Below are 71,805 nucleotides of genomic sequence, written 5' to 3'. Positions count from 1 at the left end.
AATTAAATTAGGTTAGGTATTGGTCATATCATATGATAAAAAAGTATTGATTGTGGGTGTGGTGGTTTTGAGCATTTATGCTACAAAAGGGTGGATGAGTTTGGGCGACAGTTTGGGCTGTGTAGGGATGTTTTGGGTGTTTGGCACTGGTGGTAGGCCTGCAATTGGGTCTGGGTGTGGTCATTGGGGGAATTTGAGCTGTTGGTCAGCAGCATGTGGCTGTGCAATGGTTGGTGGCCACATGTGGGGTTGTCTGAGGGTCCTAAGGCCATTGATTTTTGTCATTTTCATTAATTTGGATGGCAAATATGATGGTTGCAATTTAGTCCAAACAAGTAGGAGGCTTGATATCGGATTTCAGAAGTCAAGGAAGTAATGTGAAATTGCTTCAAACCATGTGGAGGTAATTTGTAGTTTCCCCAATTTATAGCGAGTCGAATTTGATTTAGAGACTCTTAAATTTTGTCTGTTTACGATGCAGTTGGTAAACCTTTATAAAATAGGATAGAAAGTAAGATCTTGGGTTCAAGATCCATTGGTTGATAACTTCTCTTTAAAGATAAAAATAAAAAATAAAAAGGTTACCAGTTTTGTGCTTTGCACAACAGATGCACAGGATGGGGGTTGAGTGTTGTGTGGCATATGATGATTGGCTGCGGCCATGATAGTTTGTCAGCCACGATTGGCTTTGTTAAAGTGCTAATTATGTTATGTATTATATGTTTTGGTACGTAACTCATGCCCTAAATTCAATTCTAATTGCAGAATGGCTAGCCAACCGGCTATGAGTGCGAGGCCTCCAACGGTAGAGATCCGAGGACAGCCTGTTGCTCAGAAGAGCGGCTGCTGTTCTTCTTGAGCAAAAGAAATTACCAGTAAGCTTTAGCAATGCTCTTCTTCGATGGCATGTAAAGTCTTCTGTGCCAACCTAATTAAAATTAAGGGGTCTGGAAACTGCTACCTGGAGGATCCCATTCTTCTCAACACTCTTATTTATGAGAAGGCCTGTAAAAATAGAGTTGCTCATTAATAACTGTCATGTATTTTTATAGCTGCTTGTTTCGTTTCTGCAAATAATACTGTGCCTCTCTTTTATATAAGTTTATCTTTTGCATTGCTATGAATGTCCAAGGAGTTGACTGCCTCAGCTGATGCAGATAGTCTTTGTCATTGCATTTAATTTTTTAAAAAAAAATTAAATAAAATCTAAGGGCGCTGTCATATAAATCCAGTTGGATGGGGTGTAGAATATAATATTTCTCTTTACGTATACAATCCATGTATCTGAGTATCTCCATTCAATGTTACACCACTTGAAACTTGATAAATAAAATCTCACCATAGCCAAAACTCGCGTTGAATATATTTTTTTTTTAATAAAAAAGTATAATTTCAGATTTATTTAAAAATGAAATAATTCTTAAATCTCCTTCACTTATGTTGATCTATAAGAACATAGACAGCAAAATCAAAAGAATCCAACGATAAGAGTTGATAAAACATTCATCCAACAATAAGTTTTGTGAAGCTCTTCGTACAGAAGAGTTGGAAGTTGGTTTGGTTTTCATTTGCTATTCATTCATACTGTGGCTGGTCAATGGGAATGCTTCAGCTACTGGTGACAGATTGCTGCAGTGGGAATATAAAGGAGAAACATTATATGTTCCTTTTGTAGAAGTTGTATACAAGGAAGAAATCACTTGGTTTTTTCAATGTGGGTTCAGTAAAAGAATTTGGAGGGAAGGTTTTAAGAAAATATGATGTTGTTAACCCTAAAGTAATATGGGAAGAGGTGGTGGAATGAGCAATTGCAGAGCTTAGGAGGTTAAAAAGCTCAAGAGTTATGCACTTATACTGTGCAAGTTGGCATTGGGGGCTATGGTATCATATTTGGAAGCATAGGAATGATGTCAGGCATAGTAATGTGCTGAAATCAGCAGAGCAAATTCTCAAGATTATTGATTGGAAAATCAGGACTCTGAATAATGGGGATTGGAAACTTAAAGAAGTTTGAAATTAATATATGCGGAAGATGGGGGCTACAGGATACAATCCTTAATTGAAGTGGCTCTATTATGTTTCCTGCAAAATTTGTTTTTGCTGCTAAAATGGGTAGTAGGTAGATGGGTTGGTATGATGATTTGTATGTTGGTTTGAGTTTGAGCTGCTACTATTTTAGCAGCTCAGGCTGAAGGTGCATTTTGCATTGTAATTTCGCATACTATTTAGTGCAATATTAAACTAAATCACAAAAAATGTATTATTTAACAATGCGTTTTTTAAAAATTGTAATCAAATTGCAAGCAATGAATCGAGTTCTTAAAAACACAATTTTAAAAATTAAACTCCGATTTCAAAAGTTGAAACTACATTTTTACTAAATGCACATTATTTTCAAAATCAATCATTTTAAAACTACTATTTTTATGTCACACTTTTGAAATCACGAACTCAAAAAGTCTGGATTGAAGTGCAATTGATTTGTCTGGTTAGTAAAGTGAAGCTTATTCATCCAAATAAATAAATAAATAATAATAATAATAATCATAATCATAAAGTTAACCTAGAATAAGATAAGGGTTGGGCCGGCAGAATGGGACCACAACTTGACTTTAACTTTAACTTTAACTTTAACTCAACCCCACGTATTCTAACAATGCCTTGTTGAAGCATTTCCACGTATAAAGGCGACAATTTTACATTACCCTACCAACAAATTCCAGAACAAAGTATACGACAATTGCGCACATGTTTATCACGGCCTCAAAAAGAAACAAAACTAATTTACTTTCTGCGCGATTGACATCATTTTCCTTCCATTCACCTTGTTTTCATCTGAACAAAGGACAAGCAACTTTTCAAAAATCATGCACCACAAGCAACCTATTTTTCAGGCAGAAACCAAAATAGTATCATGATTATTCTAAAACCTAAGCAACAGTGAATTGTAGTCAATAAGTAAATCGTTTTATATGCCCCAAAGTCTCATAAAAATTAAAATTAAAATAAAGCATAGCAACGACCAAAAAGTACTCATCCCAAATAAAAAAAATAAAAATTAAAAAAAAAAAAAAAGACCCAAAAGAAGCTAAGGGGGGACAAATGAAAACCATGAAATTTACATCGTAAGGCATAAATTTTTTTAGAAAATCCTTCTAATACAGGAAAATCCAATTATTCTAGTCATTTTCCTGATAGAGATGAAAAGAAAGAACCCAAAAATGGAAAGCATCAAGATTTGTAATTGGGTGCTTCACTTGGCACCTAAGGTTGGGAACTGACTAGGATCTTGAATAGATGGGGCTGCAACATTGCTTGATGCATTGCCACCAAACCCACCAAACCCTCCTCTCGAACCACGACCGCCACGTCCCCGACCACGACCACCTGGGTTGTAGTACCTTTCTCCTTCAGCTGGCTTCAAGAACTCATTAATGCTGAAAGACTAACCACCACATCACAAAATAAGAGATTAACAAGGAAGAAGAAAAGGAAAACCAGCAAGAATGAAAAAGTGGAAAAATACTTCAAGATAGTAGCATTAAGTAGCAAAACAAATGAAAGATGAATACTATTATCAGAAAAAGGCATTTCCTAGAATTATATAAAAATGTAAAAGGCACAAATGGACGTGATGAACATCTTCCAGCCGCATGGGTAATGTACTAAGTAAAAGGCAAATTGTAGCATTAACACAGAAAAGAAGTGTTTGTTATACAATTTCATCGTAACATTTAAATTCCTAGCAACATTAAATTTCAGAGATGACAAAAATCAAACACAACTGATTCTACAGCAACAAGACACCATTCAAAGACAAAGCATAGCCGATAACAAACAACAAGTAGTTGATGAACACATAGTTACACCATCATGAAGAATGTTTTTTTAAATTTGCAGTTAAATGGAAAGGGGGAAACCTATGAATGGATACCAAAACTTCATAGGGGATTTACCAGTAGTTTGACAAACTTCAATACTTGTAAAGTGAGTAACAATCAGAAGTTTCAGTAATAATCCTTATTGCAATATTCAAGATATTCATGGGAAATCAAGAATAGATTAAAAAAATTCAGTTTTTCCATTAAACAAAAAAGATCCTTCTTTCGGATGAATCAAGTATATTTTCAAAAGTTACCATTGTTAGGATCATGGAGAAGTTGATAATTGGCTTCTCTCCCAAAGTCCGACAACAAAAACAAAAAGAGTCAAACTCTATACATATTTTGGGGCAATCCTAAATTTTGGTTATAATGCTGCAACTTATTGTAGCTCACGTTCCATCCTGCATAATAACTCCTCTTTTTCCTTTTCTTTTGTTTTGGTTGGGATAACAATTCATTGCAGACACAAGTAAACAGATGGGAGGAGTATGAAACTATTGTATTGTGAAGCAAACCTAAAAGTGCAAGCATTCTTTGAGACTAAAGTGTAAACCGCTAAGAAGAAACAACTGAAAATTATTAGTATTATTAATTGGTAAGTTGCATCGAGTGCCTGTGGGACTTGAACCCATGACCTCACCCTCCACCTTGCTACAAAGGGAGGAGGTACCATTTGAACTAAATTTCATTGGTAAAAAAAACTGAAAAATTAATTAAAAAGAAAAGGGAACCAAAGAAACAGCCACAATTTTTGCAAGGCGTACTTTGCACATGACAAGTTCAGTCATCCAATTCACAGTGGTTTAAAATGTTCAGAGCCCTGATAAGAAGAAAAAATCGCAGAGCAATAGCAACCACAACAATGGCAAAACAAATCAAATACAAACTTTCTATGAGCCCTGAAGATCTTGGACCCATGACTGGTCAACCAAAAAAGCAGAAGCAAAAACAAACCAACCCCAGCAACATGTTTTAGTTTTAAGTAGGGAATTTTTTGTTGTTGTTGGGGGGTGGGGAGTGGTTGAACACAACATAGGGTCCCCATTTATGAAAAAAAATTGGCAAACCAACGGGCAAATTTAGCAAAAGAAAATGACAATTAAGACCACCAAATAGAGAGGAACTGCTAAATGGACAAGACAATGAAATAAAATAAGAAAGAGAGTGCGAGAGAGAGAGAGAGAGAGAGAGAGAGAGAGAGAGAGTAGGGAAGTACAAGAGTACCTTTTTTGCCCTCTCTTCCTTCTCAAAAGCCTCTCGCCGCTTATCCTTATCAGAGCCCTGATAAGAACAAAATATCACATTGCACAAGATAATAAATATACTGACACTAGGTACATAAGGTCAATGAAAACTTCAAAACTTCCTAAGAGGGTAAACAGATTCACCAATTTGATAAAGATATCATCACTGCCCTTCTTGCTTGAAAGCTGTTGCATGGATTCGAACTCTTTAGCATCCACCTTTCTTTCCTCAGCCTTAGTTGCCTGCAGGGCCTTCCTCTTCTCTTCCAACACTTTCTCATACTCCTCCAAAGTCATCTCCTATTAGAAAGGAAACAAACCATAAGCTACAGCCTTTCCTTTTCTTTCAGGTAAGTATGACCATATGTCCTCCAAGGAGGGTGCTAGGGGTAGCACCATCGACCAGGGTTCACACCTCATGACGTAGAGGTAATGTCCATACACTCTATTTTGGGGTCAAACTCACTCATTGAAGAAAAAAGATGACCATAGGTTTTATCTTGAACAAATGGAACAAATGCACTTACTATATCAATATACTTAATAATAACGTTGAATTGGTCTGCATTTTTATAAGAGAGGTTTTGCATTTCAGAGAACTGGAGCTCCGATGCCAAAAGATTTCACATCAATAAATGTGAATTATTTGAATATGACAAACACTAAAGAGGAAAAACCCACATTTGAGAAGCTCGTTTTACCAACAAAAATCACAAATATTCTCCAGAGAAAAATACCCATATTCTTTAGTGATATATGAATATTCTTGAGTTATATACACTCAAATCCACAAGTCATGGACAAAGACAATTCGTCTACAGACCTTAAGCAATTAGTGGCAATTTCTAATAAGTGAAAAAAAAATGTGTGAGTTATCTAGTACTTTAATGTGGAACGTCTTTCAAAATAAGCTAATAAATTACCAAAGTACTTACATAGTGAGGGGTAAATGAACTAACCTCATTCATAATACTCCGAGTAACTCAAAATGTGCAACAACCACACAATTAAGGTTAACTTTATAGATAGCAGCAATCAAAAGTTATTTACTTCACATATTTAGAACTAGTCTAATAAGTTATTTTCTCAATAGAAGTGCATATCCTACATTTGAGAATAATGTCATCTAGAAAAGAAGAATTGTAATCAGCTAAAGAAATCTTGAATTATCAAAATTAGGCTGACAAGAAATGATTGTCACATCATTTTGTTATGCCTTTTTACTAACAGCAAGAAGATACATTAATTATGCAAGGAAACTTCAATAAGAACCACTTGGTACACATTATGCAATTGTTCTTAGAAAATGAAATTCATCGAGCAGAAATGGACTCTGTGAAGCAAAATATGTTAAATTGAAAATCGAAGACAATGCACCTTATCTTCTGGTTCTTTTTCTTCAGTTTCATTAGCAGGATTCTCCTTGTTGCCATCTGGTGCATCTTCCTCTCCCACTGGCTTTTCATCAGCCACAGTCTTCTCAGTTTCATTGACAGCTTCTTCTGTCACCCTAAGTATGACAAAGTCAGTGAACAAGTAATGTTAGTTAATTCATAAAAATAAAGTACATTTTTTTGAGAGAAGCCAAAACTATGTTTTCAAAGGGATTTCTTAAATTATTGGGGAAAAAAATAGATGGGTTGAACAGAGTGGACAAACTGAGCAATTTCATCAGTCTGACTTCCCCAGTTCCCACGGCCAGCTCCTTCTCTTTTGACCTCATTTCTGCAAATAGAAATATGTTAGGTTGAAAGCATAATTAAGGAGAAACATTTCAATGACAAAAGCATAGTATATACTACAAATGAACTGTTAAGAAGTATAGTATTCACCCGCGCCCAGTCCCACTACGGCGCTCATATGCCCTTCGAGGGCGTTCCCCATCTCCATCACCAACTTCTCCATTACTGAAACCACCACGGCGACCACCGCGGTAAGGACCACGAGGTCCACCACCATAGCTACGCCTTTCACCAGCCTTACCAGACTCTCCTTCCTCAGTGGCACCTTGAGCAGCGGGAACTCCACTGGTGCTGAATGAATTCTCGTTGTTGGAAGAGTCACGATTAAATCCACCACCACCACCACCACGTCCACGTCCATATCCACGTCCACCTCCACCTCCACCTCCACCTCCACCTCCACCTCCACGACCTCCTCCGCGGCCACCTTCACTTCTTGCCTCCCTCACTACTCAGACAGAAACAAACACCCAAGTAAATAACAATATTAAGAAGCAAACAACACCAAAGAACTACATGACTCTGAACAATAAAACGGATAACAGAACACCAAATTAAAAACATTTTCCGAATAATTTACCAATTAAAGTTGTCATGAACAGAAAACAAAGAGCTGAGAAAGCTTTTCCTAATACTTATGTATTATAGATAAATCTCATAACAATGAAGGGAAAAGAAAAAATGAAAAAAGCATATAGGCAGGCAATACACGCACTGTACAGACAGTCATCAAAACAAAATACAATATGATTTTAAGATAGCATTTGTTATAATCTAATGCTGTATAAACACCCACAAGCGGAAAATGCAACATAATACCAATAAAATTTCAACTAATTGTTAATTTAATAATATCCTCGAAACTTACCTCCTCCTATACATTACCCAAAAACAGACCAAATAACCATAAAAATATGCAGCAAATCATGAAACCCCCTCTAATTGGTACAATTCTCAAAGACCCAAAACAATATTAGTGCTGAAAACATGTGAAACCACGCAAACATCCAAATCCATTCATCCAAAGATTCCCCTCAAAGACGCAAAACTTTAAACCTTCACATTTCCTATTCTCAATACTCATTTCCCACAACAAAAACCAATTAAAAGGCGTTTTTTTATTGACCTTTCCAATTGCATTTTCAAATAAATCAAAAACAAATAAAAAACAAGCAAAACCCATCTAAACGACGACGAATCGAGAAGCTCACCAGCTTGAGCTGGGGGGAGAGGCTTGGAGGGAAGCTTAGCCGCTGGCTTGGCCTGCTGCTGCTCGACGGCCGGCTTGGGTTGCGCCGCCGGAACCGGCTTCTTGGGCAGAGCCGGGGCGGCGGCGGATGCCTTCTGGATCAGCTGCGAGGGGTCCTCGGCATCTTCGTCGCCCAGCAGATCAAATGGGTTCATGGTGGCCATTTCCTTTCCAGATACGAATACAGACCCAACCCGAAAACGTAAAGCTTAGCTTCAGGGATTGTACGACAAAACCCTAGCTTAACAAGAGCTCCATCAGGGGAGGTTTTAGATATAGAAACAGTATAAATACAGATCTGTGAAAGCGAGAGAGAAAAACCCTAGCCGCAAAGGAGAGAGAGAGTGTGTGTGTGTGTGAGAGAGAGAGAGAGAGAAGAGAGCGAGAGTAACCTAATCTGAAACGCTCAATTTATTGTTGGTGTCTGAACAATGGAGCTCGTGTGGTGTTGGGTGGAAAATAATATTATTTTATTTTGTTTTTCTATAATTTGTTTTTTTGTCTTTTAATTTGGCTTTTGGATGTCGTAGATATGGTGATGGAGGAGGGGCATGGGTGGTTCCATTTTTGGGACTGGTTTTTGGATAAATTACGGATATACCATTTAAATGCGTATAGAACATGGGCTGCTCATTCACCTCCCTAGATTGGATTGAAAGCATTCACACAATGTGATCATAAGAGTAAATAAAGGGATTGAATTAGGATTAGATTAGATTTATTTTAATAAATTTAAATAATTTATAAGTCCTATAAATAGAGCATTATATCCAATCATGTTCAGAAAATACCAAATTACCCGTAAATCTTTTTCTTTTTCTTTTTTATTTCGCTTTTCTATTTAATTTCTATTTACGGTACCAATTCAAATTTGGATCGATGTTGCATAATACAATCCATGCATTTTTTTTTTTTTTTAATTCAAAGATTCTCTCTCTGATGGTGAGCTTGACAGCCATGAGCAACAGAAGAAGCAGGGGTGAAACTATGACTTTTAGTTTGAAGGAGGTGAAACTTAAAAACAAAAAAAATGGTAGGGGAAGAAATTAATTTGACACCCCCCCCCCACAATAAGGTGGTTCCACCCTTGAATATAAGTACATCAATCACAAGCGGTTGTATAAAAAAATGAGATCATGCTAGCGAGAGAGATTAATATAACCTTTGTGTGGTTCGTGTGCACATGCAAAAGAGAGAATGAAGATATGTTTAATATTAAAAAGGCTTTTAAATATAGTAGAGAAAGTTTTTAGATAAGCAGTTGTATGGTATTTTTGAAAAGTTTGTAATTCGTTAAAAAGAAAGAAGAAAAGTTTGTAACTAAAATAGTAAAAGTGGGTTTTCTAGTTAAAATTTAGATAGAAGATGCATAAGCTGATACTAATGCTCTAATAGCATTTGCATTGGATTAGCTAATTAAAATGGATTGCTATTTAAAATTTAGATAAAAGCCCCCCCAAAAATGAGCTACAACAATGAGCTATAGTTGTAGCTCATTGTAAAAGTTTTTTTTTTTTTTTTTTTTTGTTTTCATTTCTCTCTCACAAACTCTTTTCTCTCTAACTTGGCATGGTGGAGGGACGGGAGCTAGGAGAGGAGGTCGTCGTGGTACAAAGAGCACCTCATGACAAAGCTGGGAGTTGAGGAGGTAAATGGCAATGTGGATCTTCTTGACAAAGGAGGTGAGTAAGCCCTAGGAGAGAGCGGTTGAAGAGAAATAGGTTGTCATGAAGGATGCAAATGTTAGAACACATGTTCCAGCCATGCAGCCACCTCATCATCATCATCATCAAATTGCCTAGTTGATTCTCATAAAGAGCAAAATCTCGTGGCAGTCAAGACTCAAAGTGATTTTGACTATGCAAGTAATCCAAATGACAGAAAATCTACCACAGGGTATGCCATTTTCCTTGAACCGTGTTTGGTCGGCTGGTGTGCTAAGAAGCAACTAGTAGTCTCCAAATCCAACACATAAGCTAAATATAGGTCACTTGTCTTCTCCCTTGTAACCTTTTCCCGCATTTGATTAGAAAAAAAAAAAAAAAAAAAAAAAAATAGGTCACTTGCCTTTGCCATTGCCGAATTATGCTGGTTGAGTATGTTGTTTCAAGAACTTGATCTCTTCCTCCATTGCTCCCCCATTCTATGGTGTGATAACCTTGGTGCATTGGCCTTAACCTCCAATCCTATTTACCATGCCCGCACTAAACACATTGAAGTTGACCATCACTTCATTCGTGAGAAGGTGGTTAACAAAGATGTAACTACTAGGTACCTTCCTACTCGTGACCAAATTGCAGGCATCTTCACCAATGGCCTTACCACCATTCGTTTTCTTCTACTTTGTGACAAGTTGAGGGTGTGTTCCCCACCCATTAGCTTGCGGAGGGATCTTAGAACACATGTTCCAGCCATGCAGCCACCTTCATCATATTGCCTAGCTGATTCTCATAAAGTGCAGAATCTTGTGGCAGTCAAGACTCCAAGTGATTATGCATTCACATTATACGATTCTACCAATGGTGCAACAAAGGCAACAACAAGATCTTCCTGTGTGTGACGGATATGAAGATATGCACACACAAGGAAAGACTTGACCTTATTTCATATGGAATAACTTGTAATAACTCAATTCTATAATATCAAGGATTGTGTATTATATGGTTTTATATTGTAGTTATTCTTTCCATTTTTATACCAATGTACAAAGCTTACATAAAGCTCATTGTAACACTAAAATTATCATCGAATACAAGAGAAATTTCTTGTGCAACTTTATTCTTTTGAATTATTTTAGCAAAGAGGAAATGCAAAATGATGAGGTCCGAGGTGATGGACCCTAGAGCGAATGTGGTTGTGGCTGCGATTGTGGGGTTGTTGATGGTGGAGAGGCGATGTAGAGGGTAAAAGGATTTTTGGAATGGTGATGTTTGTTCGGCCATTTTTGTGTATTCTTTCGGCCGGTGAATGTTTTTTTGTTATCTTTTTATTAGGATGAATGACAAGGGAAATTTTGAGTAGCATAGGTGGTTGGTTTCTTCTGGACAATCCAAAACGACAAAAAAAAAATGCAATTCAAATGACATAAGTTATGTCACAATGAAAATGAAGATGGTACACGAGCTCTCTATTCCTCTTATACATGTAACATCTGTCCACCACAATAATGTATCGCTCGCCGACCTTGCCAAAAGGGCTGCCCCTCAAAGGAATCTAGTGTAGAATTTCTCATCTTACTCCTTTTTATTTTATTTTTTATTATTTTTTTAAAGTGAAGAATAACATGAAACTCGGATGCACTACCGAATGCATGACCCGACAAATAACAAAATTTCAAAATCTCCAAATCGTCCCTACCCGATAGGTGTGGATACCCGACCTTTCGTTGGATTTATTCGGGCGAACGAGTATTTTGTCCATCTCCAGGGTTATTTTTGGCTTTTAGAGTTTTATATGCTATATTTTATTTTTTCAATTCGACTTTGGTTGTAGGCAATTATGCAGGGTGGTTTCAATTTTCAAACGGGATTTTTGGCATTGGTTTTAGATAATAATGGCGGGAGTGGTTTCATATTTGGGGCTAATTTTTCCGTTAATTACGTATGTGCCAGTTGAGGCAGGAATTAGGGAATAGGGGGTTTTGGGCTTATCCATAAGGGTTGATTTCGACGTGACGTGGTATTGAATGAGACCGTTGATTACTTAGATGATTAGACCATAACAAAATAAAATTATGTTTCTTTTTTTCATTTTGTTTTTTTTAAAAGATAACTTTTTTTTGGTATTTGTTCAAAGAAAAATGTTCTAATATTACAATTCTTATTACAAATTTCTTATAAACCTCTACATGACACTCGGATTAGAACCCTCTCCATTTTAAGATTCATATTAAATTTTAGAAAAACTTTACTTAGGACTCTGAACTATCACGTGTTTTGAGATGATTCTCCAAATTTTCAGAACTCTCAATGTCACCTCCTAAACTTTCAATTTAATGCAATGTATTTCCTTCTGTCAATTTTCGCCGTTAAATATGATTAAATGACCTTTTACAACACCAAATTTTTTATAAAATTTGAATTTTACCCTTGTGATCCAATTGCTTTTCTTTAAAAAAAAAAACAAAAAAACAAAAGAATATCAAGGGTATTTTTGGTATTTTTGTCAATTTTCATTGAAATTAATGCTGAAAATTGATAGATTGGGTATATTGCACCAAATTAAAAATTAAGGAGATAACATTCAGAGTTTTTGAAAATTTGAGGAGTCTTTTTAAAACACTAAATAGTTCAAGCGTCCTTAGTGAAGTTCCCCCCTTAAATTTTATATATTCAATAGTGTAAATATTGTCATATGATGAATATGTTGCTAGCATCATAGACATTGTTAAATGAATCAAAACAAATTTTAGACTATGAAATAATTTATCACGAATTCATATGAAATAAAAAGAATTATATTCTCGTGATAGTCACATTTTAGTGACTAATACAATAAATGTTATGACTATCAAGTCAAAAGATGCTACAAAGTGCATGTAGTGGATGTCATCGGTTGGTAAAAATAATTGAAAATGCTCAAACCCTAGAGTTTTTATATTCAAAGTTACCAACAAAACCTGTGGCAAGCATTCATCTTCAGTGTTCAACTTAGGGCAAGGACCAGAAAAATAATAATTCAGCAAATAAAGTAAGTTGCTGAAAGAAAAGGACAGCTTGTAAACACATAAAAGAAGTGATTGTTTGAATAGCATTTTTTTTTTTTTCATTTCCAAAAATTGAAATAAAAAAAAAAAAAAAAAGAATTCCCTCTTGGGATATACTTATAGTTGCCTTCCTCACATTGATATGATGATGACATTTTCAAAATGATGGGAATAAAGTCACCATTTAATTAGTCTTTGGATTATATACAAGGTTGCGTATTCATTTGTTTATTAATAATACAAACATCAATCTTTATAAGTGTTCGGAGTGTTGTTAGTAGTAGTACTATAATTTTTTATTACAAGTCTTTTATAAACTGAATTGAAAGTGGCACTTACTACATCAATCACTAAATAATTATTTTTTTTTAAAAAAAATTGAATACAAAAAAACGATTACAAGAAACGATCATTCCCACACCTGATTCGGAAGGAAGAGAGAAAGTGGAGGATCCTAAAACCAAAGAAGGGTGAGCTTGTCAACAATAGACCCAAAACGAAAGAAAACAGTGCATAAATACATACAAAATAAATGGATGGTTCTCTCAAAATATTACACGAAGCGGTTATAGAAGTAAAAGATATACAAATTAAAGCGACATTACTTGTTAAATTTTGTTGCTTAATTTTTTTTCACCCATATTATGCCATGGGATACTCATAGAAATTACATGTGAATTTATAAGAAACTTTTCAATAAAACTTGTAGTAGGTCAAATATTTTCCACGAGTGTAACAATGATTTAAGGGGGAAAAAAAATCAATAGATTCAAGAAACTGTCATTTTAGGTAACCAGCTATGGATAAGGGGAATAGGATACTGAAGAAGGGTGGTTGGAGAAGAACGATTTTTATTCCAAGTAGATTTGTTATTTTATTGGCCGTGGATTAGATGATTACAAAACTATCTATTTATTAATAATGTTAAGATCCTCTATATATCTATACCAATCATACCTAGCCCACTACTAATAATTCTATCTTCTTTGTACGTTTATATGATTCAAAAAAATCTCAGGGTTTATTTGGGTGTGCGTTTGAGAAGCATAAAAATTCGTTTAACACTCAAAAAGTCCGTTTAAAGAAAAAAGTACCCGTTTGGTAAAAAAAATTGAAAGTACTTTTAAAGGTCCAAAAAGCTCAAAAATAGTCAAAATGCACTTTTAACAAAAAGCTAAAAATGAAGCTTTTGTCAAAAAAACGTTTTTTAACTTAAAAACTCTATTTTTCAAACGCAATCTCAAACATGCTCTTAATCTAGGTAATAATACATTTTTGCTAGCTCTCAATTTCATATATATATATAAGGGAAAGTTCAAGGCTTCTAGAACCTCTTACTTGGACAAATTACAGCTATAACTTTGATTTAGTTGACTTCTTATTCTCATAATACTTTTTTACAAAGTTAACACCACATTTGAGAGGACACAAGGAGGGACTCTAGTCCTCCTTCTAGTATTACTCAAAATTTTATAATTAGAAGTGATTATGGAGGCAGCCTCGAATAGGATTGAATTTTCATTAGATTATGTAATTTAATCAATCCTCACTGTTCACCTTGGTGTATATTTAGTGCACCAATGCTTCTGAATTAGACATGAGCGTTTAAACCCTCTGTTACAAGATGTTTACAGGCCTCAACTGGATAAACAAAAATGTTTTTGTACAAACCCTTTCCTGTTACAAAAATGATATCCCATGCTATTAATGGCAAGTGTTTTTAACTTAAAATCCTGGCAAAACTGAGAGGTCTGCTATGCCTCTAGGAAGGTCTGCAATTTTTCTGAGCAGAGACAGCCTGTTCTTCCTAATTCTTTCTTCTTCCTGCACACGGGCGACAGCAAATGCAGATTATTTTATAAATAACTGAATGTTAAGTGGAATTGACCAATTCTGTCAACAGAGAAAAATTTCACTTGGATTGCACAGGAAAAGAAAGTGACTTGATATGCAAAACCAAGAACAATAATCTCTCCAAGCTCTACATATTGCTCAGGATCACATTTTAACATTCATATAGCACTTGAACTTCAACAGAAAAATGCTCTATGAACTGAAACCGGCAGCGTCGGAATCAATTCAGTTAATATTATTATGGTATCAAAGAATCTATGGAAACTGAAGCTAAGAAATCTTTAAACTGTCTTGTAGTGATGATACATTTTATGTTACATGCATGGTTATAATTGCTAATACTATTTTGAGAGCATATATGAACACTGCCAGAGTTCTTAAACATGTGTGTGCATGTTATGCATATATGTATCCAACTAAACACGTAGCAAATGAAAACTTGTAAAAATCTAGAGATGTCAAGAAAATAAAGAAAAGCTTGTGTTTCAAAGATATGCAACTTTGATCTGTGTACTAGGGTTGCGCCCTTGCGCTTTTTGATTAAACTCAATTACATATAAATAAATAAAAAGATACACAACTTTGATCTTAAGTTCAATTATGGTCTTCCATTACTCTTCAAAGTTGAAACCAATATCGCATAGCTTGTAACTTGTCAGAAAACTCACGCATCAGGCTAGTCCAGGCATGAAGGAAACTATTCTCATTCATTTAAAATTCCAAAGTGAGGGTGTGAATATATATATGGTAAGATGGCATACCACCATTACAAAGACATGGTTAAAGAAATCTTCAAGTGGTTGTACTAGTTGTGAAGATATTGCAACAAAATCATCAACCTCAATGCCTGTAGGAGAACAAAAAGGTATAACAAAAAAAACTTGGAATTAGTTAAACAAATTGCTGTCATAAATACTAATCATCCGTAAAATCAGAAGTAAACATGCATGAAAAAAAAAAAAAAAAAACTCAATTTCACAGAAAATGGCAATTTGTTTTAGACAAAGAAAGAAATACCGGGATGGATTTTGTTTTTAACCGATAAGAAAGCGCCCCATAGAGCTTTCTCTTCATTTGTCTCAAAAGCAGCCTCGTCAACCTAATTAGACATATTCATCCATTATAACAAGATAAGCTACAAATAAATCCACATAACTCATAAGTATAACAAATATTCCACTATAGACAAGTGTCCAAATATTGAGACCATAGAAAGAATAGAAAAAAAAAATTCCTTAAAAGTAACTGGAAACATAATGCAATTTTATTCACAATTCACATATTGTTGAGCAACAATTGTGAAACCGAAATTGAATAGAATAAGAACGTAGTTACAATTTGCTTGTAGGAAACATGAAACACTAAGAAATCACAGTTTTGGACTAGTTCTTGGAGTGATTTTAAAATGTTAATCAGCTCAAAGAAGAGAAGAATTGTTGGTGAAGACTAAATTTATTTTGTCCCACTTTTGCCATCTTCACCTATATTCACCAAATTTTACATAATTAAACTTCAGCGAAACTACAAAACCTTTTCAGAAAGCAAGGGCAGGGATGAGAACTCTCTAGGAAGGAGGAAACAAGGGCCCTTAAACAACCAACACCAACTAAAAATTGAATGATTTCCAATTATTTCCAACATGGACCCGTGAATCTACTCAAACTTTGAGGTAGACACCCCATCAAGCATAAATCCTTCAACTCTCTTTAAACAATAAAGATTAGAACATTTGGAGTCTCCAAAACAAATAATTGCATATTTTCCTGCGACATGCTCCACATAACTGACAATCCCATTGACACTTTTGCTTGAGGACTAAAATTAAGCAACTATAATCAATGATGCCCCAAACCAGGAGCTAATCTCAGTGAAAAGCATAGAAGTGGAAACATACCATAATATTTGAATTGAGAAGAGATTTTGTTGTCAGAGAGCACAGATAGAGAATGAAAATCCACTGTCAGGATCCCTTTGGACCAACAAGTGTGCTTAACATAAACATGTAAACACAACTTATACTATGATTTTGCATTTTAAAACATCACCACCAATTAAGCCCAAAAAAACAGCTTCACATGTAAAGAATAAAGTTAGACATGTTGAATGTAAACAGAGGGAAACATGTATGATAAAAATGATATAGCAAAAGATGGGTCTGCGCTTTAAGGATAGGTAGCCACACACATTATAGAACATCTCAAACAATTAAAATGCAAGGTAGAGCACTGCTACACATACAGAATTTAAACAGAAAAAAAAAAAAAAAAAAAAAAAAACAGATCTATGAAAACACACTCTGAAATTTTGAGAGCTGCGGATGGTGCAGGGTTTACGGGGTGTTGAAATGCATGAACTAGATGAAGTAAACAAAAGTATGTCCCCAACAGATGGAGATATATTCATTCAGTATAAATCAATACAAGCAGATCAATAAATTACAATAACATGCTATATTTCTAGAAGCTCAAATGAGATGGGCATGAGAAAATAGAGCTTATATATCAATAACAAGAATCAAATGAAAGGATTAAAAAAAAGAAAGGATTAAAAAAAAGACCACAAATACCACCAGACCAAATTCAATTGATGCCAAAAAATGTAGACTAATTAAATTTAGCCATTCCATATCTTACCTATTGGGATATCAATACTAATGAATGATAAAAGACAATCCAATGATTACCTTCCTCTGTATGATTGAATGACAGAAAAAGAAGAAAAAAAAAAAAAAGAAGAGCATTCTGCTATAATGAGTCCAATTAAAGCTTTTGGAGAAGACTGTCATATCATACATTTCAAATGACAGGCCAAGTGATATGTTAGAATACAAAATTATGAAAGAACTATAATAAATTATTATGCTGCCAATTTTTTCAGTGAAAATAGGGCTAGTTCGAAGTATAATTCATAGACTTCAGGACAAGCTAAAAAACAGGAATTACAAAAATTTCAGGCCCAAGAGATAAGGCTTCTATAATAAAAAGAAAAAAGGTACCTCCATATCAGGGTCCACTTCCTTTCCGCGGACAATTCTTGTTGGACGAGAATATGCTTCAACAACCTTTGGAAAAAGTTTACCTCTTGACAAGGCTTCCATCTAGAATCAATTGTTTATAGATCATTCAAAACCGGTATAACATTCAAGAAAATGAAAAGTGCAAAAGATATATCCATCTTATTGTTCCCTTTTTTTGTGTGTATACAGTAACTATTTAGAAAAAGCACTTAAGCCATGTATATGCAATAGAATTTTTTATTTCAACTTCTACTCAAGAAAAAAAACAAAAAAAGAAAAATCATTATAAGGACAGAAGAAGGACATCAAAAGTCGGTGGGCAAAGAGATTTTTGGGTCAGTACATATCCTAATTCTAGCTCACAGAGCAATGCCTCCTGGGATCTATCTAGGGTATCTAAGAAAATGACTGCTGCATTGATCTAAGAAGATTATTGTTTACCAACTAGCTAGAAAGAGTGCAAGGACTGCATAAAGAAAAACCCTATTATTAACATAATTTTTATGAAGTCATATATACCAAAAAAGAGCAGTTAAAAAAGTTGATTACCTTATATGCTGACTTTGCTGCCAGACAAGGCAAATTTGCACGCTCTACAAGGACAGAACGAACAACTTCTGAACTTATTCCCTTATCGACCTGTCACAAAATCACAGCCAATATCTATAAGTGAACTCATTGTCTCGGTAAAGGTAAAAAAGTTGATTAATAATTACAGATAACCAAAAAGGAAAAAAGAAATTGCTTGTATTACACATCTCTTTCAATTGGAAAAATGAGGACACCGGACTTCGAGATTGTTTCAAAAGGTTTACTAAAATAAAATAAGATTTTCTCCACAATAATGGGAACAAAAGTCAGATTAAGGGGAGAAAGCGATAGATGTAAACTCTTTAAAAGTAGAAACATGATATTTTGAACTGGATTGTGAAGGCGTTGTATGGTCATGTACCAAAGTCCATATTAGTTGTAATACTAGGTGGAACTGAGTTATATAAGTGATTACCCAATTCTGACTGCTCCTTTTGGAGCATTGCGCATATGGCCAACACTTTTTGGATTGTCACAAATGATATCAAAGACAACCTAATAATGCCATATAGCTTGGGGGCACTATATGCAACACAAGCCCTGACAAGGATGGTGAGAATTTAAATGGGCGAATTGAATTGTGAAAGTATTGCATGGACATGTACCAAGTTACATATTGGGTATGCACTAAGTGGAATTGGGTTGATTACGAAAAGTCCCAACTGTGACCAATTCTTTTGCGTAATACATAAATGTGGTTAGCGCTTCTCTGGATTGTAGCTGTAATTATTTACATTCAATGACTTCAAGTTTGCTCAGTTTCTTTACCAATGTGTCTTTGGACAAAATATCATCTCCTATTTCTTATGGAGAATGGGAGGTTAAGGTTACGGATTCAATCTTGTAGGATCTTAGTAGCATTTACCTATAAAAAAAATTTGGTTTATATTCCTTATTTTTCTTTTTACACACATAAGTTAGGTGGTGGGCCCATGTTCTCTTACATTTTCCACATACAAGCTTAGTGGAAATTCAGCTACATAAAAAATGAATTCACACAAGCTATGAAGTTACCAAACCACAGTAAAAATCTGGTAAATACTAGATAACTGTGCTTCCCAACCAATGCTGTCATAGCTCAGCAGTGAAGGCAGTGAGAGTGGACAGTGAAGGGCCTCGCAATTCACTCTTACTATAGGCCAAGTATAAGAAGATAAAAAAGAAACTATGCATTAGTAATATCACTCTCTGATTTCTCTTGAATAAATTTTTTTAGAAGGTAACAGATACCGAAAAGGAAGACAATAAAGAAAACATTCTTGCAAATTAAAAATGTGGAAAACATACTTCCAAAAAAAAAGAAAAAAAAGATATGTAACAGAATAAGTTTTTTAAGCAATGAACTCCCTAATGTAAAGATTACACATACCAGAAATTGCTCCAATCTCCGAGTAACAAATTGAAATACCTGAAAGGAAAGGTGCAATCATCAATTATTTGATGCCCATAAGTCATAACAGCTGTATACAAGTTACACATCATGATAATAAATCCATATAAAAGTAATTATATAAGAGGTTTTCACATATAAAAGTAATCAGAAACATAAGTTGAACAAAAAAAACCTGCTCAAATGACAAACTGTACGCCTAAATCACATTGGAATTTATAGTGGTAAACATGGCAACAAAAGGGGCTTTGTTCTTACATCATCTATTGTACTAGCATCTACTCTTATGGGTTGGGCATCAGCAGCAAGTTGCAAAGCTTGTCTTAGATCCATATTCTTATCCTTCTCCACCAACACTTGAACCTAAAAGAAACAAATGCACCATTATTGGGTATAATAATCTGAGACTCAAAGCAATTGTATAACTTACAAGACCATAAGAGATTCTTCGCAGGCCAAACGGATCATTAGCAGAACTAGGCTGACAACCAGCAGCAAATAAGCCAACAAGGCTATCTAATCTGCAAAAACACATCACATTAAGAGAACAGCAAGCAGGTTATTCTAGGTGAAAAGAGTAAGTACACAATCTAGTATGATAATCTTCTCTTACAACATGTCTTACACAGGACTAAAACCACACCATTCTATCAACCCACCCCCACCAAATAAAATAAAGGAAGACAACACTTGTACAGAATCCAGTTATGCCATACAGAGGAACTATGCCTGTTATAAAGCAGTAGGCAGTTAGTGGATCATCCTACGTTCAACCACGAATTAGGGCATAAGTTAACTATGCAAGAAACTTGTATCTCACTTCTTTTCCATTTAGAATACTTTTAGAAAGAGGCATCACAATTTTCTTATCAAGAAGTCTTATTCATACAACTTCACTGGACCTCTAGAAAAAGTTATTTGTAAGAAATTAAGAATGATATGTAAAAAGTGGAATGCTGTACCTAAATAAGCCTGAGACCAGTACTTTCGTGCCAGATTGCAACTCCATCCTGATTTTGCATTTTAACCTTCTCTCTCTCTCTCTCTCTCTCTCTCTCCCCCACCCCCCCTTTTGAGTAATTACATTTTACTAGATAACAAAAGAATGAACACGACCAGTATACTACATCCTCTCAAGAAATTGCAAACCAAAGTTCAAGGAAGAATCGCTATGCATAATGCCCAGAGCATGCAGCAAGTCAAACAATAAGTGTAAGGAAATGGTTTTAAGTGAGTTTCTTCTTTCCCTTTTCTTCTTTAACCTATACACCATACACCCAAAAAAGGAGACAGGGAGAACTATAACTCTATTTTCATCAAACCCAATTATGATTTTTCAGCATCCTTGAGCAAATATATTAACTCATATGGTTGCATTTAATTTGCGCAAAGTTAAATTCTAATTGCTAACCAATACCCGAAATGGATAAGCAAATAAACTTATGACTAAAGTTTCACCTGTCAGCAATTGCCAACACTATCCCTGCAACAGTTTCTGGAAGAATATCCCCAGAAAATCTAGGAAGTGTGATCTCAAACAAGGCCTCTGCGACCTGCAACATGCAAAACACAGAAACAAAGAAAAGAAGCATAAGTAAAACTGAAAGAAAATCACAGTGCAAATTGATATTGAGTAGCACATGCAAGGAATATACTACATAAATTCCCAACAAAGAAAAGAGAGAACGTTGACATTTATGTGAAACCTAAAAAGAAAAAAAATAACATTTAGAAGTAAGATAAATAACCTGCTCTGAATAGCCATCTCTAATAGCATAATGGCGAGCCATTATTCCTGAGAGAGAAGTAAATTCTGTGACAACTGCTGTAGCAAGATCTGACATAGCAAGTGAAGCAGCATCCAGGACAACTTGATGCATATCCTCATCAATTCGCAGGGCAAAACTTAGTTTGGAGACCATATTTTGAACGCGCATCATCTTGTCCAGCATTGTTCCTAACTTTTCCTATTGTATTTCATGTTATCAAGATATAAGGGCTATCAGCTGAGTGAACAGTGTCTATCAAGAATCAGCTATACCTCTAGAAATTATTCAATGTTACATGCTGAACTTTTTAATTCAATGAACGCAACAATGAAATCCTGTGATTCCCAGCAAATATACCATCTCTCCTTTCTCATGGATAAATCCAAATGAAATAACTTACATGGAAAAGAATTCCTTTCAACTGACTTCGGAATTCTGAAAATTTTTTATGTGTATCCAGCTCATAAAAAAACTTAGCATCTTCATAGCGAGCTCTGCACAAAAGGAAAAATAAAAAAAAAGCGATATGCTTCGTATCATGTGGAAGCTCAATAAGGGAATAAGATTGAATGCTTGACAACAGAGAATTGCCAAATTATATGCAAGTGCTAAAAGAAGATACTAGAGAGAAGCTATTTCATGCAAAAATGCTAAAATTACATTTGAAACCCTCCTTCCAAAACCATAAGTCCACAGACGAAGCAATGGCCGTAAAAATAATAAAATACAAGCAGAAACTTTGCCATAACTTGCCTTATGGAAAACATACATTATGACTTAAGAAGAGGAAAAAAAAATAAAGAAAGAAAAGAAACAATGAAATCACTTCTAAGCAGAAGTCTAGAGTTTTCCTCCTTTTTTTTTTTTTTTTTTTTTCTTTTTTGTTTTTTAAGAAAAATTCAAAATTAGTTCATGTGGTTTACCTTATTTACAATTAACTTCATATGTTATCAAAATGAACTCAAAGGTCCTTAAGGTATGTCAAAAAAAATAATTTAGTCCCTACAGTCAAATTCCAATCAGTGACTTAATAGATTCTAATAGCGTGAAATGTTAGAGCTAATAAAATTGTAATATTTGTCTTATTTAAGTTAGTGTCATACTAACGGAATTTGTTAAATATAAAATTTGACTATAGGAACTAAATTGTTTTCTTTTGGCATACCTTAGAGACACGGTATACAAGAGAGAGTTGAGAGCTGAGTGCTGAGTGCCGTGTCGGCGCGTGGGGGCGCGTGTTGTGGTTGGCGATAGCTGGAGGCTGTGCTATGGCGGGGCCGAGGAGATGGACAGTGGAGTCTAAGGAATTTGAGGTGTTGATCAAGGTAGGGGCATCAGGGGTGAGGATTTTTGAGAGAAGCAAAAGATTCAAAAGGTCCATTTTCTTAAAAAAAGATGAACTAGCTTGGTTGGTGCGTATAGTGGATGAATTGGTGGCTGTGGACAACTCTGTTGTATTTTGGGATCAATCCAGGGCTGGATATCCTAGAATAATTGCCCCAAAGAGTTCAAATAGGCATGGCTGCTTTTTGACAGTGGAGGAATTTGATGGTAGAAGTAGATGTGGCTCGATCATCATTCCTGAAGGACGCCGTGGGTTTGGGTGGGATCGCTTTACCAAGGAAATGAAAATGGCTAATGCAGCTCTCGGGGGAAACCGTGTGTTCACAGAGTACAGAGAGTTTAGGGGAGGAAAGGGAGATAACGAGGACAAGAAGAAGAGAAGCTATGCAGAGACAGTAAGATTGCAGTCAAAGGAATCCCAGGATGAGTGCACTTTCGGCCATGCTCAGGATCAGCGACGTTATTTTCAGAATTATGGCAAGAACTTGGTTGGCCCGAAGAAGACCCAAGAGGTGGTGATGACTCAGGGAGGTGTTGGGGGGGTGCCGACGAAGATTTTCTGGCCGGCGAAGTCTGTGCATAATCCGGTAAAGAATGGTCTGACTGTTAGGAAGGATGGAGTTTGCGTGGGATCCTCGTCTTCAGCTCCGGCGAACGTTACAGTAAAGTCAGCGGAGCAGGTGGAGCTGTTGTCAGGTTCTGAGCGCATGAAGGGATGGAAGGGGATGGGGTACCATGCGGAGCAGACCTACTCTGAGGTAGGCATCGAGCTCCTCAACGTGAAAGAACTGTCGAAGCGTCTGAAGAAGGAATATGAGTGGGGATGACAAGGATTGATAAGGTATTAAATTAGATGTGCTTCAGTGGACTTGGGCCGGCAGCTAAGAAAGAAGATGGAAAGAGTATGGCAGAAATGAAAGGGAAGATGAAAATTGGGCCGGGAGAAAGAATATGGAAGCCCATTAGTAGGTTGAAGGTTAAAAAGAAAATGGTGTTTAAACCCAAAGGTAGCGTGGGCTCAAGCGCGGGTTCTAGCTCTAGCCCATTCAAAACTGGACCACGAGTGTTTAGTTTCCCAGCTGCTTTGGGCTCTACGGAGGCCCCTGGGAAATTCTCGGCTACTCCGGGGAGTGCGCCGCTGGTCGTAGGAGAAGCTTTGGGGGAAGGGGGGACTGGGTCAGAAACCGTAAGGAATCTCAGGGAGGTTAGCGGCATATCTGTACGAGATGCGGGAGTTTTCCTGGCCGGGACGAGAACCAGCGATTTAAAGGTCGTCAGTCCTGCGGCGAAGAAGACCCAGCCTAATGGTGAAGACAAGAACCTGATGACCTATAGAAGGAGGAAGAGGGGGCCGCAGAAATGGGACGTGGCACAGGTGGGTTTGCTAGAAGCCGCAGTTTCGACTTATGGGCAGACGAAAGGGATCCTTGGGCTGACACCGGTAGTCTCGCAGAGGGTGCCGGAGACACTGTCGTCGTCGGGGTATGGACAGAGGTCGCCGAAGAGACCTTTGGAGACCGGAGAGACTGGGATAGGTGCGGGAGTGGTCCCAGGGCAGATTCTGAGGGGGAGCTCTTCTCGCCGGAAGGTGGGGTCAGTCGTGGGGGGTGAGGAACAGCAGGATTGTGGGGGGGAGGCTATGATTTTGGGTCAGCTGAGTCAAGTGGGTCAGGCCAGAATGGATCATATAAAGGATTTGGAGATTGTGAGGCAGGGTTCAGGCAGGGTTGAGGATAGTGGTTTAGATATACTAGGGTTGGAGGAGTTAGGGTCAGATGCGATTTCATCCAGGTGGGTAGTTAATAATTGCATACAATTCTGTCCTAAAATTGGTATTTCGGATGAGGGGAGAAAGGAGGAGTTGGAGGCCTTGTTCAATGCTATTGAAGTTTCTAGATTGCAGCATGATTCTGGTTTGGGGGGTATCTCGGATTGTGTTCCTGAATCCAATGGAATTGAGGAATTAGAGGAAGGTGAGAGGGTGAATTTGGTGGATCATGAAGCTTAACATTGTAGTATGGAATGTGAGAGGGTTGAATGCCCTCAAAAAAAGGCTGCGCATTAAGGGTCTTTTGAAAGAATGGAAAGCGGATATAGTGTGTTTGATTGAGACTAAGATGGAGGTTTTTTCCCGTGAGGCGATTCATAGTTTATGGGGAGGTCAACATGTAGGGTGGAAGTACAAAAGTTCTAATGGTTTGTCGGGGGGGATGTTATTGATGTGGGATAGGAGGGTAGTGGAATGTAAGGAGGAGTGTGTGGGGCATTTCACTTTGGCTTGTTCTTTCCAAAATGTGGATGATAATTGGGTTTGGGCGTTTGGGGGGGTGTATGGGCCGAATGAGGAAGGGGAGAGAAGGGCTCTTTGGGAAGAGTTGACTGGTTTGTTGAGTGTGTGGGAGATCCCTTGGTGTTTGGGTGGGGATTTCAATATGGTTCGATTTCCTAGTGAGCGATCTAGTGGTTCTTATTACTCTTCGGGCATGATGGACTTCTCAGATTTCATTTCAGAGAACAATTTGGTGGATATTCCGATGATGGGGGGTCAATTTACTTGGTCTAATAACCAAGAAAATGAGAGTTGGTCGAGGATTGATCGGTTTTTGCTTTCTCCGGAATGGGAAGACCATTACCCAGCGGTGTCACAGAGGAGACTTCAACGCCTGCTTTCCGATCACTTTCCTTTATTGTTGGATTGTGGGACCCCTTGTGGAGGTAATAAGTCTTTTAAATTTGAAAATATGTGGCTTAAAGCAGAGGGTTTTGTGGATAAGGTTTCTAATTGGTGGGGGTCGTATTCGTTTGAGGGTTTACCCAGTTATGTGCTTGCTAATAAATTGAAATCCCTTAAAATGGACTTGAAAAAGTGGAATGAGGAGGTGTTTGGGGATATTGGGAGGAAGAAGAAAGAGCTGTTGGGAGGTATTGAAGAGCTGGATGAGGTGGCAGAGTCGAGAGGTTTAGACCAGGAGGAGAAGAGTCGGAAGGTAGACTTGTTGAAAGAGTTGGAGAACACCTTGTTGTGTGAGGAAATTCATTGGAGACAAAAATCGAGAGCTTTGTGGCTCAAGGAGGGGGATCGAAATACTCGTTTCTTCCACAAGATGGCTAATTCTCATCGTAGGGGCAATCGTGTGGAGGTGCTAGTATCAATGGTGAATTATCCGGGGACCCAGCTGCAATAAAAGATCACATAGTGCAGTACTATCAAGGCTTATACTCGGAACAAAGCTCTTGGCGTCCTAGAATGGATAACCAGCCGTTTTTGTCTATTGATGAGGAGGATAATAGGTGGTTAGAAAGAGATTTTGAGGAAAAGGAGGTTTGGGAGGTGGTAAAGAGCATGGATGGTGACAAGGCCCCGGGTCCAGATGGCTTCTCCATGGCTTTTTTTCAAGCTTGTTGGGGAGTAATTAAACATGATGTTATGGCCGTTTTTGCTGAGTTCTATCGAAGACGTCAATTGGTGAAGAGCTTGAATGCAACTTTTATTTCCTTGATTCCGAAGAAGGCGGAAGCGGTGGAGATGAAGGACTTTAGGCCCATCAGTTTGGTGGGAGGGGTGTACAAAATTGTTTCTAAGGTGCTTGCCAATAGGTTGAAAACTGTTTTGGGTAAGGTCATCTCCTATTCTCAAAATGCCTTTATAGGGGGTCGGCAAATCCTTGATTCCATTCTCATTGCCAATGAAAGCGTGGATAGTCGCATGAAATCAGGGTTGCCAGGTGTTCTTTGTAAATTGGACTTGGAAAAGGCCTATGACCATGTCAATTGGGATTTTGTTTTGTATTTGCTGCATAGGTGTGGTTTTGGAGAGAGGTGGAGGGCTTGGATAGAGTGGTGTATTAAGTCGGTGAGATTTTCCATACTTGTGAATGGCTCTCCGGAAGGCTTCTTCAATAGTTCGAGGGGAATCCGGCAAGGGGATCCTCTCTCTCCCTTGTTGTTTGTGCTAGTTATGGAGGCTTTGAGTAAAATGGTAAATGCGACGGTAGAACAAGGCCTTTTGAATGGTTTCTCGGTGGGAAATAGGGTCTTATCGGAGTTGAGGGTCTCTCACTCTTTATTTGCGGATGATACTTTGATCTTTTGTGAAGCTTCTATTGAGCAAATCCGGTATGTACGTCTCATTCTTTTATGTTTTGAAGCTGTATCGGGTTTGAGAGTGAATCTGGGAAAATCAAAGATTGTGGCAATTGGTGAGGTGGAGAACATTGGGGTTTTAGCTAGTATCCTTGGGTGTAGTGTTGCCGAGTTGCCTATGAAGTATTTGGGTCTCCCTCTAGGGGCGCCGTACAAGGATACGGTTATGTGGAATGATGTGATTGAAAAGATGGAGCGTCAGATGGCGGGTTGGAAGAGGATGTATCTCTCTAAAGGAGGTCGCCTAACTCTTATTAAGAGCTCTTTGGCTAATCTTCTGACTTATTTCTTGTCTTTGTTTCCGATTCCTGTAAGTGTAGCTAAAAGGATTGAGAAAGTCCAAAGAGATTTCTTGTGGGGAGGAATGGGAGATGAGCCTAAGATGCATCTTGTAAGTTGGAATCAAGTTTGTCGTCCCCTTCGCTATGGAGGTCTTGGCATACGGAAGATGCACCAATTTAATCAAGCTCTTTTGGGGAAGTGGCTTTGGAGATATGCGAATGAGAGCGAGGCTTTTTGGTGTAAGGTTATTAAAGCTAAGTATGAAGACAAGGAAGGTGGGTGGTGCACAAAGGAGGTTTCAGGTTCCCATGGTGTGGGCCTTTGGAAGCACATTCGTCAAGGGTGGAATTTTTTTGCTAAAGGGATCCGGTTCGAGGTGGGGGAGGGTTCGAAAGTTCGCTTTTGGCATGATGTTTGGTGTGGGGAGAATTCCTTGAAACAAGCTTTCCCGTCCTTATTTAGTATTGCCAGACATAAAGAAGCTTGGGTGAAGGATAATTTTACTTGGAGGAGTGGGAGAGTTGAATGGAATGTTATTTTTGTTAAGCCCGTTCAAGATTGGGAGCTGGATTTGGTTTCTCCTTTTTTTGATCGGTTGTATTCTTGCAAGATTTCCATAGGAGTAACAGATCATATGTGCTGGATTTCGTCCAAGAAAGGAAAGTTTGAGGTTAAGTCGCTCTACAAGGCTTTGTCCCACTCCTATCAAGAGGTGTTTTCTTGGAAGAGCATTTGGCGAACTAAGGCTCCCTTGAGAGTGGCTTTTTTTGGGTGGATTGCAGCTCTAGGCAAAATATTGACTCATGATAATTTGCATAAAAGGAACATAGTGGTTATGGAGTGGTGTTGTATGTGCAAGAAGTCCGGAGAGAGTCGATCATCTTCTTCTCCACTGTGAGCTCGCGAGTGTTCTTTGGCAGTCGATCTTTATTCGGTTTGGATTGCATTGGGTCATGCCTTGCAGGGTGAGGGACTTGTTCGATAGTTGGTGGTCGGGAGGTCGATCCCGAAGCGCAGTTGTGTGGAAGATGATCCCTCTGTGTCTTATGTGGTGTATATGGATTGAAAGAAATGCTAGATGTTTTGAAAATTCCACTAGGACTATAGAGGAATTGACCCATTTTTTCTTCTTTACTCTTTACTCTTGGACGGCCGCTTGGCTAGCTCCATTAGAGTTTAGTTTTTCTGATTTTCTCTTTCATTTCTCTCCCTCTTAGGTGCTCTCGTTTATACTTCCCGTGTAAATGGGTTGCGCCCCTCTGCGCTCTTGTTTTATATCACAATTACTTATCAAAAAAAAAAAAACCTTAGGAACCTTTGAGTTCATTTTGATACCACATAGAGCTAATTGTAAATCAACTAAACCACAATGACTAACTTTGGAATTTCCCTCTTTTTTTTTCCTTTGGGGAAAAGCAATTTAAGGAACTATGAGAAGTTTAGCAGATCTTGTTGTCCTCTATCCCACCCCCAACCCAAAAAAAAAAAACGAAAAAGAAAAAAAGTGAACCTCATTTACCTGAGTACAGCTTCATTTCCTTTTCTAACTACCACCTCATCAATTGCTCCATTTGCCACCTAAAAAGAATTACCATGTCAGTTAAAAAACTCAACCTTGACATTCTAAGAGCAAGATGATGTTACAAAGTAGATATAATTGGTAAGAATGTCTCACAGCGATGAAGTATGGCAACAGGCTTCCACTGTTGTCGCTCACAGCAAAGTACTTTTGGTGCTTCTGCATAACCTGCATGAATGATGACAGTCCACAAATGTTTGCACAAATACTTCAAATTCCTTCACAGTAACTCTGCAAACTTTTAACATCTTACCATAATTAAAAGCTCCTTTGGAAGCTCTAAGAAGGACTCTTTAAACTTTCCAAGTACTGGAACAGGCGCCTCAACAAGATTTACTACCTAAAATATTGTGTAAACAGATATAATAAGAACATGCTTATTGAACAAATTTCAACAAAAGAAAACACATCTATAACCTCATTGAGTAAGCCCTCCCGAAAAATAATGTTTCCGTTGACACTTTTTGCTAACGCATTAGAGTGCTCCAGAATTTTTTTCTTACGTTCCTGTAAGAGAGAACAAATCTTTCAGCAATGAAAAGAAGAAAATGTTTTAGTTCCTCATAGTTTTGACCCAACAAAAAAAAAGGCATGTTCCTTCATAATACCTCAATCTTAACATTGATGCCTGCATGCATCATTAGACCTGCATAAGATTCTGCACTTTCTACCTGTAAAAAGTTTTAGAGCTATAGTTTACTCGAAGACATGGAAAGAAAGAGCACTGAAGGAAAAGCAACGTATTACTGAAAACTGCACTAAAAAAGGGTTAAAACTATTTGTTGTCGCTTATATGTAAACCTAATAGAGTGCACACTAGAAGGTTTTAATCAAAATTGACATTCAAAACAACAATCTTTAGATCTGTTTGAAACAAGGGAAAAGCACCCACAATCCAATCACTTTTACTCTAAAGAAAGAAAGGAAAGATATCTATATTTGTGTGTGTGTGTGTCTGTGTTTGTGTATTTGTGTGTTGACCGTGAGTTTTATATCATGTATAGAGAAAATAACTCAGTTGATCCTGTTGCACTTTCTCTGTATTCCCTGTGACAAGAAAATTGATACCCTGGAAATTTGGTGTCATAAACTACCCAAAATGAAAGTAGTGAGATCAACCTTTAGAGAGGGGGAGTACACATTGTTTCTGTTCAGATATTAAACAGCTTTTATACATAAACCAAATTGAAAAAAAAAAAATTACAAAAATACTCCAAGTAAAATGCGGAGGAAGTTAAAAAAAAACGGTGCAAGCTTACTCACATACCGTGACAGTAGCTGAAGGAGTATTACGAAGACCATAAGACAGGTTTCCACTACATAAAAAAACTAAGCATGGTAAGTACACTCTTCACAGACACAAAAGAATAAGCAATTCCATAAACATTTTTATATGCATCCCCGCTGATAAATCAAACATTTATTTGAATTTTAGGCAATGACCATAACAAACATAATAAAACATATAGACGAAACTAGGTAAGTAATTGGAACCACTTGCAAGTTCACCAGTACCACAAGGTAAAGCGAGTCCTTAAAGACTTATTTTATGAGCAAAATCGAGTCTTTAAAGATTTCAAGGTACACCATCTGCACATGGAGTTCATTCCCAAATGGATCAGGATCTCCATAGATCTCAAATGAATGCCCCCCAATCAAAAGAATTTGTCAATATGTTTAGATGTAATTTAACTTATTAGGAAAGAAATACAACCTAATACATGGGAAATGGACAAGAGAAATGCTTGAAGACACAAATGGACAAAATGAAAAGTAAAATTTAAAATAATAAAGATCCAAAAAACTCCAGAAAAGAAGAGAAGCCAATGTTGACATCATCAAATCAAAGAATGACCATAGAAATGAACAACTTCAACTTGTCCACTTAAAAGTTCAATGCTTTGAGAAGTCCTAGGATTTCTTTCTTGCACAATGCATCACATAAGAAATATTTTTTAATGACATGGAACCGCATCAAGGCAAGGCTGCTCGGACCCACTCCTAAGGACAATGCAATAATATCCCACTTAATCAATTTGTTAAGCTCATACACATTCTCTTTCCCAGTACATCAAAATGTACTGACTAATACGACAAACAAACGAATGTGGATTATTGATTCAGGGAGATTTTGATGCCCTCCGATTAAGGAACCAATTTCATGCACACATATTTAAAGAAAAAAACTCGCAAAAGTTCACGTTGAACCAGTAGGAGATGCAATCCAACACAAGCCAACTACTTACATGGAACTGAGTAATTAAATACCAGAAGAGAGAGAGAGAGAGAGAGAGAGTTCAATGCAGGTAACTGTGATTACCTCAAAACTCCAGCAAACGTAAATGGCACAACTACATCTCCATGGAGGGCCAAAATCCAACGAATCGGTCTGCTAAACATGATCTACATATCAACAGCAAGGGCATGATTAACATTTCCAACTAAATACAAATCCAAATATAAAGACCAGAATTCAATATTTTCAAGAAGGGCATATAGAAAAACCACAACAAATGAAAGTACTAGGACTGATAAACTTTTACTTTTAACCAATCACAATAGAAGTAAAGTGTGTTACTAATACAGAAGAAAGATTGAAGATAATTTAAAGATAATTTAAGCATGATTAACACTTTTACTTTCCAGGCAGTAGATAATTTAAGGATTTTTGGACTTAGGCTAGAGAAATTTTAAGGTTGTGAAGATAATGTCTGTGACTAAAAAGTAAAGGCTTGAGGGCTGGTTATGGTACAGGAAAGAAAACACAGCAGCGCAGAGCATTAAGAGCAATGAGGAAAAAAAAATTATAGATGAGGAAGGATAGAAAAAATAATCTATGAAACCTTGCCTTAGTACTTAAAAAGCTGATGACTTCAATAGCAAAGTCTGATTTGGTTCGTGTATGGTAGAACATTTTTATGCTTTGTACTGTTCCATTTCCTTATACTCTTGTACAGTTCTATTTCATATCCGGACGCACACTCTTATTTTGAACTTATCAGATAGAAACCAGGTAGAATAATTTAGAACTCAAGAAAACAATCCTAAGTCTCCTGGAAACCAAAGAAAACACTAGACTCAACTTAATGAATGAATTTCCCCTAAACTACTAAATATAATTTTCTGCACAGGAGTTGAAGAAATTACTATTCTTCTACAAAAGCACCAATATTTTTTTTTTGATAGTTAATTAGAGAACTTTTAAAAAAAGAGAAGGCGCCCTTAAGCATACAAGAAGTATACAAAAAGGACACAAAAAACATGAAGAACAAAGAAAAACAAGAAGAAACACCCGCAAAGACCCAAAAAGCACAAGTAATTTTTAAGCCACTGGATCAAATTAAACACTATTTTACCCCTATACTTTTGACACAACATCTAAAACCAGATATGCCTTCTCTTGTATACTTTTCGTGTACATGAACTTTTCTTCTCCTTCAATAAATTATTATTCATTAAAAAAAAAACCCAGATATGCCTTGATCCCACTAGATCTATCAGGTGGCCCATAGATATAAAACCTTCATGCAGAGAACAGCTACTAACCCTTGCTTTTAAAGCAGCATAAAAGAGGCAACAAAGTGTATGACTTGGAAAGCAAGCTTGCCATAGTTTCAACACCAGGCTTATTGCCTAAGTTGAAAGCAACCAAGCTTACAGAAGCAAAGATCAACAAATTACTGTTTGCAATTGAAGTCAAATACCTTATACCATGCTAAACACTATCAGATATTGTTCTCTTTCTTCTCTCTTTACATATGTCTAGTTGAAAGTAATATGTGCAGCTTTAGTAGCACTTTGATAAACGCAGTTTTAACTTTAAACATCAAATAGTACTTGGGTGAAAAAAGAATCTGAATAGAGGAAGCAATTATATTGGAAACACCCAGTTTGGAACCAATTCATGAATGGATTAAATTCAAAGTCCATTCAATTCAATTCATATATTGTGTGTTTGTGTGTGTGTGTGTATTATATAAGGAGGGAGAGAGAGAGAGCGAGAGAGAGAAAGAGCACACAAAAGGAAACTCATGAGTCAAATACTAATAGCCAACAAATATAGAGCAGAAGAATTAAAATTGCACAAACCTGAGAGTTCCAGCGCATTGACTTTGGGAATGATATTTTAGCAATGGTACTGGGTAATTCTTCAGACAAAACCTAATCATAGAAATTTAAAACAATATTTATCTAAATCCATAGAAGCAATCCTTACATGTAAAAATTGTTAAATTAAAATCCATGAAATGGTGACAGAAGAATCAAAGGGCAAGCCTTATTAAACACACAAGTGTATCCACTATTCTAAACCAGTAATCCAAGTGGCTACAAATTTCCTAGTAGGCTAGCTAACAATTGAGCAAAATATCTACTCATAAAAGATAGATAAGTAATCATTACCAAGGTATTAGAACACATGGTTTTCCATGATTTATCTATAACTTAATAAACTTTACTTTCCAATAATCTCCAATTAGCCAATAAGCTATTGAGCCAATTTTTCGTCGGACATGACCAAAAAAAATCAACAGACACATGCACATTGCACACACATGTCAAGTGTTGTTCCTATCTGCATATATGTTGTTGAAAATAATGCTCAAATGATTGCTATTAAGTTCATTTTCATTGATAAGCATTTGTGAGCACTATTAACTTTAAGCAGGAGAAATGATCATAACTGCCCTTTCATAAAAGAAAAAAATCTATGTAGAAAAAGGATAGAGGCTAAATCTTTATTACTGCTTCCTTGAATTTCTGCTGTTTTCTCTTTTTTATTGTATCATATTGTTCAGTCTCGAAATTGTTACTGTTAATAAGTTTCAGGCAGTTAACTGAGTCATCAAGCCAATTTTTGTCTTAAGACAAAATTAGCACACATTGAGTTCTTACATCAATCAGTATACATCTGCACTTGCACATACATGTTTTATGGGCACTTTATCTATCAAGAATGCTTGCAGTAAAATTCCAAAGGAATAATATTTCTTCTTTTTAATAAAAGAAGTAAGCTCAGAACTATTAGCAAAACAGAAAGAGGCACTAAAACCTCCACAGCAAGTCGGGCAGATTCCATTATACGAGCATAAAGATACTCTGTCTTCCCTACAAAGCAAGAAAACCCTCATCAGCACCCGTTACCAAGTACGGACATTACTCTAGCAACTTAGAAACAAGAAAATGTGAATTGGCAGATACGTGACATTCTGATGGATAGCTATTCAAGTGTGGCACACTTTCAAGCAAAACTTACTTCCTTCCAAATAAGCCGTCAAAACAGCAATAAGTTATACCTTTTGCTGCAAGGTGGCCCATAGTAGTGGGCAAGATTAGGGTTCGATTCTCCTAAAATGGCAGTCAAGGCAACCCTAACTCTACCTGGATAGAGTTAATCTTGACCAAAAACGCAGTTTGGCTCAACCCAATTCTATAGCATACACAATTATAATACATCTTAGTTGATGTGGGATGGGGTGTGCTAGCAAACTAAAATCATGCAGCATAAGAAAAGTGCATACTTAAACAATTGACCCTATAGATAAGTCAATTATTTCGATGAATTTTTAGTGGAGAGAGAGAGATTTCTTTAACAAAGGTTATGAGTTCACAAAATTCATCAACTAAGGACCCTTCCAACATAACCAAATTGATTACATAATAAACAAGTCATAAAAATGAACAAAAAAAAGGATGAACTCCAGATATAAATTTCGCAAAATACTTGCAACATAATAACATAACACAGTAAAAACCGAACGTAAATATTTACTGACACTTACACGTCACCAGCTTGTTAATAGTAGTATTATTTTTTTTTCTTTATTTGAAGGGTGGGGGGACCAAGTATTGGAATAATTAAACCCAGCTCTAAATGGAAAATCATATAAAAAGAACAAATCAAGTCTGACGAGAGGAAAAGAGAAGGGAACTGTGAACTCAAAGCATTGTGCTTATAATGGAAACTTTACACTTTTTGTTTAAGTAAAACTTTACAGACTCACCATCAATCTTTCTATACAATGAATCCAGTGGTATAGAGTATCTACGGCAAAAACCCTCAGCAGCCTGACATAAAATACCAACTTAAATATTATAAGGCTCTTCATATATATCAGTTACAAACTAAAGAAAAATGCAGACCTTGTAAGTTAAACTAGAAGACAACATGTCAATATCTACAATAACAATCGAGCCATAGATCAGCTCTAATTTGCCAAAGTCGCAGCAGGAGCTAAGCAAACAGAAAACTACGTAATAATCCCTTCCATGAAAAAAAAAAACTATAAATAACAAATTAATATGTTAATAATAATGCAAATGCCTCGCATGCTGCAAATGCAATGGCTGCGTACTCATATTGCCGTTTCCAAATAATCCCACCACACAAATTGTTTAGACAAAAACCCAATTTTTCTTGAGCTTAAGAATCTCCAAGAGAAAAACAACAGCAAGGCATTTCAAACCTTTGTAGGATTTCCTTGTTGATCAAATGCTTTTGAAACTGGAGGTCCTCGAACCTCAACCTCCTCTGCTGCTTGTTTACTGCAAATATTCTCAACACAAACCTGGAAATGTGACAATAAAATGCACATCATAATGATTCACTATGCGATTAAATGAAACCATAAAAGTATAATGATCTCAACACTTCAAAAGCTTCAGTGGATGCTCAATTTCAGTACTAAGAGCTAAATAAGGATGTTCAACATATTTGAACATAGAACTTGCTTTATAAAATGTGAAAGACAGATCTTATAAGAAAAAAACAAAACCCTCTCTTCTATTTTCTCTTTCTTTTCTTTTTTTTTTTTTTAATATAAAAAAAAAAAAAAATTGTCAGCATTTTGCAAAAGGAAATAGAGTTATCACTGTACCAGGAGTCTGCGAGGTGTGCCACATGCTTGCACTTCACCATGGCTTAATCGTTGTTTTTCTAATACCAGCAATATTAATTCTTTGAGCTGCAGTTGCCAGCATTGCAGTCAGTGAACAACCATCAATCGAGAAGAGGACGAAAGAGGGGGGGGGCGGCAAGGTAAATAAAGCTTAAAAAAAAGGAGATAGCTATGTTATAGAACAAAAGAGCATTTTAAGAAAATGATCAATGTGCTTCATGTTAAAATAAATCATACTTGCTTGCTTGCATCAACTACATCTTGAGGTGGCATCTCTTCAGTCCCAATTTCAAGAACAAACATCCTTGAATCATCATTCACCTGCGACATAAGTCAAAGAATAGGCAAAAATTAATAAGAAATAATTAATGCATACACATTAACTGTTAACATTAGTTCCACTCAAACCTTAGAATTATAATTGTTAAAACGTTCATAATGAGTTCATAATTGATATGCAAAATTAAAAATAATACATATAACAAGAAAGAAAACTATAGAAAAGGAGGATGAAAATCAGCCTTAAGAAAACTGCCATATCAATACAACACACGAGGAAAGAAATTCAAATCAGCTGCAAATGCAAACAAACCTTTTTGGCAGCTGCGTCCAAAAGATCTTTAGGACACACAACATGAACAGGGTCAGAAGCGACACCCAGTGGATGTCCAAGGGACTCCCTCGTTTTCAACCAAAGTTGTGCACACTGACGAGCTAAACTGATAAAAAACACAAGATAAATATAGACACAGAACTGCCCAGAATTGACCAATAAAAATTAATGTGCCTAACAAATCATCTTTGTCCAAGTATGGAGACCAGCAATGAAGTTACATTCAAATAATCTCTCAAGCATGTCTCTAATCCAAATATTGGCAGAGAATTTACACCCTTATACTATTTTAAAGCTGACAAAACTCCTAAATTCAATTTTACCAGTATATTAATGACATAAAGTGCTTTTTTTAAGTTTCCAACGCAATTTCTTTCTGGCCATAATCAGGTAGTATTCTTACCTTCTCATCCGACCAAAATAACGAGCACGCTCTGTTACCCCAACAAAGCCTCTTGAGTCTAAGATGTTAAAAGTATGAGATGTCTTTAGAAGCTGATCATACCTAGCATGTAGCACAGCAAATGTTAACTAAAGAACATAGAAAAGAGTTTCACATAATATACAGTGAACAATGGAACAGAAACAAAAATTACTAAACATACGCAGGGATTGCAAGGCCTGAAGCAAGCAAGGAACGGGCCTCTTCCTCAAAAAAATCGAAGTGTTTCTGAAGATGATGAACACTGGCATGTTCCAGATAATATGCACTCATTTCCTTCCTGAAACAGAAATACAAAATATATTGATTGTATTGCACATACAAGCCTGATAATGCTGATATAATAGAAGTGAAAGAAGACCAAAATAAGGAGCAAGGAGATTAAGAAAGTTAATGGAAATCATCTGAAAATTTGGACTTCAGATCAGATGGCATCTCATCCAACCATCTCTGATTGCCAGTTGAGCAGCTCAGAGTTCTTCCAAATTGGCTTCAAAATAAGCGGAGATGCTTACAAAGGAGGCAATTGTCTAAAAGTGGGAAGGAGACAGAAAGTTCAACAGATAACTTGCACAAAACAGATTGAAAAAACCTGCTGTGGAGTAGAAAGGAAGGGTGTTCAAATATCACAACCTAGACAACTTTATTTTCACAAAAACTTCAGACATTAGAGTCCATGTTGCGCAGTTTTACAATGAACTTCATTCAGAACAATTTGGTTGGCGGCAAAAGTTGGATGGTCTATCTTTTAGTTCTTTTTTTTTTTTCCTTTACTTTTTTTTTTTGGATAAATAATCAAAAATATCATTAAGTCTATCTTTTAGTTATATCAATGTTGAGGAGGCTACGTGGCTAGAAAGAGCTTTTGAGGAAAGTGAAGTTGTTGAGGCAGTGAGAGCCCTAAATGGTGACAAGGCCCCAGAGCTTGATGGTTTCTCAATGGCTTTTTTTTTTTTTTTTTTTTTTTTCAGACTTTTCGGAAGGGAGGTACTTCAAGTGGACATCATAAATGCCTTTCACAAGTTTCATCTTCGCAGGAAGTTTGAAAAGAGCCTCAATGCAACTTTTATATCCCTTATGCCTAACAGAGTTAGGGCTACTTTTATCAAGGATTTCTGTTCTATTAGTCTAGTGAGTGGTGTGCATAAAAATCATCTTTAAAGTCCTAGCTAGCAGGTTGAAAACAGTGTTGGAGAAAGTTATTTCCAGGTCAATAAATGTGATCATAAGGGGGAGACAGATTTTAGGTTTGGTTTTGGTAGCTAATGAATGTCTTGATAGCCAAATTAGATCAGGGGAACCTAGTGTGCTTTGTAATATTGGACCTAGCAAAGGCATTTGATCATATAAGTTGGGATTTTCTGCTGTATCTGTTGAGGAGATGAGGCTTTGGGGATGTTAAACTACCAGTTATCCCAAAAGCTTAAGCTGATAGGAAGAGGTAAATTTAATCAGTTAACTATTACTTTAACACTCCCCGTGATCAAAAACACTCTCCCTCACGTGTAGGCTCAAACTCCCTTTTAATAGGTGAGGCCCAACACGTGGAATATTTAATTTAAATGGGGTGAATTGACGTTGACGGAGTCAATGTTCGAACTCAAAACCTTTGACTCTGATATCATGTTAAACTACCAATTATCCCAAAAGTTTAAGCTAATAGGAAGAGGTAAATTTAAGGCATGTTTGAGATTGCGTTTGAAGGGCTTAAAAGTGTTTTTAACACTCAAAAAGTTTGTTTGAAGAAAAAAATACTCGTTTGGTAAAAAAAAATTAAAAGCGCTTTTAAAGGTCCAAAAAGCCTAAAAATGATCAAAACGCACTTTTGGTAAAAGCTTAAAAATGAAGCTTTTGCCCAAAAGCACTTTTTGACTTAAAAGCTCTATTTCTCAAACGCAATCCCAAACAGATTCTTAATCATATAACCATTACTTTAACAGGAGAAAAATAGAGAGATTGGACAGCTCACTGTATATCTATGGTGTGTTTCTCAGTGTTGATTAATGGTTCTCCCTCTAGATTCTTTAATAGTTCTCACGGCTTGAGACAAGAGGACCCTTTATCTCCTCTTCTATTTGTGGTTGTCATGTAGGCTTTGAGTAGATTGTTATCCACCTTAGTGGATAAAGGGCTCTTATCAGGTTTTTCAGTAGGGTTGAGGAGTTCAGTCGAGATCCTAATATCCCATCTCTTGTTTGCAGAGGATTATGCTGATCTTTTGTGAGGCAAAGCTAGACCACTTCTGTCACATGTGTTGTCTCTTCTTATGTTTTGAAGTTGTCTTAGAGTTGAAGATTAACTTTAGCTAAATTAGAGTTAGTCCATGTTGGCTTGGTGAATGATATTGGAGGTTTGGATCGTATCCTTGGTTGTAGGGTGTCCTCATTGCCTATAAAATGAGCCATAAGACTAATAGAGCACAACAATAGCAACATAGACACAGAATCCATAACTCGAAATATTGAGCAATGTACATCAATAATCTTTGGAACATCGTAAGTATATATGATACAGTTCTACCAAGAGCAAGATTTTGCCTTTATATATATATATATATATATATATATATAAAGAGTAAAATCAGTAGCTTAAGTTGTTCACTTACTCATTCTCCAAAAACAGCTCCCCGTATGTAATTCCATCAGCATATTGAATTTTCTTAAAATGATCAACTCCCTGTAGAATAATTCAGGAAAACTTAGTAACATGGATAAAAGAAGACAAAGATTAATAAAAGAAACCATCAAAGATTGACCTGTAGTAACATAATTATACGCTCAAGACCATAAGTGATTTCAACAGAAATGGGTGACAATTGTAGACTTCCAGCCTAGAGAGAGAGAGAGAGAGACAGGGTGAGAGAGTGCAGGGGAAAAAAGGCTACAAGTAAAAACCCATGCAAAATCACGAAAAAGTAACAGTAACTCAAGCAGGGAAATAGCTATCCTAAGCACTAATAGTAGACATGAAAGTGATATTTCAATGTAAAAGGAAGAACCTGCTGGAAGTAAGTGAATTGGGTAATCTCCATCCCATCCATCCAGATTTCCCAGCCCAAACCCCAAGCGCCAAGTACCTAAAAGCGTGTTTGGTCAGCATATAGAAAACAAGCAGGCTAATTATCCATTCTAGGCAAAAATGTTTCCTATATCAAAATTTTTAGATGCCATAGTTTATGCTTACAATTACGAGCCATTGCAAGGAAATTTAACCAAGTTAAATCCCATCTCAGCAATTAGAACTCCGAAAAACTAACAAGGCAAGAACCTCTGCGCTTTTTTAATGAGATTGAATTACTTATAAAAAAAAAATAACAAGGCAAGAATAACAAGCCACCAATAAAGAAAATATATTACCGGACTCTCCCAGTTGTCCTCCACAAATCGTATATCATGTGCACTAACATCAATACCTATCAAGCACATAAGCATCAATGTTTAACCAAATGCTGAATAAACAGGAAAAAAATGATAAGTGGTGAATCTAAATAATATCCACACACCTTGTCAGTGGAACTAGATGATTAGTAAACTAAATAGCATTTAATAATATCATGTTAACTTAATGTTAACTTATTTAATGAAGTTAATCTCAATTTTTGCCATTTATAGTTGTTTGGAAAACTAATGATCATTAAGACACAGAGGCCTTGGTAGAGTATGACATAATAGAAATCTAATGGTTTACTATATACAGGGACAGATAATAGAAAATGAGGCACCACAAACATAAACTAGTTCAAAGACCCGGTGCTCTCATTATCAGCCTCCAAGCCAAAATGACATCATTGTCAGTAAAATTTGTAGATTGAGGTAAAATATGTCCGTTCTAATGTAACAGAGATGAGAAAGTCTACCACTTCATGTCATTATTTACAGTGATTATTATGCGTGAGCTATAAATTGAGCATATGTAGTGAAATCTTAGTAAAGCTAGAACTAGCCACAAGAGGATGATATAATATTTTTTTGATGAATACAAGAGGATGACAAAATCAATTGTCTAATAATACCTAGGAGTTATCATTTCCAGTATCTTGGCTCAATCAATTATAAGGATGGGGGAATTGAAAAGGTATAGTATCCATAGAATTAGATTAGGATGGATGAAATAAAGAAGTGCATTGAGAATATCTCAATTGTATATTACCCATTAAGTTGAAGGGAAAGTTCATATAATTGTTAAAAGACTAGCCATGCTTTAAGGAACATAATGTTGGCCATAGGAAACATGTTCATTAAATAAGCTTAACTGGTTCTTCTTTTTTTATTGAATAGGAGATTCTCTAGTATATTTCTTATGTAATAGGGCTGCGCCCCTTTGTGCTTTTTATTGAGATTAAATTACTTATTAAAAAAAATAAGCTTAGTGGAATGAGTGGAATCCCTGAAAATAGAAACAAACGCAAACATTAATTCTAGGGTAGGGGTGGCACGTATAACAGAAAAGATGAAGGATATTCACCTAAGGTAATCTGGACATGTGCAACAAAGAGTGAGGAATGTACCAATGACAAACAGTCATTAGAAAATTTAAAAGTGCAAGACCAGTTAAAGGGAGGCAAAGATAGGTGAACAAAGAGCTTACAAAGAACATGGGTGGTGAAAGGGTGTAGTTGGTGAATGCATAAGGCTTATTTGGTTTGAGTTGAGTGGAGCTTTATTCTGCATCGGCTTTGGAACATTAGTTTGAATGCATATGATGCAAAAAGGAGTAGATCCACGAAAAAGAGAAATACATTAAACACAGGCTATTTCAAGCTTGGCAGGGAATGCATGATTGTTCACACACAAGCACAAATAAACTAAATGGAATTGCATGTCAGCAATCTTGGGTATCTAGGCCAGATGGGAGTTCGTGTATCAGTAAAGTAAAGACCCAAATACTTCATCGGCAAAGACCACTCTACAACCAAGAATACGAGTCAAGCTTTCTACATTACCCACATCAACAACGGGAACTAGCTCTGATGTAGCCAAATTAATCTTCAACACCAAAACCGCTTCAAAACATAAGAATAGACATCACAGATGAAGGAAATGTTCACAATCTGTCTCACAAAAACCAAAGTATCATTCAAAAACAATAAATGCGACACTATAAGCTCATCATTATTCCTCGACCCCATCGAAAATCCTGATAAGAGCCCCCTATCCACCATAACAAACATCATTTTAGTCAAAGCCTCCATAACTACCACATACATCTAAAGGGTTGACTCAAGTGGTAAAGGCCTTAGTCTAGGTGGCATTCCATTAGATCTAAAGTTCGAATCTCCTTGGGTGCAAACAATTCCTTGGGGCCAGCCCACCAACAAAGCCAAAGTATTACCCGATCCGTGTGGAGGGGGCGCTTTACACGGGTTCGAAGTTTATCCAACAGGGGTGGATACACAAAGTGGCTTTGCTTTGGAGGGATTCCTTGTCATAAAGAAAATAAAAAAATAAAAAATAAAACCTACCACAAACAATTAAGGAGATAAAGGATCCCCTGTTTTAATCCATGAGAACTACTAAATAATCTAGAAGGAGAACCATTAAAAAGAATGAAAAACCTCACCCTAGAAATACAATGTGCTATTCGAACTCTCCATTTCTCCCCAAAGCCATGTCTCTTCAACATGTACAACAAAAACTCCCAATTAATCTGATCATAACCCTTCTCCAAATCCAATGTATACAGCACACCAGGTTCCCTTGATCTAATCCAACTATCTAAAAATTCATTAAATACCATAACTGAATCCAGAATTTATCTACCCTTGATAAATGCATTCAAAGAACTAGAGATAATCTTATCCAAAATACCGTTTTCAGCTTGTTTGTTAGGACCTTAGAAATAATTTATAAACACCACCCACTAAACTGATTAACGGAAGTTCTTAATGTCCACAACACTGGCGTTCTTGAGGAGGGAAATAAAAGTAGCATTAATGCTCTTCTCAAACTTCACTCAGCCATATAACTCCTTGAAAACAGCTATGATATCCTCTTTAATTTCCTCCCAACACTTATGGAAAAAAGCCATGGAAAAGCCATTAGAGTTTGGGGCCTTGATACAATTTAGGTCTCTCACCACCTTCAATACTTCACTTTCCTCGAAAGCTCTTTCCAACCAAGAGCCCTCCTCCGCACCAACGGAATGGACATAAAGGCCATCCAATTTTGGTTGCCAACTAAACTGTTTTGAATATAGACCATTGTAAAATAGCACAATATGCTTTCTTATTTCTCAACCACAAAGCCCTAGACTTTTGCCTTCAACTCACTTCTTCGAGAAGAATAAACCTCTCCAACTCCCTAGAAAATTCTTCCTTTCTCACCTTTTCTTCCTCAATTAATGGCCTTCCTCTGAAATAATATCTAGCTCAAGGATTCTATCCAACATATCCTTCTTCTTCTTCCCTACGTTGCCAAAAACCTCTTCATTCCATTTCTTCAAATCTGTTTTCAAGGCTTTCAATTTGCACGCAAGCACAAAACTAAGAGATCCCTCAAATCTATAAGACAGCCACCAATTTCACTTGCTCCACAAAGCCTTTTGGCTTAAGCCACATATTCTCAAACTTCAAATACCGAGCCCTACCCCAAATAGCACAATCCAACATAAAAGGAACAAGATCCGACAATATTCTAGGGAGTTTCCTTTGAGAGACATCAAGAAATTGTTCTTCCCAATCAGGAGAGAGAAGAAACCTATCAATTCAGGACCAAGACTAAGAATCACAATTACTTGACCATGTAAAATTCCCACCTACAAGAGGGATGTCCATGAGACCCTGATCATAAATGAATTCCAAAAAATCCAGCATAGCAGGAGACTATCAAAAATTGCCTGATCTCTCACACTGGTAACAAAAAACATTAAAACCACTCCCAATACACCATGGCACCTCCCACCAACTCATGAGCACAACCAATTCATCCCAAAGTAATTTCCTATCATTGTCATCATTTGGACCGCACACACCCACAAAAGCGCATTCAAAACTATCACTAACACTTATAAAATAGCAAGCAACGGAAAAACTCCCCATACAATCCTCAATTTTTTCCACCGCCCCTTATCCCACATTAACAATATCCCTCCAGAAGCCCCTCTCGACCCCAAATAATACTAGTCCACATGTTGGCAACCCCATAAACTACGCACCACATCCCTAGAAATAGACTCCAATTTAGTCTCTTGTAAACAAACAAGGTCCGCCTTCCAATCCCTAAGAATACCTCTAATCCTCAACCTTTTATCCCTCTCATTCAGCCCTCTCACATTCCATGATACAATCTTGGGTTTCATAAGGGAGAATTAGAACCCCTTCCCTTTCCTTTAACTCTATTAGAGTGACCTTCCTTTGTGTCATAATTAATAGAACAAACCAATCTCTTTAATTAACGGTTGCCTCTGTTAGCTGACTGAGGACAAATATCTATAACGCTAGCCAAACCATTTTGGTGTTGACTTGCTTCTATTGCAATAAACAGAGCCATCAGCTGATCCTCAAACCCCTAACAAGACAACCCCACTACATTACAAGTATCAGCCTCTGAACCACCCACTTTGAAGACACCGTTTCAGGCAATCTCTGTTCTTCAACTACAACAAGTGGATGGACTAACAATATCTCACTTCCCTTCAACTATACAACAGATATGCATGCATATGCGTCTTTGTAAGGAAGAAGAATCAACATCAACATTGCACACAAGGATGGTCTCATTTTCTTAAACAGCCTTTCACTTTTAATGGACTTTTTTCTTTAGTTTTTAACATAAAAGAATAGTTTTAGCACAGTTCCCCATGTTTAAAATGCGGACTCAATTCTAAAGTTTTCCTTCCATTGATAATGGCATCACATAGCAAAAGAAGTCAAACAAAGATTAGTGCAACATAATAATCAACAAGTACTACAGCATGAAAATGGACAAAGGGCACCTGTGAGTTCCTTGCAACTATTGAGAACAATGCATTAATGCCTTCTCACTTCTTATCAATTTAAATAAAAATAGAGGTAGAGTTGCTACCTAAAGCTGATAGGCTACGAATAAAAAGGTCTTGTGAATTTCCAGGATCAGGCTTTAATATAACCTGAGATCAAATTCAAAAGCCAGGGAATAATTTAATCCTAAAACAAAGCTCCATAAATAAACCAGAGAAGGCAAATTTCAACAATAAACTCAAATTTAACCTGAAATTGCGTGTGTCGTTGAAGTCTGTTTGGGTTTTCACCATATCGACTATCATCTGGCCGAATGCTAGGCTCCACATACCTTTTATCAGAAACTTCACATTAGAAGCCAAGTCAACTTTAAAAATCCTAAAAGCCCACATGCACTATCAAAGAGAGCAATGACAGAACATCTCACAGCTTTACAGCATGTTAAATTCGCTAATTAAACAATATTTTGAAGAGCCCAGCAGAACAGCAAAGCGATCAAAATCAAAATTGCAAATTGGTCCAGCATAGTTGCAACAAATAAAAAGATACACCAAAACATTACGAGCAAAAACTTATAAGAAAAAGTTTGGTCCATGAAATGTCCAACTGACACACGCTTGATCAACCATCATGTGTGACACAGGATCTCATATCACATCAATACTGATCTACCAAATCCCCTATTCTATGCATGGCCAATCTATGTGCGTTAGAAAAAGTATAGTAACTATTGACTAGTAGTAGCAGAGACACAGATGACACACTTTCAAAGAGATATCTTATCATCGTGATGAAAATGAGAGAGATTTTGGCTGTTGTAAGTCAAAAGGTTGATTCCAATTTCACTATTTGTTTGTGTTATAAGTTTCTTCAACAAACAAGATAGGCAAGTACTCACATCAAATTCAAATTAATAAGAGGGCAAAACAAACAACAGAATATATGATTCTTTTATTTTATTTTAAACCTTTTTTTTTTTTTTTTTTGTTTTATTTAATACAAGAACAGCTTGTTTGAAACCTTCTAATAAGAAAACAGCAACGAGTACTTGTGGAATGTCTCAGACATTTGACCTGAACTACAGTTAGTTTTGGGCCTTTCGGCTATATGGTTTCCAAGGAATCATTATTTATATATTTACTCATCAATGAAGAGTGCACTTTAACCAAAAGTATCTAACTACATATACAAAACCAGAGGATCTCATGTGCGAACAAGCTTAAATCAGCAACCAAACCCTGGATTGACTTGCAATCCCTATTTGTCTGTTTCAGCCTTAAGGTCCCTAGTAAACTGTCCGTATTTACTCATTATTATACGTTGAGAAAATATACTTTAGCCCCTGAACTACTATCACATTTTCATTTGCGCCTCCAAGCTTTAAAAAATAATATCAGTGACCACATTTATAATAATTTTGCATTTTTAAAATGTAAAATTGGACACTTTTACATTTTTCTTCCCAAAATACTCAAGTCATTAAAAAAACTTACCAATTGAAAAAAAAAAATATATATATATATATATTAAAATTAAACAAAAAAGGAGAGAAACTGAAAATACCAAAAAGTGGGTGGCCCCTTTCATATTAGCCTCCTTAAATTTTTTTTCAAATGGTTATTCATTCATAAATTATAACTTCAAGGATATTTTGAGAAGAGAAATGTCTAATGTGACCGGCTGTGGTAGTTCAGGGGCCTCAATACCACTTTTTAAAGTTTGGAGGCATGGTATTTCAGAGTCTAAAGTATATTTTCCTCTTCTTTAATCCATGGCTTTAAACTTCATTTTCCTAAAAAAGCAACACATTTTAACTGGACAAAAAAAAACATGATAGCACTTCTTTTCACGAAACTAGATACAGAATATACAATTAAGTTATAATGGGTGTACTTCTATAAACCTTGCATCGATAGCATACTTACGCAACATTCCACGGTTCTGGACCAAGAACCCTTAAGAATGTTAGAGGATTCATAGTCCCAGCTCCAACCTAGTCAGCACAGACAAAGCCTCAATAAGACAGAGCAATCATTAACGCCAATTAGATGAGTGAATTAGAGAAAGTAACTGGCTTTCAATGCTTCAACCATCTTCAACTAAAAGAACCGTGAAATGAATTTAACGTTTTATTAAACAGTACCTCTGTGTTGCTGCATTGCATCAAGGCACATCCAACAGAAGCCCAGTATTCCTACAATGTTAATAACAGTATAGTATCAATCAAAAAATTCAAAGGAAAATCATTTTTCAATTTAGTTTCACTTGCATTTTTTTTTTTTTTTCTCACTCCATGAACCTACAGTGAAAAATCTCGAAGTAAGAGGGAAAAAAGAAGTGAGACCTGGAGGCACTGAATGGCTTGCTGGAAAGTGGGGACGGAAGCTCTGAGAGGCTCGTTGTTAGGGTCCGTAGACGAATGCTGTGGAATCGCCGAGGAGGTGCTGATTGCAGAGACGGCGGTTCGGGTGAAGTGGCGGCGGGGGACATACGGCGGGCAGAGGCGGCTGGAGTTGGGCTTGCCGGCGCGGAGGAGGCAGAGGCGCGAGGTGTGAGGCTTGAGGAACGAGATGACTAGCGGAAATGCGAGGATGGCCATGCCTGCCTCTCAGCGAAATGCTTGGATAGAGGCTTAGCCTTTCGCAGGAGGAGGGAGAAGCAGGACTTTGTATCGACAAAAAGGACAAATAAAAAAAATAATAATAATTATAATTATATCTTGCCACGTAGGATAGAGAAAGTGTAAATCTTACGGTACATGCAGTTAAAGTTGATTATTATTTCAGATAATTTTTCTTAATTTTTTTTTTCATGTAAAATAATATCCGACCTAAAATATTTTATATGAAAATCATCAATTTTTCACTATTCATTAAAAAAAAAAATGATGTTCAAAACGATTTTTGGTACATAACCCACCACATACCCACACCCAACATAAAATCATGGAAAAAAACTATATTTATCACCTTATTAATTATTATCAATCAATTTGTATGTTTTCAAACTTTAAAAAATTTCAATTAACTCCTTAAATTACCTACCCATTTCACTTAACTTCTTTTGTTAAGATTTTCTATTAAATCCAACAAAAAATTGTCTTAGATTATACTTCTATCATTTGTGTAAAAAATACAATTATGCTCTTGTCATAAAAACCCACAACCAATTTGTGAGTTTTTTTGGCCATAGAGTCATGGTTTTTTCTCTTATTGTTTGTATTTTTTTTAAAAAAAAATCTTATCTAATGTGCGGGTATTATTGTTATTTTGAGTGATGTGTATCACACATTCCTCATTTTCCATCTAATTTAACAATAAGTTCCAATAAACAAGGCCAAGTGATGGATTAGGTAATTTGAGTGGTCAATTACAATTTTTAAAAGTTTGAAGAATATTGCAATTTGGTAATAATTTAAGTGAACATGTGCACTTTACTCTAAAATAAAAAGACCATAAAAAAGAAACCACCATTGTAAAATCTTCAAGGCATTGCCATCTTCTTATACATTATAGTTCAATCCTCATCCACCACCTCATCTCATCCCTTCTAAATTTTTAATCTCAATCATTTTATTTTTATTTATTTATTTATTTATTTATTACATGTCCACACTGGAGGGAGAGAGAAGATTCAAACTACTAACAACCGCTTCATGAAACATGGTCTCTAGCTGATTGAACTATCTTTCAAAGACATCATTTTGTTTTTATGATGTTAAAGAAAATATCAAAAAGATGACAAAAACAACAACAAAGAGGTCGATTTCTATTTTTACTTTTACCGTATTTAAGATTACGTTGAAAAATAACATTTTGTTTATAAAAAAAAAAAACAGGAAATAACATTTGAAAAATAAAAGTCAGAGATTTTTTATTTTGTATAAAAGCGGTTATGCAATTAACAATTATAAACCGCCGGCGGTTATTAGACAAGAAGATGCGCAACGCAGTCCTCTAACCAGCCATCAACGTAGCAAAAGAATATATTAACACGTCAACAAATATAAATATCGTCTTGTTTCTCAAAATCCAAAAACGCCTCTCTCGCTCGCGCTTGCTGTGGCTGAGAGGACAATGGCCACCGCCGATGAAGCGGAAATCGAGGCAGAAGTAGAAGCTGTGCAAGCAGTGTACGGAGACGATTGCGTGGTAATCGATTCCTACCCTCCACACCTCCACGTTCACATCAAGCCTCGCACCGCCGATGTCACGTCCCAACAGGTTCCTTTACTTTTTACTTCTTAGCTTATGTTTGGTTGCCGAGAAAACGAGGTAAAGTGAAATAAGAGAGAGAGGAGAAGAACTGTCGAATCTCTATGTCATATCTTATTCTTTGATTCTTGAATTAATAAATGATACACCTTTTATTAAGTCAAGAAGTTGTATCAAGGAAAAGTCTCAAACTTCTTGTTTTTGAATCTTTGATTACTTAATTTGTGTTTTAAGATTACTTGTAACACCGGCTCGGTTGAGGATTCTGTCAGCTACTTTTCCTTGAGATGGATATTTGCGGATTCTCGGCATTGATAGCTGATTATGATTAGTTTTTCTTAAATTGTTTGAATTCGACGAGATCCAGAGTCATTAGCAGCATGAAGTGTGAGATTTGAATTTGTTGCTTTATGCTCTGTGTGATTTGAAATGATCGGAATTCTGTCATTGTACTAATGTATACCTTACTAATTAGTATATGCCACATGCTGATTTTTTAATTTAGACAGTTCATCTCTTGTGTTTTTCTGAAATTCACTTGTGTCTGCGTTTTATTCGTGGATTTTGAAACCTAATGTAAAGTATGATACTATGTCTTACAATTAGTACTAGAAGATTTAATGTTTAGATAATGGTGTAAATTATATACTGCAATGTTGCAATTTCTTTCTTTAATGGTTACGGGTGAAGTTGGTTTTGCTTTAGTCCGCCTCTAATTTGTTTGTACTTTTTCTCTTTGTAGTTTGTGGAGGCAGTTATTGTCATACGAGCAGGTTCCCAGGTATATCATAGCATATATATTTTTTGCGTAATGATTAGCATATGTTTGGTTATTTGGTTGCTTCATGATTGGTGTAGATTGTGAGTATATATGTTGAGGTCTTCTACTTAATTTTAATGTTATTAATATTCTTTTGGGATTACGAAATAGGCTACCTGTTTTGCCAGTATAATGATTTTTGAAAACAGAGGATATTGTTTAGTGATTAAGAAAAATGATAATATACTATTAATTGGGGTCAGGAGCATGGTCTAGTGCATCCAGCTGCTTTTAGTATATTGCAATACATAAATATCTTTTCAACCGTGATTGCTTGATTTGAAATTATTGTGATAGTAAGTTATTGTCCAATCTTTTTTTAAATTCATATGCATGAGTCACTTTACTCTAGCAAGTTATCATGTGATCTTATCAACTTCTGCACTAACTCTTTCTATATCTTCTGGTAGTATCCAAAGGAGCCACCTCATATTAATCTACTAGATTCCAATGGTCTTGATGACCGAAGGCAAAAAGATTTGATAACTTGTATACAAGACAAAGCGTGTGAACTCTCGTCTTATTTGATGCTTGTAGCACTTTGCGAGGTAACTACTCTAAACACCTAGCCAAAATTGTTCAGGATTGTCTGAACTTGTGATTTGTTCCATTTTCTTATAATTGTGAGAATTGAAGAGTATGTTCTAAAGAATGGCTTCGATTTGTTTCCATGCACAAACTGACAAAAGCCACCCATATCACTAAGATGTTGTATGAGATGATATAGGAATCAAGAAAATTAGCCTTGCAGTTGTACTGTTTGTTCTTTTCCTTAGCATTGTTATTTGGTCGTAGTCTTTTTCTTGTCTTGGTATGTGTAGGTTGTGTATGGCTGGTAGTGCAAATTGCAGATGCTTTTTGTCATAGTGGTGGGAAAGATATTCTTAGGGAATTGTTTCTCCAATTCTTTTGATTTTAGTTGCAGATGTTAATTGAATATATTTCATGCCTGAATATATAGTTCAAAAGTTTTAATGGGATCTGACGTTCAACTCTAAATCCAAGAATTCGATTTATGTATTTGAATTAGATTAGGATATATATTTGCAAAATCGCTGATATGATGAATTGATTTATAGGAAGCGGTGGAGAAGCTCACTGTTATGAATCATCCTGACGGTGATTGTCCATTGTGTTTGTATCCTTTGCTTCCAGAGGATGAACAGAATAAAACTTTGCCATTTATGAAGTTAATGTCCTGTTTTCATTGTTTTCACAGGTAGTCCTGCCTTCTCTCTCTCTCTCTCTCTATCTCTCTCTCTCTCTCTCACATATTAGACACATTTTGTAGCTAATTTTCTTGAGCATTTATTTTGAATTATGGCAGTGAATGCATTATTAGGTGGTGGCATTGGCTCCAAACGGAAAAGGAAACAAGTGTTGGTGATTCATCTAGTGCAACTATACGTCCTATCAGTACCATGGAAAACAAAGCCGGTAAAAAATTGGGTCAGATTGATGGGTAGCAGATCTTTTTGTGGATGATGGCTGATGCACTGTTCTATCATTATGCTTTCATTTTATTTTGGATGGCATAAGCTGTGAACATAATAGAGCACTTTGCAGTGTTTTGATTCATGTTGTGCAACAAAATAATTTGTTGGGAACACCCTTGTCTTGCATGTCTCAATGATGATGTTATGACCAAAAACTTAGTCTCACCAACAGGGCCTACCATTTTCTTTCTTCTTCTTCTAATTTTCTGCCGTGCTGTTGATTTCTCATTAGTAATTGATATTTGTTGTTAGACACGCGTGGAGCAATGGAAGAGAGCATGGGAACCTGCCCAGTCTGCCGCAAGGTTTTTCTTGCCAAAGATTTTGAGCATGTACTTGACTTGGTTGCTTCTCATTCTTCTCAATTGGTATGCCATCTCACTCGTCATTTTATAATTTTATTTGTGGTTTACAGTATGCCACTGATTTACATGATAGACATTCTTGATGGATTCAAAATTCACACAGAAAAAAAGAAAAGAAAAAAAAAAGAGATGATGTGCCCAATTAACGTGGGACTAAGCAGCAGGGGGCTTGTGTACTGTAATCTTATAGAAATAATCAACTTGACTCCATCAGTTTTAAGTTATGGTATAAAGGCCATTGGTTTTTGGATCAAATGGCTTCTCCGTACCCTATAAAAAAGGGGTACGGTGAAGTCAACGGTCCAAACCTTACCATGCATGAAATTTATTTTCTTACTCAAAAAAAAGGTTATAGCATTCATAAGACTAATTGAGTAAGAACTTAATTCTTTTGGGCACTTAAGATTTGGAACTTTTCTTGGCTCTTTAACTGTAGAAAAGAAATCATTGGCATACTGTCATTAGTTAGTATGAAAGACAAAAAAGGGGAAGAGGTCTTAAATCCATGATATTATCTTGGTTCTTTAATGCAGATTCTGCTATTTGAAAGCCTGGGGTTGGGTTAATATCCTTGAGTAAACTTGATACTTTGGCAATAATTTGTTATAATCTAAGTTCCGCGTTGTAAACTCTTGTCTATAGTAGTATTTGTTGGATTGTAGTATTTTTCATTCCTATGTTTAATAATTACTTGTTCAGTTGTATCAAGTGCCGGGGATTTACCAACTTTTTTCGTTGATTCCAGAATTTTCATGAAATTGAAGTAGATGACAATCAGAAGCTCCTTGAGTCTGATTCTGAGGATGTTAGAAGAGAAAAATTTGAGGCTATATTGAGGCTACAGCAAGAAAACAATGGCTTAATTGAGCCTAAAAAAAATCTAGTTGTTGTGCCTGGTATGTTTCTCCTGCAAACAGATTCTGCTGCCAGTACTTCCGCCAAAGAATCGCCTGAGCAACCACAAATAGAAGCCACAGGTACCCCGGAAGCGCATTCTAGTGGTTCCTCAACGCTCTTGAACACCAGCGTGCAAAGGCGCACCGGCATGAGGAAGCACAGAGCATGGAATCCAAGAAAGCAAGTGAAACAGTCAGCGGCATCGCCTAGCACAATGTCGACCAGAGAATCTGGTGAGCAACAAGGAAGGGATCCTGCAGTCACCTTGGGAACACATTCTGTTGGTTCCATAAGTAGACCAAGCACTAGTGAGCTCAGGACCTCTGGCATGAGGAAGCAGAGACATTGGAATTCAAGAAAGCCAGTCGAGAAGTGGATTAGGAAGGAAAATGCTACATCAGAGTGACTATTTATTGTATTAATTCTCTTTTTTGTTGTATGTTTTCCCATCATAATTTTCAAATTGCAAGTAAAATGTGCGCATGAACCAACGGATTTAAAAGAAAAAGAAAGAAACAAAGAAATAAACATTAAGATCCTCCGTTGACACTAAGACTGTCAATTTTTGACATGAGTATCAAAACTTAATATGAAATTAGCGAGTTAAGGTTGGGGAGTTGGACTCATTTAATTAAATAGGTCGGGTTTTGATTAACTTATATGATTTTATGACTATATCTTGACACGACTTTAACTCTACCTGACATTTATGAATTTTGACATAGTATGGTTCTAATTCGTTCATTAAATGAGTCGAGTTATGATTGATATATATATATAATTTGAATTTGACGCACAAATATGAATTGTCACTCTTAAAACTAACACCATATAGGAATTTTTTTAACCTAACCATTTGTATATAACATGTCTCGTGGCATGCAAAACTCTTTTGTCTCTCAAAGTATTTTCTGGCATAGGTACAACATGGGTCATTTGACAACCATATCGTTCTTGTCAATGCTTCGCGAAGATCTAATTATATATTGTCTTTGGATAGAGATGTCCAATAATTTTTCTACGTGAATTGCTAGCAATTTTGATAGCAAAAATGAGAGTCTCTATAAGACTTACTTGTTTAAGCAGATTTCAAACAGCTCACCCACTTGTTGGGAGTAGGTAGGCCTCAGAGAGATTTTCACACATTTAACTCACATTTACTGTATGAATTGCTAGCATGTATAAAATGAACAAAAATATTAGTATTAATTAATGAGAAATGATTGGTATCAATATTTTGCCTATATTTTTCCCATATCATCTTACAAATCAACCATTAGATGTGTACTCAACAACTCTAATGGTTGATCTATTGAATTTGTCGTAGAATATGAAAAAAAATATGGGCAAAATATTGACACCAATAATTTCTCTTAATTAATTCGCATGAAAATGTAAACAATATAGCATAAAGCTCACCCTTTATCTTCTTCGGATACAACATGGATCACATGTATAGCTACATTTTCGAACCAACTCATCGTCAACATCTAACAATTGGTTTTTGTCAAAAAAAATTAATATGGGAGTGGGGCTACTATGGACCAAACTTGAAGATAAAGAACAAGTTCATAATAGCAGGCTAGCAGCATAGACTTGTATGCATAGACAAGATGGGATTAGAGCATCAATAATTGGAGTTCACGTAGGCTCTATTTATGTCCTTTTATAAGAGATTACCTCCAGCATAGACTCTTAGGCAAAATCCACAAGTTGGTCCTTTTTCCTGACCAATTTATCACCTTCTATAAGCAAAATGTACAAAACTTGTTAGTCTTGCAGGCAAAAGCACCAAAATTTTTTACATTATTTGTGTATTTTGGATATCACATGATAAAGAACATTTCTTCATCTGCAATGTTCACGATGGTCCCAACTGTGAGTCCTTTTGACAACCAAATCTATAAAATTGAAAGCTGCCATGAATTGATCATGAAAGTTGAAGAATAATTAGTTCATACCAGTAAGCTAATTGTACTGGAAAGAGACTGAACAGGAGTCCAGAGTTCATACCACTTTGAGTTGAACTTTTTCTGTTTGATCCAAATTAATCTTATCAGCCCCACAAGCAGTTGCTGAAGTGACCCTTTTTTTAATGCAATGCACCCTGTAAAACAGTAAAACAAGATGTTTTATCAAGAGTAATTTGTCAAAATGGTTTGATTAAAAAACTGAAAACCTTAATTATAGAATGATTTGATTAAAAACGCATGCCTCAAAAGCCTCTGAATCATTTTTCCCTAAAATATATCTACACCTTCTGTCCTTAATGGACACCATGATGGGAGGGAGGCCTTCTTCTCCCCCCTTCTTTCTCAAATAAATTGCTCTAAATCTGATAGGTACTTTATGATGAAATGGATGAATGTGGAAATGCGAATGGAAATGGTATTGATAATGAACTCTAATTAGGGCTAGAGACAAACCAAGTGAGTCCAATTGGGGCCGGATACAAACCATAAAGACAAACCAAGTGAATCAAGTGATTTTCATTAATAACCAAATGATCTTTAAATAGAAATACAAGTAGATAAAGCTTAAAGTTATAACATCTAAAATTATAATATTTAAATTCAAATAAACTCCAATTCTAAGAGCATTCCCAATGGAAGAGCTAAATGTTACTTTTATCTAGAATAGCTCTTCAAATGTTCAAAAAACCTCCCACATTGGATGAGCCAAAAATATATGTAAAATAGATATTTGATTAGAAGAGCTAAAAAAAAAGTTAAATGTAGCAGCACTTTTTAAGGGAGCCATTTTATTTTTTAGTGTTTCTCTCTCCTGCTTTATCTTTTTCCCAAATCTTTTCCCACCTATTTTTTAGAAATATAGCTAATCGGATGTGTAGACACTTAAAAATGGCTTAGCTAAACTAGATAAAAGTGAGTTTTGAAGAGCCATTTTACATAAAAATATGGCTCTTCCATTGGGAATGCTCTAATAACATAATCTTAATATTAAATGAAATAATACTAATTTAAATAATCTAATCATAATAAATTGGAATTGCATTCCTATTCAACTATTATCCTAACTAATCATAACCTTATCCCTATCAAAATCACTTGTGGAACGGACAAGCCTTAATACACTAATTCCTATTATCCTAACTAATCATAACCTTATCCTTATCAAAATCACTTGTAGAACCCACAAGCTTTAATACACTAATTCCTTTTCTGGTTTGAATGGGGTATCCTTAGTTATTTAAGGTGCAATAATGTTGGATGTTTGGCTATATGATTTCAATCCCCCAATCATACAACAAAAGGGTCGCTTCAATTCAAACACAAGCTTACAACTTTCATACTGTATGCCTTGACCCCAGTGGTTCAAGTACTCATTGATTTGCTACACCAAACTCTCTTAACTTTTTGCTTTGACCCATACCGTCCAACCCAAAGGATTTTTTTATTTTATTTTTTTATTATTATTATTTTCAGTTTGGCAGTCATAACTCATATATGGTATTGCATTTAAAGCTCCCTTGTTAAGAAGCTACTAGAAAAACAATCATTAATATTTAATGGATTGAGATCTCCTATTATTATTATTATTATTATTTTTTTTTTAATTTGAGATTCTCAAATTCATAAATTTGAATTATCTATCTCATTTAAACGTCTAAAATAAGACATGTTTGAAAATTTAATGAGATGGATAAGGGTAACTTCCTCATTTAATGAATGACGGTACTCTCCTCATTAAATTCTAAAACATGACTTATTTTAGACGCTTAAATGAGATGAATGATTGAAATTTATGAATTTGATAATCTCAAATTTAAAGAGAATTGTAGGAGATCTCAAATCTCAATCCATCATTAATAGTGATAGAATGTATATGTTTTAAATAATAAATTGGGTAGTAGAGGCAATTTGGTCAATATAATTTCAATGGAAAATGTTTTGGACACCGTAATTTTTGCTACAACTTTCATGAAATTTTTATGATACTTCGTGTATAAACGGTGACAAATCAGCCACTGATTAATTAAGTTGACAAGTTAAATTATGAACTGTCATAAGGGCCCTAAACAATCCCTACATCCCACATCCAATTCAAATAGGCACACAGGAAAGAGATGCAACTTGGTTCATTGTTTTTTGCTAATAAGACAAATTTTACCAGATAAAAATTTCTTCGGAGAAATTTCTTCCAATTCCGCACGTGAGAAACATATACTTTTTAATAATTTTATTAAAAAAATTATGTGATTAATTCTCACATGCTTAAGATATGTAACAAATTTATAGACTAATTAAGTTCGAGTAGATTCCTTTAACCCAATTTAAAAAAAAATGATGCCGGATAAGATTTGTCATTCATCCGTGTGTATATATATATATATATATATATATATATATAGCTTTGTTCGAGTGTAGTGCCATGACAAATGAGAAATTAGCTATGTCTCAATCATGGGCTTGTGGGGACGAGTACTGTACATTTGTCTTGGATGATACATGATCTTTTCTTTTTAGCAAGTGAACAAGACATGATCATAGAAACTAAAAGTTCTTTTAGGTCCTCAAGAGGTAGTTCAATCGGTTGGAATTACGCCTAATGAAACGAAAGTCACTAGTTCGAATCCTCATTTCCCTCTTGTGCGGACATGTCAAAAAAAAAAAAAAAAAGTTCTTTTAGATTCTTACCACGTTTAGAAAATGGAACAAACAGGATTTTTTGTTTTTTTGAAAGAAAAAAAAAATGCTAAGCAAGAAATCTAAATTCACACTTTCCTTTTGATTGAATCAAGAGGTGAACTGAATTATCGGCATGGATTTCTAATAGAATAATGCTACGCATATAATTGGTTTACTACTCTTTTACAAGGTGTCAAAAAATTGTAAGAGTTGTAGACCAATTGTAGGTCAAACATTTTTTTTTTTTTTAATATGTTAAAAGGAAATTAAACGAACTGATCTCTAGGTGTGTCGAGTTGGATTAAAAGCTGGATTTGGTTGAAATTAACCTTCTTAATTGCTTGTTTTACATCATTTAGGAATTGGAAGAAAAAAAAAAAAGAAGGTAAGAAAGAAATGAAATGCCCATTTAGGGGTCAACAAACAAATAAATGACAAACTAACTAGTGGACATAAGGGGCCAAGTCAGGAAATTATAAGAGTTGTGGACCAGTTGTAGGTCTAACATTTTTTTCTTCTTTCTAATATGTCAAAAGGAAGGAAATTAAACGAACTGATCTCTAGGTGTGCGACTTGTAATTAGAAGCCGGATTTGGTTGAAATTGACCTCTTCTTTATTGCTTGTTTTACACCATTTAGGAATTGGAATATATATATATATATAAAGGTAAGAAAGAAATGAACAGAGGCCAACAAACAAATAAATGACAAACTAGTGGACGTAGGGGGCCAAGTCAGGAAATTGTAAGAGTTGTGGACCAATTGTAGGTCTGATGGACCAATTGTAGGTCTAACATTTTCTTTTTCTTTCTAATATGTCAAAAGGAAATTAAATGAACTGATCTCTAGGTGTGTCCAGTTGTAATTAGAAGCCGGATTTGGTTGAAATTAACCTTCTTTATTGCTTGTTTTACATCATCTAGGAATTGAAAAAAAAAAAAGAAAAAGGTAAGAAAGAAATGAAATGCCCATTTAGGGGTCAACAAACAAATAAATGACAAACTAGTTGGCATAAGGGGCCAAGTCAGGAAATTGTAAGAGTTGTGGACCAATTGTAGGTCTAACATTTTTTTTCTTCTTTCTAATATATCAAAAGTAAATTAAAGGAACCGATCTCTAGGTGTGTCCAGTTGTAATTAGAAGCCGGATTTGGTTGAAATTGGCCTTCTTACTTGCTTGTTTTACATCATTTAGGAATTGGAAAGAAAAAAAATGAAGGTAAGAAAGAAATAAAATACCCATTTAGGGGCCAACAAAAAAATAAATGACAAATTAGTGGACATAAGGGGCCAAGTGAATCATAATTGGACCTCTAAAGATTACTTTCTAGCTTATCTTATACATTAGTCATGACCAAGTTTTGTTTTATTTGATGTCTTTCTTAGATGTTTGTTTAACCTTTTGCAGGAAATGGGAAAAGATGATTTGACAATATAATCAAGCAAAATCAAATTCCCATTCGTGGGTGAATTAAAGATTGTAGATTAGTAGGCAAATGGGACCAAGTGGATCATAATTTGACCAGCGAAATAATTTGAAGAGTTGGAAATCAAGCTTTGAAAGATAAATTAATTAACTAATCAATGAATATAAAAATAGGGAGCTGAAAGTCAAGCTAACCAAGGAAGTCTAATGACCGACTACATTTGTCATGTTTTGCCTCTCCAAGATGCTAGGAGCTAGTTGAGAGAGAAAAGCACCGACGGGCTTGTTTGGCAATTTTTTTTTTTTTTTTTTTAAGGTAACTGATAAAACAAAAATAAAAACAATCAAAATTATTTTTATTTTTATGTCATATCACAATCAAAAAGCAAAAGTCACTTACTAGAAAGTTTTGTCAAACAAACGAGCCGGATGTGGGTTGTACCCTCATATTGGAATCTATACTAATTATTTTATTAAATTACTAAAAAAATTGGATAAATAATGTGATGAGAGATCCCATATGGGATTCATTTTGATGATTTATTTGAAAAAAATGAAGGATAAATAATGTTGAGGGGGAGGGGAAATGATCGCCAAAAAGGTGATACTTTGACTCACAACGACGACAAAAAAGGGGGGGGGGGGGATATTTAGTTAATAAGAGCATCCCCGTCGAACTCTTTATATTTAACATTTCTCTAAAATTTTAATAAAATCCACAAAAAAATCAATTATCAAACTCTTTATCCGAAATTAAATTTAACATTTGCTTTAACTCATCTCCAAATATAAAGACACCAAAAGCAAAAGTTATTTATTTTTTTAATATTATTTTAGTTGTTTAGGGTGGCAATTTGGTAAATCTCTCACATGGAATCAAAGTGAGTGAGTTTCATGGCAATTACTTTTATTAATAAAAAATAATATTTAGTTAAAGTAGAGAAACATTTAGAGAGTTTAATATTTGGTAATTTTAAAAAGTGCATGGCTAGTTAAATATAAAAAATAAATAAATAAATAAAAAAGTATATTTTCAAAGTTAAATTTAGAGATTTTTTTTTTTTTTTTTGACATGCCCACACAACTGACACAAGAGAAGAAAGATGGAGGATTCAAACTAGTGACTTTCTCTTTATAAGGCGTGATACACAGCCGATTGAGCTATCCATATGGACAATTTAAAAAAAATTTAAAGAGTTTGATGAGGATGTTCTAAGTCCACCCAAGTTCCCAATTGGTCAACATGTTGATTGCAGGTGCCAGAGTCATCGCCTTTACTTAGTACACACTACACGTGTCGCTTCCCGACCCCAGTTTCATGAAAGCAAGCAAGCCTATGGGCGGTTCCACTTGCTTCACGAGTTCACGTGCTTGTCATTCATGGCTTACAAATCGGCTCGCTAGCCCGCTACCTTTTGGCTCGCTTTTCATTCCACGCTAACGCCTTGCTGTACCTTCTGAGTTTTTAACCTAGGGTTTATTTATTATTTTTTGAACATAGCTGTAAACACAAGTTGGATATTTTATATCCACGTGGCTTAATAGCTTCTGTTCTTTTGGCAGGTGTTTTTTGTGGCTCTTGTGATTCGCGTTAATTAAAAAGGTGAAAAAAGGTAAAAGGGTAATTAGGCATATATATATATATAAAAGCCTCATGTGAGGGCACATAATCTAGCTCAAGAGACGTGAGTCCCTTATGAACATATGGGAAAGGGGAAAGGGAAGTTCCTTAATTGCACTTCATGCTCTTATCACTTCTCCATATATAGGAATCTGCTTTTGTATGTTCATTTGAAGTGAGTGAATGATCACCATTAATAGTGCATCAGCTAGCTAGCTAGCCTCCTTTTGATATATACATATATTGGCCATCAGAAAGGAATATATAGGCTCCATGTATTTACTTTAGCCATGTATAAAGATGATGTTTTGACATACGTACATAATTCTTCATCTTATTATTTAACTTAATTGATTGTGTATTACAAGAGAAGGTATATATATATATATATATTTTAAGAGGAATGCTAAGCTTATGAACAAACTTTATAAAACAAAACTCTTACAACATGACGTGACACAATAAAATTGAAAATGAGATAAATTCAACTTTTGAAAAATTCAATCATATTGTGTCACATCTTGTTGTAAGAGTTTTTTTGTAAAATTTATTTATAAGCCTAGCATTTTTCTATTTTTCTATTTTTCTAATATATATAGCATTTATTTGAAGTGTAGTATGGTGGGTGAAACATGATATTACTAGTACAAGTTTGGTAAGTGAAGTGTACTTGGGGTTTAGTAGTACTCTTATATCCTTCTTGAAACTTGTTGGGGCCTTTTTTGATTTTGAACTCGGGTTCTTAATGGCAGTGTTTGCCAATGGTCTGGGCTGGTACTGTATTAGGGCTGATATTGTAGCACTTTTTTTAGGAATATGTGTTTGATTGGTTTTAGTGAAAAGGTTTTGTGGGAAAAAAGTGAAAAATATATATTTTATATGAAAAAATATAAAAATTTTGTTTTGTAATAATTTTTTTATTTAAATAATAATTAAAAAAAAATTGATTAATGTGGTATAAAAAATAGGAATATTGGAATTAATTTTGAGGTGAAAGGATTTTTTTTTTTTTGGATTGAGGAAGGGTCTGGTACAGTACCTACCTTGACCATTGGCAAACACTAAAACCCAGTATTCAAATCGATGGATGCACGAATTCTCACATCGTTAGGCAAGGGGGTCTACACAGATGTCCTATGAGAGTGGAGCGGGTAATAAAAGCATATATATATATATATATATGTGTGTGTGTGTGTGCGTGCGCGCGCGCGCGGGGTGTAGCAACAAAGTGTTCACCATATATATATATATATATATATATATATGTGTGTGTGTGTGTGTGTGTGTGTGTGGTGTAGCAACAAAGTGTTCACCAATAACTTTTCTCGACCGCACAACTGCGACTACTTTTAGTGACATTATTGCTTCACCAAAGCAATTATGCAGTCGACCTTCCTTAACTAGAAGAAACCTTCCTTAATTAGAAGATACTTGTAGTGAAAATCCCCAATTAAGTATCTAATAGGAAGAAACCCTTCATTAAATCTCAACAAGCTCTTGTAACTCTTACCCAAGTTAGAAGAAAGGCCAGAAAGATCTGTAATTTAAACCGGTAAGAACATCCATTAATTGAAACACATTGGCGAAGGTTTCTCTTACCTGAAAATAACTATCAAGCTCGATCTCCATTAATATATATAGACCAAAAATCTCGTGGTGGAAAAACAAAAGCATCAGAAAAAAAAAAAAAAAAATGGCAGTAGAGAAAAATATCTTGGTTGCTCAACTATATATCTAGACAATCTTTTCTTGGTTACATTTATTGCTCGTCAAAATATCTCAACCTGCAAAAGAAATTTACAAAGCTACAGGCATTAATTCGGCAATCCTATAGACAGTGGTGGAGCAACATGCATGTTGGTCTCAAGTGACCGTGGCCCTTGAAAAAAAAAAAAAAAAATTAGAGTATTTTGAGAATTTTTTTTAATAAGTCTGTACAAGTAGGGTTTAAGATTTTATATATATATGTATGATGTAACTCTGAATCATTAAGAATAAAATTACAATCGCCTCTATGTGGACGTAGGCAAATTGCCGAACCATGTAAATCTGTGTATCGATTCTCTCTCTTTTTGATTCTATATTATTCATTAATTATTGTGCACGGTAACATCTCGGATAAGCATTGCACCAAAGTCTTAAATACAATCAATAACTGAAATGTGCTACTGGTTATATATAGTTGGTCACATCTGCTTAATTGCTGTAGCTTTTAACCAAGAAAAGAAGAACAATATTGCCGGGATCAGTCAATTAAATCTTGGGTTCATGATTCAATGTGGGAATTATTTTTTTTATTATTATTATTATTTTTATAAGGCTCTAATGAATTGAAATAAAAACAAAAACAAATATTCTCTGGACCACAAATAATTTTAAAAATCTGGTGCATCCCATCAGTGATCAAAATCAAATCGATGATTTGCTTACATTGATGGCATATGTGCAATCATTGCCCTTGCATATAAATATGGCTGTGGCTGGTCCAGTTGCAGTGGATGCTCTGCAGCCACATGCATGTAAAGGTACTTAAATGTCAACTCGATCAACTACTTAATTAGAGTGTATTTTCGATTTCTGGGAGACATATCAATGGGTGCATTTGGATCTGCTCCTGAGAAGAGCAACAAAATATTTAAAGAAAAATGGCCTACGTTTATATCTATTCATATATAGGAACATCTCAGGCATTTTCAGTTCTTCATCTCCCACGTAAAGAAGCTTTTGGGGTGGGGGGTGGGGGGTGGAAGGTGTGGGCCTTTAATTGTTGCATAAAACAGACGACTTTAAAGTTAAATGGCCTACCTATTTATAGTAGCAATTCAATCATTTCTAGCATTTTTGGTTCCAGATCTCCCACGTAAGCAAGGGTGGACCTTTATTGCTGAATAGGAAATTAATTTTTCTTGGAGTTTTTTTTTTTTTTTTTTTTTTTTTTACTTTTTATATTTTTTGTGAACCTTATGATAACTTAAAATATCAACCACAGAGGTTTTCATACGTGTACAAATGTTGGCCATGACCATGAGATCTCATCATTTTTTTTTTCTAAATGAAATGGGGAAAAGGGGATCTCATCACTCTATATATAAAGGATAACAGCTAGAACTAATTAACCCCAATGGTAATTAACTATATATTGATCACTTTCGGTTTGTATTGCTTACAATTATGAGGAAATAATTACTAACTTTCTCAATTCTCATATCTCATCACTCTATATATAAAGGATAACAGCTAGACCGAATTAATAACCCCAATGGTAATTAACTATATATTGATCACTTTTGCTTATGTGGAAATAATTACTAACTTTCTCAATTCTCATAATTCTATATAAACGAGAAACTCGTTGTGGTATGCTCAATTAATTCTTAATTTTTTTTTTTCCATTTTAATTGAGATTTATCGAGGTGAGTTGAGCATGACACATTACTTAGTATGTTGGAAGAATGTAAAATAGTATTTTCTTTATATATATATCCAAGTTGCTATAAAACCCCTAATCCGTCTAAGAATTAATGCATCTGTACTTTTGTGTTCAAAAGAGATGCAAGACATAAAGATTACAGCACTAGTATGTTAGGAGTTGTTGAATCTAGTTTTCATAAAAGACCAATTTATTTCGACTGTTTTCCTGACCTCACTTTAAGTTTAAGTGATCTATAAATCTTAAAAGCTTCAACCTTAAACATTAAAACAGTAAGTATGTATATATATATACAAAATCCCTTCCATCCCCAACATATGTTTTCCCCATTAGAAATTGAATATGTGCTTGAATGTTATAGGTACGATACTTGCACTTTTAAAGAAGGGAAAATTACAGTTTATCCCTCCAAAGTTGACAGCGTTTTTCAATTTGAACATCAAAGTTTCAATTTTTGCAATCCACCTTCACAAAGTTTCAATTTTTTTCAATTCGACCAATATTATCCCAAAATTCCCATATTGCCCCTGATTTTTTTTTAATTTTTTTTAATTTTTTATGGAAAAAAAAAAATTTTGGGTGCAAAATATAAGATGGGAGTTTTGGCTATAGCCAAAAGGCAGGCTATAGCCACTCGGTTCTTTTTTTAAAATTTTATAAAAAAAAATAAAAAAATTAGGGGCAATATGGGAAGTTTTGAATACAATTGGTCAAATTGAAAAAATTTGAAACTTTGGGGGGGTGGATTGCAAAAATTGAAACTTTGGTGTTCGAATTGAAAAACGCTGTCAACTTTGGGGGGGTAAACTGTAATTTTCCCTTTAAATAAAGTATATATAAAGGGGATGTCCCTTTCCGAGTAAGGCTTATGTCGTGTATACGCAGGATGTAAGTTGGCACCCCGCTTATGTTTTATGCGCATAGATATAGAATACAAATTAGGGTTGGTAATTTTTTACATGACTTGCAAACTCTACATAAACCTAAAATAAAATTAGTAAGTAAGGGTTGAGGAGTCTAACCCTCAAATTAATTAAATCGATTGGGATAGGGTTGATCTATATAATTGTATAACTATGTATCGACACAATTCGAACTCAATACACAACATAAATGTTGGCAATTTCTGATACAAATTGAACCTAACACAAAATTAACGGGTTATAATTAAAATGTATGTTCTATTTAATTAAATGAATCAAATTTTGAGTTGATCTATATAGTCTTATAGTTATGTCTTGACATCACTTGAACTCCACAAAAGAGCACAAATTGTCATCTCTAAAACAAATCACAACTGCAAAGGTTCCAGGTCCCATAAAAGAAAACTAGTGGCTCCGTTTGTCAATAGCAAGTTATTATCCATCACAAAAATTTAACTCCCAACATTTTTACTTTTTACATCATATCAATCATTTTTAACTACTATTTAAATAAAAAAATCACTATAAAACAAAATTCTTTCACTTTTTCATACAAAACATTCTTACTTTATTTTTTTTTTCACATCAATCAATTTTTGCTACAATTTCCAACCAGTAAATAGTTCTAGGCAAATGTCAACGGAGCCAATATATCTGGAATATTGAAGTCTCCAATTCCCAAAAGCTGATGAAGTACTACTAAAAAACGGAATTTACATAATATTACTTTATCTTAATTGTTAAATAGTGATTAAGTAATTAAATTTATTTCTTTTAAAATAACTGATAGTTTAACAGTAATGCATGCACCATCATTCGCGGGGGGACAATTAACCATATATGAATTACAGCTAGCCATTAAATTAGTGGTGATCATAAAAGGAAAGGGAATTTGTTTTCCCTGAAGTCAGTATGACAATTAACCATATATGAAGTACAGCTGCAAATTAAGTTCCCTTTCCCCTTCCCCATAATAGATAGAAAGAAAAATAAAGTAGAACCTGACTGCTTCTACTGTTGACAAACCATTTGACAAGAAAGGAAGCTTTAGACAAATTAATGGCTTTGAAATTGATAGGAGTCATCATTTAACAGCAGCACCAAGAGACTGCACACTTTGCCAGAAGAAGAAGAAGATAAACTGGCTCATCAGAAAGTGTTCTTTGGATCAGAGTCCTCAAATGTTAAGAATATATTTTACATTTTTAGAATAAAAAAGTTTGAACAAGTTATTGCAGTGTAGGTGTAGTTTTATCCAATTCAATTTTAATCCCATAGGATATCGATCCTAGTCATCCTACTATATATATATATATATATATATAGTCTTTTATCTCACGAAGAAAAGGCAACAATTGACAAGAAGCTGCTAGAAGCTTGTGTTGGCCGGACACCCGGTTTGAAGTCAAATGGCTGGTTAGCTTACATTTTTTTCCCAGAAAAATGTTCTGTTCTAGGATGCTTTCATGCATGCAAACTTATATATCAACAAGTTCACCCTACCAAAATCACCAAAATCGAGTTTATATTGGGGTAAAAGATGAAAATTAAACACCAAAAATGTACCAAAAAAAGAAATTTGAAAACGATGATCAGCAAATTAACCAATACAATCTCATTGAGAAAACAACGTACGTGCGAATTTGATGCATGATATATATATATTCATGCAGAGTTGGAAGTAAACTCAGCTCGTCTGTTTAATTTTAACGTTGTTATCTAATCTTTTACACGCACTTTTTTTCTGAAACCGCATGTTTTGCTACCTCGTTTGGCCCGGCACGTGTCGTGCCTACGTGGACAGCAGTAAAAAGGTTCCTCTAACCGCCAAACGCACCGTCGTAAGGTAAAAGAGTTTCACCGGCGGCCGGCTAGTGTACGTGTTGAGCCGAACCGAGCCGAGCGGAGCGGAGCGATAAGAGGAAAATTTTTTCTCACGTGTCAGGCGTAGCTCTGATTCAGTCGGAAAGAGGCGTAGCTCTGATTCGGCCAAGTCAAAGACTCCAGCTTGATTGGATGTGGACTGTTTGCATGTGATTGCGAACACCATTTCCAATCATCCCATCGTCCATCACCAATATCGTGGACCCCAGTGCGGTTTTTCCAGTTACGTGTCCCTACCAACCGTATCTACCTAACTCTTCTCTCTCTCTCTCTCTCTGCGGACAGCACACGCACTGTCTACAACTACAACAAGTACGATCGATTGAGATCCATTGAAAGAAAAGGAAGACTAGACTTTCATACCCCCACACCGTACCGTATCAAAGTCTTATATATACCACTCGCTTCCCATTAGGTAAAGTTTTTCCAAATTTGGGTTTTTTTTTTTTTTTTTGAGTTCTGTAATAGTCTTTTGTAAAAGAACTCGGTCATCAAATTTATTCTAAAATACTTATGTCAAAATATTTTAACTATTTACTTTTACTTTTTTATTTTTAAATTATTTTAATTTTCTTTTGTCAAATTTGGAGCAGTGAGAAGCATGAGTGAGCACTTTCAGCAAATTGGTATGCCTAATCCAAACCCTTTCAAACATATTTTCACATTTGGGATAAATGACAGTCATGGTGATTTTTTTTACTAACAGACCTAACCAAATTAGCTAAAAAGTAACTTCTTTTTTTTTTTTTAATGGATTTCAGTCACAATTAAAAGCTCTCTCTCTCTCTCTCTCTATCTTTTTCTCTCACACACACACTGTGTACTTTTTCTACTTATAAAAGCCACCCAGTCCTCTGACACACACACAAAAAAAAAAGCCTCTAAATCCTGCCAAGTGTTAAACAGCTATTTAGCTACCCATCCCTCTTGTTCCGCTACAATGAGGCTCTCATCATTTACACCGGCTCTACGCCCATGCACACACCTCCCTCACGTTCCCGTCCGCTGCTCCACCGCCACCGTCACTCCTCAACCACCAACCCTCAACAACAAGACAACTGTCAAAAACTTGGAGCGTTTACTAGACCCCATTGACAACTCCACCGCCACCGTAACCGGAACCTCCCCTTACCGGTTCATGCCCGCCCCGGCGAAGCTCGGCAAGAAATGGCGGGAATACCAAGGTATTAGCAACTGGGAGGGCTTGCTCGACCCCCTCGATGACAATCTTCGCCGGGAGATTCTCCGGTACGGTCAGTTCGTCGATGCTACCTACAAGTCGTTTGACTTCGACCCCTCCTCCCCTTCATACGCAAACTCCCTCTTCACCAGAAGCTCGTTTTTCGAGCGAGCTGGGATTCCTGAGACCGGTTACCGTTTGACAAAAAATCTACGTGCAACGTCGGGTATCCAGCTGCCACGTTGGATCGAAAAGGCACCCAGCTGGGTCGCCACCCAGTCGAGCTGGATAGGCTACGTGGCAGTCTGTCAAGACAAAGACGAAATCGCTAGACTTGGACGCCGAGATGTGGTGATTGCTTACAGAGGCACTGCCACATGCTTGGAGTGGCTCGAGAATCTCCGAGCCACCCTGACCCACCTTCCCAATCAGAGCTCGGTCGGGTGCGCACCCATGGTGGAGAGCGGGTTCCTGAGCCTGTACACGTCAGGAACCGCTGCCGCGCCGAGCCTCCAACGCATGGTACGTGAAGAAATCTCCAGGATCCTCCAATCCTACGGCGACGAGCCGCTGAGCTTGACCATCACCGGGCACAGCCTCGGCGCGGCGCTGGCGACGCTCACCGCGTACGACATCAAGAAGACGTTCAAACGCGCGCCGCTCGTCACCGTCATCTCCTTCGGCGGGCCGAGAGTCGGGAACCGGAGCTTCAGGCAGCAGGTAGAAAAGCAAGGCACCAAAGTCCTGCGCATCGTAAACTCGGACGACCTTATAACAAAAGTACCCGGTTTCGTGATCGATAATGACGTGTCGTGCAGACGCGATGTCGACGTGGCCGCTGGACTCCCCAGCTGGATCCAGAAGCGCGTGGAGGACACTCAGTGGGTGTACGCCGAGGTAGGGAGGGAGCTACGGCTGAGCAGCAAAGACTCCCCGTACCTCAACGGCTTCAACGTAGCCACGTGTCACGAGCTCAAGACGTACCTCCACCTGGTGGACGGCTTCGTCAGCTCCACGTGTCCGTTCAGAGCCTCCGCTAAAATGGTGCTCGACAATTGTCGGAGAAAAAAAACCGAGAGCCTGAAAACCAACTTTTTAGACTGAATTCTTCTTCCCCATACACGTCGATCAGTAGAACTGTAAAATTTGTACATTCACATACGTACTGAGGCCATTTCCCGCAGAATGCCGGGGGGTGTGCACGTCGTCGTATTCATTCTTTATAACAAAAGCTAGAACTCGACATTGGTCTTCATATACAGCTTCACGTTGAAGTTTGTCCTCGGGCCAAAAATCTTATATAAGCAACAATGTGAATGATAGGATAGTAAATATCAGTCAAGTTTCTATCCTGGTCTTTGTGTGGAGGAAGATTAGTCTCGGTGTGAGAGTTTTTATCCTAGTCTTTGTGTGGAGAAAGATTAGTTTCGGTGTGAGAGTTTACTCTCACATGACCAAGAAAATAAAAGTTGCAAATATGGGCTATTTATGTATTAAATTAAATATACTTTGAGCAGATCTATTAGTTTGGATATTGGTTAAAGAAAATTAAAGTCATAAATATGACTTGATTGTAAAATTTTTATATTTGTCTCTATAACGTTGTAACCTCATAGCTATGATTTATAAGAGCCTTATGCTCTTGATCTTTTTTCAAAGAATGAATATAAAAGATTCTCCTAAAAAAAAAAAATCAATGGTCAACATAATTAGGAAGAACAAAATTTATGTGGTTTGTATAGAGTCCTGTTATGCGGCTATCAAAAGGCGGCCTAGCGTAGGACATATATTAAAAAAACTAAAAAATAAATTGTCATTTTTTTTTGTTAGTTAAATTTTTATGAGTTAATATTTAATTTTTAATGTCTTAAAACTTGTTTTTGGATTCAAAATTAAAATTTAGGGGTGAAAAGTTAACCCTTTAGGGATTATATCACTCAAAAGAGATTAGATCATCCTAAATTTGATGTTAATGCCTCAAATTTAGTGCTAATACCTCAAATTTGGATTTTTCTTTAATATCTCTCTTTTTCAATTAAAAAAAAAAAAAAATCTTAGCCATGTCAACTTTGGGAGACACTGGGATGATCTCAGACTGCCGAAAATCTCTACTCGTTTGTTAACATTAACATGGTTAGAATCATAAAAAACCTGGGTGTGATTAAGGTGGTTTGGTTTAAGTTGCACGCAGCTGATCAATGTTGGTGCTATACGGATGATACGTAGGCCACCGTGTTGCACGTAGCAGTTTGGCGGTAAACACAAAAAGGGAAACGTTGTATTTTCCACTCGTGCTGACCGTGGGGGGTATTGACTAAACTGCCCCTTGCACCGACCATATTTACATGCACCGACCCGTTTCCAAGCGACCACATGCCGCTATGTTTTTTGTTCTATTTGTCTAACCGACCGCCGTCCATACCAAAGTACATTGGTTTTTTATGTTGAAATGGCAATCTCGTTGCCCGTACATCCAACCGGCCGCTAAATTTACTGCATGGCAATTGGCACACGATCATATCTCGTGCTTTCGTGTCCCAGAAAAGTACGTCGGCCCGGGGAAGACCAAAAACTTCTTACTTTGATTCATCTTTTTTGACTTCCATAAAAAGATTTTGTTAGGGTTGTTGTTCGTTTTTCAATGGAAATGGATTACAGCCAGTAATTAATTATCTACCTACCATAATTTGTATTATTAATATATATTGCATGAATTTAAACCTAATTAATAATTAAGTATTTAGTTCCCTCCCCTCCCGGAAGCAGAGAGGCCAGGTATCCTAATACAGGAATAACTGCGCACTAATAACAGTGTTATATACTAATTAATTATAATGCTTAATTAGAGTCTCCAAGAGCATTTGATGTCATGATAGGATCTACCGACATTCCTGGAATTCAGTAAAAAAATGTAATACAGGTAACAATAACCATTCGATAAAACTACGCCTAAATTTGAAATTTCAGAAACTGAAATTCCCCTAAGAATTTCATTGGATCTAGGTCCTTAATGTCATGCCTAGAGTCTTCAAGAGCATTGAATAGGACGTGCTAAAACATGGCTTATTTTAAACGCTTAGATAAGATAAACGGATAAAATTTATGAATTCGAGAATCTCAAATTTAAAATGAATTGTTGGAGAACTCAATCCTTCGGGTTGTGTCGAGTTATATATAAGTAATGATTATATGGATTAGAGGTGAAAATGCGGTTGCAGTCTAGGCAGTTAGTAAATTTTAGGAGAAACTTCACTTTAGGTCCCAGAACTTTCACGCGATTTGACAATCCCCAATATAACTTTAAAATCTCTCAATAATTTGGACCCATAAACTTTCAATTGCTCTCAATTTGGACCCCTCTGTCAGATTTAGATGTTCACTGCAACACCTAAAAATACTAAAACACCCATGATTTTTTTTTTTTAAAAGGCGGGTCTGGCCTAGACCCGCTCTGGCCTAAGACCCGTGTGGGTCTGCCAACCCACGCGGCCGAGATCCAGCGTGGGTCTGGCCGTGACCCATGCTGGGTCTCAAGCCAAGCACGCGTTGGTCTCGGCTCACGGCCAGATTTTTTTTTTTTTTTTTGAAAAAAGTCAAGAATATAAACGTTATTGTCTCACTTTTAACGTAAATCTGATAGAATGGTCCAAATTAAGAGCAATTGAAAGTTCAGAAATCCAAATTGAGAGATTTTAAAGTTCGGAGGAGAGGGGGGAGGGTTGTCAAATCGCACGGAAGTTTAAAGGTCTAAAATGAAGTTTATCCTAAATTTTACTAACCGCCTCCACTAATCGCTAGGCAATTAACCGCATTCGGAAACTGCTAACCGCCTTTTTCACCAAAATATATAAAATTGAGCTTGCAACCAAACGTCTGCAACCAAACGCCCCCCTTTGTTTCACCAAAATACACAAAATTGCAGATCGCCTTGCTGAGCACCAATGGACTGTCAGAGGGAAAAACCGGTGCACACCATGTTAGTCTTCGTTCCCAGACTGGCGAGCACAAGGTGGGAAAGGGGAGAGAAGATCGATTCTGGTATAGGGCCAAAGAGTATATTCGAAATCAAAGAAGACAAGGCGAGGACAGTTTCGGACCAAGAGAGCGACGAGAGACTGTGAGCGGCGAGTGAGAGAGTGAGCGTGAGAGGTAGAGGCTGAGTGTCGAGTGATTTAGTAGATAGGTTTAGGGTTAGAGAAAGAGATAAATATATAGAAGTACA

General features: G+C 36.1%; 5 protein-coding genes across 7 annotated transcripts in view; 3 read left to right on the top strand and 2 right to left on the bottom strand.

The window, feature by feature from the left end:
• LOC132182851 (GTP-binding protein YPTM2-like) overlaps window positions 1-1,118 on the top strand; it is a 6,059-nt gene extending 4,941 nt beyond the window's left edge. The window contains exon 8 of the mRNA XM_059596209.1: window positions 766-1,118. Within this exon, the coding sequence (XP_059452192.1) occupies window positions 766-859 (94 nt within the window). The 3' untranslated portion in view covers window positions 860-1,118. The remainder of the gene's footprint in view (window positions 1-765) is intronic.
• A 1,971-nt stretch (window positions 1,119-3,089) lies between these two features.
• Window positions 3,090-8,547, bottom strand: LOC132180899 (RGG repeats nuclear RNA binding protein A-like). Its single transcript, XM_059593892.1, has 7 exons — window positions 8,082-8,547; window positions 6,961-7,318; window positions 6,788-6,853; window positions 6,506-6,638; window positions 5,273-5,428; window positions 5,109-5,165; window positions 3,090-3,445 (listed from the first exon to the last, which is right to left on the bottom strand). The coding sequence occupies exons 1-7, from the start codon at window positions 8,281-8,283 to the stop codon at window positions 3,254-3,256; spliced, it is 1,164 nt and encodes a 387-aa protein (XP_059449875.1). The 5' UTR covers window positions 8,284-8,547; the 3' UTR covers window positions 3,090-3,253.
• Window positions 8,548-14,317: 5,770 nt separating this feature from the next.
• On the bottom strand, window positions 14,318-47,326 carry LOC132181666 (glycine--tRNA ligase, chloroplastic/mitochondrial 2). 3 transcript variants are annotated; one of them, XM_059594908.1, is made up of 36 exons: window positions 47,024-47,326; window positions 46,823-46,873; window positions 46,605-46,672; window positions 44,929-45,010; window positions 44,765-44,828; window positions 40,100-40,155; window positions 39,742-39,819; window positions 39,499-39,573; window positions 39,349-39,419; window positions 36,907-37,023; window positions 36,705-36,806; window positions 36,281-36,407; window positions 35,926-36,009; window positions 35,668-35,754; window positions 35,257-35,358; window positions 34,795-34,858; window positions 33,843-33,898; window positions 32,882-32,953; window positions 31,113-31,195; window positions 30,060-30,108; window positions 29,401-29,463; window positions 29,210-29,299; window positions 29,046-29,132; window positions 28,889-28,960; window positions 28,733-28,791; window positions 21,845-21,938; window positions 21,424-21,642; window positions 21,134-21,228; window positions 20,106-20,196; window positions 19,934-20,038; window positions 19,655-19,693; window positions 18,244-18,333; window positions 17,674-17,775; window positions 15,696-15,777; window positions 15,440-15,525; window positions 14,318-14,648 (listed from the first exon to the last, which is right to left on the bottom strand). In XM_059594908.1, exons 1-36 carry the CDS (start codon window positions 47,276-47,278, stop codon window positions 14,550-14,552), a joined length of 3,216 nt encoding a protein of 1,071 aa, XP_059450891.1. In that variant the 5' UTR covers window positions 47,279-47,326; the 3' UTR covers window positions 14,318-14,549. The 3 variants fall into 3 exon arrangements, with proteins under 3 accessions (XP_059450891.1, XP_059450899.1, XP_059450905.1); XM_059594916.1 differs by lacking the exon at window positions 39,499-39,573; XM_059594922.1 differs by lacking the exon at window positions 47,024-47,326 and having other exon boundaries at window positions 46,601-46,672; window positions 46,823-46,848.
• A 1,370-nt stretch (window positions 47,327-48,696) lies between these two features.
• Window positions 48,697-52,946, top strand: LOC132188679 (uncharacterized). The gene is made up of 7 exons (XM_059603204.1): window positions 48,697-48,902; window positions 49,636-49,674; window positions 50,124-50,261; window positions 50,793-50,932; window positions 51,041-51,150; window positions 51,462-51,577; window positions 52,320-52,946. Exons 1-7 carry the CDS (start codon window positions 48,756-48,758, stop codon window positions 52,875-52,877), a joined length of 1,248 nt encoding a protein of 415 aa, XP_059459187.1. The 5' UTR covers window positions 48,697-48,755; the 3' UTR covers window positions 52,878-52,946.
• A 14,397-nt stretch (window positions 52,947-67,343) lies between these two features.
• LOC132172601 (phospholipase A(1) DAD1, chloroplastic-like) lies at window positions 67,344-68,687 on the top strand. The gene has a single exon (XM_059584127.1). It carries the CDS (start codon window positions 67,344-67,346, stop codon window positions 68,685-68,687), a length of 1,344 nt encoding a protein of 447 aa, XP_059440110.1.
• Window positions 68,688-71,805: the final 3,118 nt, after the last annotated feature.

This window comes from Corylus avellana, chromosome ca1 (genome assembly GCF_901000735.1).
Source record: "Corylus avellana chromosome ca1, CavTom2PMs-1.0".
Classification (NCBI taxonomy): domain Eukaryota; kingdom Viridiplantae; phylum Streptophyta; class Magnoliopsida; order Fagales; family Betulaceae; genus Corylus; species Corylus avellana.
This window is presented reverse-complemented; position numbering and strand designations above follow the sequence as displayed.

Excerpts from the sequence above, each read along its gene's own strand:
- LOC132180899 (XM_059593892.1), bottom strand. The coding sequence starts at position 8,283 with ATGGCCACCATGAACCCATTTGATCTGCTGGGCGACGAAGATGCCGAG. Across the intron at positions 5,429-6,505 it reads AAAAAGAACCAGAAGATAAG|GAGATGACTTTGGAGGAGTA; the intron begins GTGCATTGTCTT and ends CCTTTCTAATAG. Across the intron at positions 3,446-5,108 it reads AGGAAGAGAGGGCAAAAAAG|TCTTTCAGCATTAATGAGTT; the intron begins GTACTCTTGTAC and ends TGTGGTGGTTAG.
- LOC132181666 (XM_059594908.1), bottom strand. The coding sequence starts at position 47,278 with ATGGCCATCCTCGCATTTCCGCTAGTCATCTCGTTCCTCAAGCCTCAC. Across the intron at positions 33,899-34,794 it reads ATTGTATAGAAAGATTGATG|GGAAGACAGAGTATCTTTAT; the intron begins GTGAGTCTGTAA and ends CTTGCTTTGTAG. Across the intron at positions 20,039-20,105 it reads GAAGAATCTCTTATGGTCTT|GTTCAAGTGTTGGTGGAGAA; the intron begins GTAAGTTATACA and ends TGTTTCTTTTAG.
- LOC132188679 (XM_059603204.1), top strand. The coding sequence starts at position 48,756 with ATGGCCACCGCCGATGAAGCGGAAATCGAGGCAGAAGTAGAAGCTGTG. Across the intron at positions 50,262-50,792 it reads TGCTTGTAGCACTTTGCGAG|GAAGCGGTGGAGAAGCTCAC; the intron begins GTAACTACTCTA and ends ATTGATTTATAG. Across the intron at positions 51,578-52,319 it reads CTTCTCATTCTTCTCAATTG|AATTTTCATGAAATTGAAGT; the intron begins GTATGCCATCTC and ends CGTTGATTCCAG.
- LOC132172601 (XM_059584127.1), top strand. The coding sequence starts at position 67,344 with ATGAGGCTCTCATCATTTACACCGGCTCTACGCCCATGCACACACCTC.